This window comes from Hirundo rustica, chromosome 1 (genome assembly GCF_015227805.2).
Source record: "Hirundo rustica isolate bHirRus1 chromosome 1, bHirRus1.pri.v3, whole genome shotgun sequence".
In the NCBI taxonomy this organism is placed as follows: domain Eukaryota; kingdom Metazoa; phylum Chordata; class Aves; order Passeriformes; family Hirundinidae; genus Hirundo; species Hirundo rustica.
Window position 1 is genome coordinate 133,829,985 of NC_053450.1, and position 72,089 is coordinate 133,902,073.

At 40.0% G+C, this 72,089-nt stretch overlaps 2 protein-coding genes across 7 annotated transcripts; both read right to left on the minus strand.

Annotated features, from left to right (window-relative positions):
- Positions 1-9,545: 9,545 nt before the first annotated feature.
- Positions 9,546-26,665, minus strand: STEAP2 (STEAP2 metalloreductase). 3 transcript variants are annotated; one of them, XM_040083663.2, is made up of 5 exons: positions 26,607-26,665; positions 21,413-21,934; positions 19,240-19,767; positions 17,434-17,598; positions 9,546-11,200 (listed from the first exon to the last, which is right to left on the minus strand). In XM_040083663.2, exons 2-5 carry the CDS (start codon positions 21,902-21,904, stop codon positions 10,916-10,918), a joined length of 1,470 nt encoding a protein of 489 aa, XP_039939597.1. In that variant the 5' UTR covers positions 21,905-21,934; positions 26,607-26,665; the 3' UTR covers positions 9,546-10,915. The 3 variants fall into 3 exon arrangements, with proteins under 3 accessions (XP_039939597.1, XP_058279110.1, XP_039939607.1); XM_058423127.1 differs by lacking the exon at positions 26,607-26,665 and adding an exon at positions 26,155-26,202; XM_040083673.1 differs by lacking the exon at positions 26,607-26,665 and adding an exon at positions 24,880-24,993.
- Positions 26,666-38,324: 11,659 nt separating this feature from the next.
- Positions 38,325-48,600, minus strand: STEAP1 (STEAP family member 1). 4 transcript variants are annotated; one of them, XM_040069641.1, is made up of 7 exons: positions 48,517-48,571; positions 45,982-46,103; positions 45,447-45,551; positions 44,140-44,652; positions 42,550-42,714; positions 40,902-40,993; positions 38,325-40,814 (listed from the first exon to the last, which is right to left on the minus strand). In XM_040069641.1, the coding sequence occupies exons 3-7, from the start codon at positions 45,537-45,539 to the stop codon at positions 40,736-40,738; spliced, it is 942 nt and encodes a 313-aa protein (XP_039925575.1). In that variant the 5' UTR covers positions 45,540-45,551; positions 45,982-46,103; positions 48,517-48,571; the 3' UTR covers positions 38,325-40,735. The 4 variants fall into 4 exon arrangements, with proteins under 4 accessions (XP_039925575.1, XP_039925550.1, XP_039925559.1 ...); XM_040069616.1 differs by having other exon boundaries at positions 38,325-40,993; XM_040069625.1 differs by lacking the exon at positions 48,517-48,571 and adding an exon at positions 46,565-46,668 and having other exon boundaries at positions 38,325-40,993.
- Between the last annotated feature and the right edge of the window lie 23,489 nt (positions 48,601-72,089).

The window sequence follows — 72,089 nt, forward strand, 5'->3', positions numbered from 1 at the left end:
TTAGCAGTTAACTTAGGCAATTACATAAATTCATTACATACTTTCGATAAGGTTGTACTGTATATCTATTTCCCAGCTGTAGGTTTCACTACTTTAAAATTCTCAAATATTCTAGAAATTCTGCGTGTCTAGTTTTTGAATGCTCATGCTTTTGTCTTCTTTAAAGTTCCTGTGTGATCTTCTCTCTCTATGTATTTTTTAAATATAAACCCATAACTGATACTATATTTTTTTATAACAATGATCATCTTACGAGCATTCAAATACCAGAAGAAATACTCATCTTTGTGTTCTGTAGCTCCAGCCACCTGTGCCGGATATAATAAACCCTGACTCTATTCAGGGCAGGAGCAGGTAACTGTATAAAACATTTGTCAAGAGTTCCTCACTACCTGTGTAACTGAGATAGCGAGGTACCAGCGTTACTTACTGAGCCCGAGCCTTTCAGCAGTGTGATGACGTGACTCAAATCCACTGATCTCAACACTGTATCCTGAAAAAACCCAACACTTTTAAAAATTTTCTTTAATTTTTAAATTTTGCTTTTAAGGTGTTTAAAATGTGAAATAGCCGCGTTAAATCGACATGAATTTACTGAGGGACGGGTAAAGCCAGGCCGTGTGTGGAGCACACACTGGGGTTTGTTCTCAGCCCGAGGAAGACGGCAGGGACAGGGACAGGGACAGGGCAGGGGCAGGGGCAGGGCAGGGGCGAGGTGGGGCAGGGGTAGGGAAAGGGCAGGGGCAGGGGCGGGGCATGGCAGGGCAGGGCAGGGACAGGGACAGGGACAGGGACAGGGCAGGGACAGGGACAGGGACAGGGACAGGGACAGGGACGGGACAGGGGCGGGGCAGGGCAGGGGCAGGGGCAGGGCATGGCAGGGCATGGCAGGGCAGGGACAGGGCAGGGGCAGGGGCGGGGCAGGGGCAGGGACAGGGCAGGGGCGAGGTGGGGCAGGGGCGGGACAGGGCAGGGCATGGCAGGGCAGGGGCAGGGGCGGGGGTAGGGGCATGGACAGGGGCAGGGGCAGGGGTAGGGGCAGGGGCGGGGCAGGGGCAGGGCAGGCGCGAGGTGGGGCAGGGCAGGGGCAGGGCAGGGGCAGGGCAGGGCAGGGACAGGGCAGGGGCGGGGCAGGGACAGGGCAGGGCAGGGGCAGGGGCAGGGCAGGGGCAGGGCAGGGCAGGGGCAGGGGCAGGGCAGGGCAGGGACAGGGCAGGGGCGGGGCAGGGACAGGGCAGGGGCGAGGTGGGGCAGGGCAGGGGCGAGGTGGGGCAGGGCAGGGCAGGGCAGGGGCGGGGCAGGGACAGGGCAGGGCAGGGCAGGGGCGGGGCAGGGACAGGACAGGGCAGGGCAGGGTCAGGGGCAGGGGCGGGGCAGGCCAGAGCCAGAGCCAGAGCCAGAGCCAGAGCCAGGGCCAGAGCCAGGGGCAGGGCCAGGGGCAGGGGCAGGGGCAGGGGCAGGGGCAGGGGCAGGGGCAGGGGCAGGGGCAGGGTTCGGGCCAGTAGTGGGGCTGAGGGGGCTCCTGCCCGCGGGAGAGCTCACCTGGGCGGCGTCTGAGGCGCTCCTGCACCCGCTGCGATAGGGGCCGAGCGCCGGGGAGCGGGAGGCCGCCCGTGGGGCAGGGGGCTCGGCCGCGGCCAGCGAGGCCATGGCGCGTCCGCCGCGGCGGCAGCGCGGCCCGGCCGTTGCCATGGGAGCGGCGCGGCGCCTCCGCCCGGCGCTGGGCCCGGCCCGCCCGCGCCGCCACGGCCTGCGGGGCCCGGCCCGGCTCTCCTGCCGCGTATGGCTCTGCCGAGACCCCCTCGTGTGACGCCCTTCGCCACTCTGCCAGGAAAGTCACTTCGTGGGCTGTTACCTGTGAACGCGACCTCGGCGAGAAAACCATCTCCCCACCCCGTCAGGGGGGCAGAGGGTCGGCGGCTCCCCCATGCTGGACAGCTGGAGGGGAAGAGCCTGGTCGATCCGTAACAAGCAGTCATGAAAAAACCCTCCATCAGAGGCCACCGTGACAAACCCCAGACGGGAAAGCGCTGCCTGGGGTAGCCTGGCGGCGGGGAAAAAGGCGAGAGGAACCTTTTCTCTGCACAGACCAATACAAAGAAGTAATAAAGGCAGTGACAGAAGGGTGAGGGGTGTGCTCACAGGTACTCTACTGGACTGCTCACTTCAGCTGCCGTGCCTAGGATCTGGATACACTTTAGGCAAGTTGCAAACATGTCACGTTGGATATGCACGTAACCTAAGTCTCTGCGTGCAGGCACTCTTGATGCCAACCTCAGTTTTCATTGACAAATAACTACAGTGATTCCAAACAAATATTTGAATATGTGAATAAATTTATTAAATGCTAAGATAGCTGTTTAAATCCCCAGATGGCTTTTATATGAAAAGAAGTGATTTATAACAGTCAAGAAACACAACTTTATGGCTCTAACTGTAACCAACACAGTGCTAATTTTCATTTTTCACAGCTTGCATGCTATACCCCTCCCATTTCATACCTGCCTTCTGCAGAAAAAAGGTGCATCTCACATTTAGTTCTCACATGCTATAGAGATCTCTTCCCATCAAAGGGAAAATACCCAATATTGTGTATTTGGGCACACACAGAAATACCTATCCACATTCTGCATTTCGTAGAAATTCAACCTATATGCAGCTCCAAAATGAGGGCAAAAATATAGCCTACCACAGTATAGGACTCTGAATTTAGGAAACATAATTGCCCCAGTGACATCCATAACTTCCTGAGTTGCAATCACAGAACACAGGTCATACAAAGGCAGGACCCATTAGACAGTGCCCTCACATGATGGGACAACGTAGTTGCCAGCCTTGGAGCCGGTGTTTGACACTCTTCATCCATCCATGTACACACATCTCTCCATTGCTCTAACCACTTTACTGGCCCTTCCCTGTTCTACTTTTTTTTTTTTTTTTTTTTTTTTTTTTTTTTTTTTTTTTTTTTTTTTTTGTGAACATTTTGTTTTGTATCTGGGCTTACACTGGATAGAACAAGATTTTCTATTAAGCAGCTGAGATTAATTGTGCTGACAGTGCTTAGATGTCTGTAGGCAGCTGAAATAGCTGGATTATATACGTATTTTTTTTTTTCCTTGGTGCCCAGATAGCAACTGAAGTTGCATGTATTCAAAGTTTTAAAGCCTTTATTAAAAAAAAAAACCAAAAACCAAAAACCAAAAAACCTGCTTACATTTACTTCTATTGTAGCCCAAGCGATTTCAAGTTTGGTTGCTCTGTGTTTTGAATGACAAATGTATAGAGAACATACCTAAATTGGGCAACTTAGTCTGTAAATTATAAGCTTAAGTCACATGGCACACTTGTTGGCGCACTGTTCCAAAGATCACATTGCAAAGCTCCATTTGCTCACTGTGCACCTTCTTCAAAATGAAGCTTTTAAAATTTAGGATGAAAGCTACATTATGAAAGTTCAACTACAGGGATTCTGCTGTCCTTGGCAAATGCCCATCCTCAAAATCATGCAATCAACTGTGAAAATATTTACTCAAAAGTTAATAAACCCCAAACAGGCTTATATTGTATTTTTATCACATCTACCTCTTCCATTGCTAATGAAAATATTCAGGACACCGAGGCCTAATTTATGAGAGTATTGAATTTTCAGTCTCACAAATGCTAAGAAATATGTTTAAAAAGTAGACTTTGATTTGGAGAGTATTTCTGTTTTGACTGAGGACAAACTACTTTGGTATGAAGACACAGTTCAACAAACTCTATCCTTGTAAAACTTAAATTTCATAAAACCACAGGACTCTGTGTAGGACACAGCTGTGTGTTATAAGATCAAGATTACATATCTAGGTCTGCCATTAATCACCTGTTGACTTTGCTGAGTGAATTAGTTCCTCTAGCACTCAGTATTTGCTGCTTTACAAATTAGGTTGTAAGCTTTTAAAGGACTGTTATTCAGTATATACTATTCATGTGCTGCAATGGGGGTCTTCAGCTTTAGTCACGTGATGTCCTTTCCTTGAATTGAACTGTATTGAACCTTTAGACTCTGTCCAAAGCTACCTGCACTCTTTATCAAATATGACACTGAGGTCTTTAAAGTACAGAAATCAGAGTCTTTCTAAGATTCTTTTAAGTCTGTTAACTCCTTGAATTCCTTTTCATTCTCCTTTTTTTTTTTTCCCTGTTCTGACAGACCTTCTGTGTTTGATATTCACAGAATAAAAGGAAAAGACCTTTCAAGTGGCTGGCAGTAGACTCACCCTTAAACCTATCAATTCAACAGAGCTTTCAACATCTGGATTTACCTGCCTGTGCTATTAAAATATAGTGTTGAGGTCATGGGGTGGTATGGAATTGAGGGAAACTTTCACACTGATCTTTATTATTGTAAGGAAACACAGTAAATCACAGGACACAGAACTTATACTCTTGTACAGTACGAAGTAAGGCTGAAGAAAGGTGTAAATTTGGGACCCCAGCTGCTGGAATAATATCAATATTCAGCACTGAGATATAAAGAAATGGGGAGATTAAAAAATAAAAGCCAAGAAATGAAAGACTTCAAGGTCCAAAATGTTACTGTTAGTTTAGGCATGGCACAAGCCAATACTAAATGTTCTGAATTTTAAAAATACTTCTGTTCTATCTGGGAGGGCTGTGTAACCTAATGTGAAAGCAATGCAAGTGCTGCCAGCTCCACTGACCCATACATCTTTACTTCTCTGAACTCAGAACAGTTTATGCTGCTGATGGACAGTTAAGCGGGATTATACCTCTCATGTACTGTTTTCCTCTTATGCTGGCATAAGCCTCTTCGGAAAAAAGTTCTGTATTTTCAAACAAAGGACTGCAAAGTGCTTCACTTGTTTGTTTCATTTGAAGAGTAATTCTATTTCATATACACAACAGGACATTTGGCAAACATAGTAGTGCCTAGCAATCTCATCATGACCAAACTTTTTGTGGAATGAAAAGTGGACTGAATATATGCTGACAGTACTGTAGTGTTCACTCTTGTGTTCTATAAGTATGGAAAATATCCTCGAGTAGGATAAAGATATCCTACTGGATAGCTATCCAGTGTGTGTGAAAAAAACTGTTATCCAGACATTGAAAAATAAATAAATTGCCCTATGAATATTTTTATGAATTCACATTTAAGTTTTATCTCTCAGAGAAAATGTTGATCAGAGCACCCATGTATTTGAAATAAACACAAGCTTAAATTTATTCTGCATAAGCACATAAGAAAAAGCAAAATACTTTACACTGATTTTTTATTGATTTTTGTGTAAAACACAGCCTATGGAAAAATAGGAGCATTACTAATAATTTTTAATAGCCCTGTTCAGAGAGACAGCACAAACAGTCTGACATACACAACTACAAAGAGAATATTACACATGGGAGACATATTATGCTCACTGTAAGACATTGCCAACAAGGCATGAGAAACAATATATAATGACAGAGATCATTGTTCAAGTCAGTTAAATGTGTCACTTCTTTTAAAGGCTGTAATCTCATTAATTCAAACAGTCTCATATGGTGATACAATATCAGTACTGCAACGTTATTCATTATATTGATAGAAAAATACTACAGGATGAACAGCCAAGAAATCAAAACCTTGTGTATTAGGAGATGCACTATCTGCAAAGATCTATGCATATGCATTCATTACTGTGCATATGTAAAAATATTACACAGAAAAACAGTCTACCTAATTTTTATGCACCTGATATATCTAATTTCAGAGGAAAGCTGTTCCCTAACAATATTCATACCTGTGAAATTTATTGCCACTTAGGAACCCACTGCCTTATATGAATTAATATTTCCTTTAATGCTAGTTGGGCAGCTAATACCATACAGACACAAACATAGAAACACACTATTTTATAGGCAATTAATGCCAAATAAAAATATGAATGTACTTTCTTATGTTGGCACATCATATAATTCACACTGTTGGAACAAAAAAATAAATGTGGCACTAATTCACAGTAACCACTACCACAAGCTAAAGAACTTGCAAAACAATTACAAAACAATTAATCTCTAAATAACTCAAAAACTCTTAATTCAAGAACATGTGCACTTAATTAACTTGTACATAGTTGCCACAGTTAATAGAATTGTAGGATAAAATTAAAGACACATGGAACCTGTAATAGAACTCGGTTTTAGACAACGTTAAGAAAGAATACCTTAATATCCATGGAAAACAAATAACCTGTTCCTAAATACATAGAGGTCTCCATTTTATAATATGTGTACAATTCTGTGTCACATACTAACCACTATTTTAAAGTATACAATAATGAAGAGAAATTAGGATTATTTCATTACTTTTTTCATTAGGCAGTTAAGCAATTTATATAAAGCCAGACAAAAATAATTTTATAGCAGGCTATTCCTCAAAATATGTTTTTATTCTCCTAAGTAACTGAGATGTCTACGTGAATTTAGTTGTTTATATTAAGGCAATCTAAACTAAACAATTAGCCTCCGGTATTTTTCCAATGAGAAGTCGTATGGTGAGTTCTATAGAAATCAATGTGTTAAGTCACATGAATAAAAGAACCCTTGTGGGACTAAACATATGCTGGATATAAAGTTTGCTAAATGCATGAGCGTTGTTTACCTTCAGACATAACAGTGTCTTGTTAGAGTGAATTGGTCCTAAAAGAACACTACAAAATATTAAATCACAGGTCAACATGCTATTCCAGTTAGAAGTAAACATGTGGCCTAACAGGAACTTGTATCTCAATTTTATAGCAAAAATATTTCACAAAATGCCTTCATATAATTCATCTAAAAATACTGTCTATTTATTAATACTTCAATATTTCAACCTTTCAAGTAACATATAAAATTAAAACACATTTTTAATTTTCTACAGTTTGAAAATAGGAATGACTCATCATTATTCTCTCCAGACATCTTTGGCAGTTTAAAATGTAGCAATTTAATCTTTGTTGAAGAAATGTAATGACAAAGTAACTTTTTGCATAGGAAAGAGGGCCAATACATTTCTGTATATACTGTCAGTGGATGCATTGCAGTACAGTATCTACGGACTTTGACAGTAATTTTCAGTTACTACAATATCATAGTTTTGTAACTCTATCACTATTGCATCAAAATAATTAAATAACTGTAGGGAACATGAATGTTAATTACACATTCTACAGAAATGTAAAATTACTGTAAAATAATAGCAGCATATTTCATTTTCAAATGAGGTCAGATTGTCAATGTTAGTACTTCCTGCCTAAATCCGTTCAGAAGTACTAAATTGTACTCTGAATTATACTAGCCCATTCTGGTGATTTTAATTAGGTTTCATGTGCAGGACTGGCACAGAACATAGAGTGGTATTTATCCCATTAAAATTCTCCAAGAGTTGATGTGTTCTAAGATTTTTTAAAGTTAATTTTATTTTAAGGAATGAAGCACAATGCTTCAACCTTGTGCGGTTTCACTCTGCAACAATGAAATAGGAAACAGTCCAGGACATTCAGTTCTGCAAGCCTTTTAAGAGAGATGCACCCTTTGGAACGCAATAACTGACACAGTTAAGTTAGAAGTTGTAATTGTTGTTTGTTCTTCATTTTAATGTGAAAATCACAATTGTACTAGTTTAGGCTCCTGTCTGTCTCCAGCAACAACAGGGTTTTCACTTAATGCCTAGAATGTTTGAATAAAAAGTATCGTACTTGTGTATCACCACCAGTATCACTGAAATAGCTGCATATTGGAGGAGGAACAATAAAATAAATACCCTGAAACAAACTTATTTGGTTTTGGAAAAAAGAAAGAGTGCAAACATTTTAAAAATTTATTTATAGATTTATTGAACCTTTTTTCTTTATTTTTCTGTTAAAAAATAGGAAAGTTTCAAATTTCTAACATGCTTGATAAATTTCTCGAGAACGTAGCTATTAAATATAGCAATCCAGAGGCAGCACCTGTCTCAAATAAATCCAAAATTATTGATTTCCAAGAGGCTGAGAAGTTATGTCAGGGAAAAAAAAAATCACTGGACACCTGCTTTCTTTTTAGGAAGCATCTGCCACTGGTCAGCTACTGGAGACAAGTCTCAAAGACCGTAGCCTGACCAATTATAGCTGTTATTATAATTTATTTTTCCAAAAATAGTGAAATAAAATTAATTATTTTCCTTCCAATTGACTCCATCACCAAGGCTTAAAAAGGAGGATAAATCTGAGCTTTACAACTACTTGAAATTGAAAATTTGTGAACTAAAAAAAAGTAGCAAATATCTGTTGACACATATAACAGGGTTTTTTTTCAAAAAATGTATTCTTAAACTTCTGTTTTCAAGAAGAATCCATTGGCCTCTTATTCAATACAAAATATGTCTAAAGACATATAAAAATGCTTTAATTCTAATTAAATTCTTAAAAAAAATTATGCATTAAGTATTTTATTTTTCATCTCTAGACTTGAACATGCTTAAAATGAAAGGAAATTCAACTGTCTCTCCTTTTGTAACAAACCCAGAATATACACAGGCTTGATGTGTACGTTTGGGGAATCTGAATACTAGAATAAAAAAAAAATTGTTATAGATATTTTGAATTTCAAATTAAATTAAGAACGAACAACTAACATGAATTCTTTAGGGTTAGGCTGGCATAACTGAGGGCAGAGTTTGATTCTAAAATCTTCTTTTGCTGTGAAGCTGTTCATTTCATTAAAAGCAGAGATATGAGATTTACAGGACCAGGGATGTTTAAGGATAAAGTCAAGCTTAATTCTTTATATTTCTGATGCATGACAGGACAAATTCTTACAAAGTAATAAATAATAAGAGAAGGTTCAGCTAAGAAAATCAGAGATTTTAAACAGTGCAAATATAGATAAAAAAATATAATTTAATACAAGAAAATTAGGACCAAATGCACAATTTGATTCACTGAAATAGAAGTTTTGCTAATTACGCAGTAGCAGCCTGAAGGTATGAGTTGTTTTGTTGTTTTGTTAAAGAAGAGTAATTACTACTGATACAGCAGTAGTAATAAGTAATTGTGAACATTATTTAGAATCTAACAGGAAATGCTAATGTCAAGGTTTAGAGATTTTTAAGTATAAGAGTAATAATTTGGTTTCTCAAAACTTCAGGCATATCCCAGAGACACTTCTTGTAAAAGTTAGACTTTTATATAAAAATAGAAGATTGGATTTGCACAAAAAGATACTAAGAATTTAAGACACATTCTGGGAAATTCATATATAATAACTGAAACTCCAGTGTAGACACATACAGAATATGAGTATTGTGATGCTTCCAACATATTGGAAGTTTTACAGTGAAAATGGATTTTTATTGTTGCTGAATTCTCAGCTTTCCTTTTTAAAATATTTCCTCATATTTCAAAATAATTTTAAAATCAAAAACTAGTTTACACACATATCTTTCTACAAATGTATAGCACTGTTTTGAATCTTCATTATATGACGTGTGGAAATAAAGAGATGCCAAAGGTCTAAAATCCTACATAATTCTTTGGGAAAAAAAAAAAAAAAAAAAAAGACTGTATTAGTACAATATCCTTTACTTACAAGATATACAATCACACCCTAATTGAAACTGGGTTTGCATATTCAAATCATGGAAGGGTGTAAAACCACGCATAAATAAATATACTGTGCACGTGCAATACACTTGACCAAGTACAAGGTGCTGCACCTTGGCTGGGGTAGTCCCCAGTATCCACACAGGCCGGGGGATGAAGGGATGTGGAACATCCAGAAGGACCTGCGGGTGCCGGTGGGTGAGAGGCTGGACATGACCTGACCATGTGCACTCACAGTTCAGAGAGCCAGAAGTGTCCTGGGCTGCACCAAAAGCAGCGTGGGCAGCAGGGCTGGGAGGTTTTGCCCCTCTGCTCTGCTCTGGTGAGAGAGACCCCAGCTGGAACACAGCACCCAGCTCTGGGGTCCCAGCACAGGAAGGACATGGATGGGTTGGAGCGACACCAGGGCAGGGCCACTGAGATGATCAGAGGGCTGGGGAACCTCTCCTGTGAGGAACGGCAGAGAGACCTGGGTTTGTGCAGCCTGGAAAGGATGGCTTGGGGGTGATCGAATTTCAGCTTTCCAGCACCTGAAGGGAGCCTACAAGAGAGCTGGAGGGGGCAATAGCATGTAGTGACAGGACAAGGGGGAATGGCTATAAACCGAATGAGAATAGGTTTAGATTGGTTATTAGGAGGAAATTCTTTACTGTGAAGGTGGTGAGGCCCTGGAAGAGGTTGGCCAGAGAAGCTGTGGATGCCTCATCCCTGGAAGTGCTCAAGGCCAGGTTGGATGGGGCTGTGAGGAATTTGGTCTAGTGAAAGTTGGCAAGACCCATGACAGGGGTGTTGGAACACTGATCTTCAAGGTCCCTTCCAACTCAAACCATTCTGTAATTCTGTGATCATTACAAATTAATTTGTTTCAATAAGTGGTTATTTCCTAAATAAATTATTTTATATTCTGAACTCATTAACCCAAAAATGTGGTTTTAATAGAAGAAACACTTCCCAGAAAATGTCGTATTAATAAATAGCACTCTGAACACATATGCTCTAAGTCAAAAAAATATCTGTAAAGCCCGGTTGTAATAAAATACTATTGTGATATAACTGTGCAAAGGAACATTAAAATTTTTTTATTTCATAACCATCTTCCCTCTGTAATCCAAAACAAACATATTTTGTAGCTATTAGAAGAAGTGATTTTTTAGTTATAAACTTCTCATAGTTTGGTTAAGAGCTTGTACTATATGTCAAGGAAGAGACTTTACAAAGACTCCTACATAGCTAAACTCCTAAAAATGCAAGTTTATGACAAAAAAACCACAAAGCCTAAACATGTACAACAGTGTTAACAAGTATCATCACATTACAGTTATCCGTTCTGGGGAGAGATGTGGAACAGACCCACTTACTTCTTCTATAACATGGCTTTTTTCCCATCCTCTTCGAATTCTCCTCAGTTTTCTACTTACACATGGCAAAAGTAACACAATCTTACCTAGAATTACAATAGAAGGCAGAACAAGGGCAAGAACAAAATTTGGCGGTGTATAAAATCTGTAATACTCTTCTTCAAAAGCTCTCTTCCATCCATAAATCAGTACATGGAAAGTACTTATAAGCAGAGCAATGTATCCAAGTGTAGACTGTGAAGAAAGAGAAAACAGGAAAAAAAAAATATATAATAGCACTTGGTCCTTCACCTGACAGCTCCAATACATTGTTTGCATTATTTTAACATTTCTATTAAACATCAAGTTAAAATCTCTTACCTACTCACTACCTTAAGTTAGCAATATATGGTTTTAAGTTCACATTCTGAAACTTAGAGACTGAACTGAGCACTAATTTACATAGTATCTCTGCTAACATCTACAGCCCTTAGTCAAAGCTGAACTGGTGTCTGCCCAAATTCTAGGTAATGGAAGTCAACTTCAGGATAGGTATGACAATAAGGAACAATTCCCGTGTAGTTACTAGAACAACATCCATTGTGATTGGAAATTAAATTTCCTAACTATGAGGATAGATCACTTCCAAGATTCCTTATTATGGAACAATGCAATTGTGTTGGAAGAGATTTGGGCCTAAACTTGCATACTTTTATCACGCTGAGATGCACAGCTTACTTCTGCCTCACAAAGGCCTACATTCACTCGTCTGATGTTAGCATAAACTGTCCCTTACACCTTGTCCATCAGTTGTTGCTGACTGGTTAACGGGAATATCTGAACTGCAGGGCTTGGGGTGTATGAGCACAAACTGGTGCAGTTTTACCATAAACAGGCAGTGCTGGATAAAAGGTGAAAGAGAGGGTTCCTACAGCAGCCTGCAGCTCCTCCAACCCCTCACCACAGAAATCTAGAGCTTGCCACAGAAGGTGGTGATAATAGGGGTCACTTGCCAGTTCTGTGAATCTTCCTTTTTAATGACCCGGTAGCTGTAATGCTTCGCAGATTTGACAATCCATCAACCTAACTTTCCCCAACCACGGTAAAAGAAGACTGCTGTGCTTTGACTTCTGGTGGTGATCAAATGAAGAAAAACTTTCTGGCCAAAAGTAGTATAATGACTAACTTGGCTGGGAAACATTTGTAGAAAATAATTGAAACAGAGAATGAGCATTAAGAAAGGCTACCAAGGTATGGTCTAATTCCAACAAACAGACAAGCAAAGAAAAATGCAGCCTAAGGGTCTATAATAGGTAGTGAAAGAATTAATTCTTCCTGCTTCAAGATTAAGCAGTTTCTAAGACAAGAAGAATGTCTGAACTAATATTATTTGCAAGGATTCACAGGTGTAATGGTATAAAAGGAAAATATTCCTGCTGATTTCTTGGGATTGGTACCCTGTTTTTCGACTTTCCAATATTTATATATTTTTTGTCAATGGTTTCAGGGCCATTTTTTAAACCTTTACCTATGCTGCATACTTTTTATTAAAAAACTAATTTGCTCCCAAAATATCCCATAGTAAGCAGAACATTTAGACAAACACTTGAGGATATGAAAATGGCATATGTGGTATCTGAACAGAACTTCTGGCAAGAAATTTGGACAGCAAACAATACAATCAAACCTGATATTTTAATACGTTATCGCAGATTTTTGTTGGTATGACTGTCCTGAATTCATTGTTATATCAATGCCAGCAGGGAGAAGGGCACAAATGAATCATATCCCCCATTTCTTCATCAGGATTACTAACAGGATTACTAACAATACTTGAAAAAAAAAACCCAAAAAACCAGAAGGGAAATATTATACAGTAATTTCCAAATATTTTTATTTTAGTGCTTATTTTAATTCCATTTTCAAGCTATAATTTTGAGACATCTATATATGTCTTTCTATCTAATGGTCAAAATGGAAACTAAGTACATCAGTATATTTTAAACTAACAACAAAAGGACAAGAAAAACATAGAGTGATGCACTTCTATTAAGTTCTTTTTTTGTGCCCTGTGAAGAGTTGCCATATGCTTCTCTGAAGTGCTGGTAGAGCATGCGCTAGTGTGTACTGCACAATTTCAACCACACATCTAAAAAACTAACAAAGACACTGCTACTGCTTCTGTCAGCGGCTAATGCTATGTTCTTCAACAGGGCCCCTAATTACCATTACCAGGCTCCAGATGATAATTCTTTTCAGAGGAGTTCTGAAAGCAGCAAGAAACAATACTGTTTCTTTAATGGTAAATTCACACTGAACAGTGCAGGGAGCAGCAGTATCAGTTGTAATTCTTGGCAACCCTCTGCCTGGGCTTTAGGATGGCTGCTGGGAAAAGTGGAAGAATATCTTTGGCTGCTTTGCTTCCTTATCATCCATAATACTGTGTTTCCTGGAAGCTGAGTATTAGATTAGCACATTTCTTATAGACTCCCAAATCTTTTAGCTTTTCCCTAAGTCCTCCCTGTTTTGTTACTTTTCCTTCCTGATCAAAGTGAGCTTTTAGCCAATATGGGAGATTCCCAGCCAAGGCTACTGATAAACTGGACAAACTGGTATTGTTTGAGAAAGGAACCAACAAAAGTTAGAGGAGCGGGAAAGATGAAAGAGAAAAACCCCTAAAAGGTTACCAGCAAGATGTACATATTTAGAGACCAAAACGTACTGTGGGGCAAATATGCTTCAGGAATTTCTACACTCACAATGATCCAGTAGTTCCAAGGAATTTATATATACAAAAGATATTTTCTAAATCCTACGTTTATGCAAGATATACTTCAGATTCTCTGTGCAACAGACTATTGCTGAACTTAAAAACTGTTTGTAGTAACTTCTGAGTGGAATCTTACCCATAAACTTGCTAAATACTCAGGCCTCAGTCCTCTTTACTCTAGGGAAAAGGTATCCTATTCTTGTGGAAGAACCAAGGCAGGGCAGCCTTTCCTCAAAGTATATGCATGAGAAATATTTTACTCACACTGCCTCCAAATCACTTTAGGATTGTGCTAGCAGAGAAAAGGAGTATCTACAAAAGTCAGCTTCCTACCACTCAAATGGCAGATTTGCGTTGTTTTTTGCTAAAAACCATGAAGCTCGGCTTTCAAAACCAGTCTGCTCTGTCCACTGCCACTTTAAATGATGGGTTTTAGACTTGAAGTCTAAGACTGGAAAACAAAAGCAGCAGTCATTTATGTTTATATTATATATTTACAGTTTAACTTTCCTCACTAGACTGAAGGATTCAGTGCAGCATAGCTTGCAGACAAAATTCTTCATTTCCTTGTATTTTATGTGAACACTCAAGGACTGGTTTCAATAAATGTCTTTTTTTTTCTGTTTACAGTGTGTTGGTTAAAGCGGTTTATTCTGCCTTCTCTGGCAAAATATGAATTCTTTTGTATTTCTTGCCCATGTCTTCCTTTGCTCCTTATCCAAATATATATTTAGATGAGCAAAAGAAGAATACTGAAGTTGCATTTAAGAAAACTGACACGTTAGTTTATCAGCCCCAGCTTTCTTCCCTGCTGCTCTTCTCGGTAAACTTCAGCTCTGGGTTACACTGACTGCAAAGTTTGACACTGTTTAGTCATCTAGGATCTCTTACTGAGAAAACTCTTCATCACTGTCTCATCCTCCGTCTGGATGTCATGAGTGTTTTTCTCCAAATCACAACGAAGTAATGAGACCTTCGTTTTGTACAGTGGTCAGCTCTGTACTGTAGCAATTCCTGTTTTCTGCTGGTCTCTTAGCTCCTTCTAGGACTGACACATTCATTTCCTTTTGCACTATGAAACCTTCTCATATCTCACTTTTTGCATATGCATACTATGAGCAAAGGAGCAGAGCCTGCATTGCTTGCCCTCTCAAAGTCCTTTTCCCTTGAAGAATCAGCCTGGAATTTTTGGGGCTGCTGACACTTGTGTTCAAAACCAAGCTAGGTAAGATGGAGGCACCTCCAAAATAAATTGGGATATTGAAGACAGCAATGACTTCTGTGCGAAAATATTAACAACTGGTGCTTCTTTAGAGTATTAGGAAACTGTGTTCAAAGACTGAACTGCTGTAAGGTTGGGGAGATGCTGCTTAGGACTTGTTCTATTGGAACCAGGCTAGTCTATACAGTACATTTTAATAAACTCAGATTTTCCTAGTAGAACAAAAGACTGAGTATGTTCTAGTGGTAAAACTATTTAGAAGAGGCCAGACCTAATTTTGATGAAACTGCATTTACTAAGATGAGCAAGCAAGAATATGCTGTTCTCAGTGGGAAGTGCTGAGCTGGGACACTGCCTGAGTGGCTGACTCAGTGGCTGATTCTTCATCTGTCAGATGTGAAACAAGTTCAGCAGCTGTTGTGGCAAATTATCTGAGATTCAGCACTAAAGCTAGACATACTGCTTTTCCCAGCTGAAAAGAAAAGCAGCAATGGGATGATAGGTCACTAATTCCATTGTTTGCCCCCCTGACTTAGAGAAGATTGAGAAATTTTAATTCAATTTTCCTGCACTGCACTGCACTTCAGTAGAAGAAAAAGATAAAAGAGCGTAAGTAGTATAATGTTTTGTTGTTCTCCTTGCACACTGGGGACAGTGAAACATACAGAAATACAGACTCCTCTTACTTGAGTAAGCAATCACTGAAAGTCTGTCTTCTGATAGAAGAAAGCAAGGAGACTTTTTTTGACAAGAAACTAAATGAAGCATAATTTACATCCTGAGAATATATGACAAAGTAAATACTCGTTAGCTTTAAGGAAAGTTTTAGTAGCTCAGTACTTTTGTATTGCAAATGGTCATAGTTCATTACCAATACCAGTTATCTTCTGCACATAATGCAGTATGAGCTGTAACATACATCCAGAGCAAACAACTTATTCCCAAACAAATTCCTCAAAATACTGACAGATGGGTCATTAAAGTTCATAGTTATTTAAATCTGGAACTATTTTGACTTAATTTACAGTGGAAATAACTACAGTAAATATGTAGTTGTAGATATATCATTGTGATTATTGTGTTGGTTTTGACTCAGTCACACAAGCCTAAAATTTGGAAATATGAGTAAGAAAAAATAAGACAAAAATGCTATGTGTGTGGCTGGAAGTTATTACTGGATAAAGACATCATGTCACTCACAAGTGAATACATATTTTTCCTTTTGGCACTAATATTTCATATCACCCAACAGCAGTACTATTGTCCCCACACAGAGAACTCCAGATGGCAGAGCTGTTGCAACAATACACTGGAGAATTTAGTCTCTCTCAAGGCTCAAAGCCATGACTGTGAATAAAAGGTTCTGTCAGGGTTAACTCCATGTCGAAAAACTTATCAGAAAACTTTTTCTAGCTCTACCCGCAGTTTTCCAGTAATGGAAATAATAAGGGAAGGGAAGACATTACAGACAGACCTCAAACAACTACAGCTATTGAAATGTTTCCCACCACTCTCTTTAAATGTCTGTAAATGATGAAGCACAACCCAAGCCCTGAACTTTAAAGTCAGTGCCCACATTCTGAAGTGAACAGGACTCAGAATTAGGCAATACTATTAGGCTAAGCTGAAAAAAATGTTAATCAGAAAAGACTGAGCTAAGATTACAGTACTAAAGCCAAAGTCAGAAAACAAAACATAACAAACCCCAAAATTGTGCACACTTAGGAATTTTCACCCGACTGAATCCTAGTAAAATTTCTTATATCTGACTGCTACCTAAAACTACTGCAATTATGTGTAGGAGCAAGCATTGAGCTGTTCATTAAAGCCCATACTTCTCAGTATTTCATGCTGGTTAGATTTGCACGTTCTAGGTATTTACCTGAGGAAGGAAGGCAGCAGGATGGTGTGCCATGGCCTTGAAAAGCCTTTGATTTTAATAAGCAAAGCTTCAAATTTCACTAGTGGGTATTTTCAGCTAATAGGAATAATTCAGTTGGAGAACTTGACTCTGTGTAAAGTCCCACAGTGGATGGGAAGTAAAACCGAATCAATGGCACCATGGCTGTCAGAGGATTGTGCGATATAAATCCTGCAGGGCAAATTAGGTCTTCAAGCTGAATAGCTGTGTGCATCTACCTACACAAGTATCTCATTAGTATCACTCCATTTAGCAAGCTTGCCAAATTTATCTAATTTGAATTTAGCAAGAAATTCTAAGAACAGAAACTGAAAATATTATTGATCATTTGGGCTTAGCTATGTTGGTTATTTAAGGTCAAGTGTAAGATTAAAAGTCTCACTCTAACACCTATGAAATCCTTAATCTACCTTCATGGTAACATATTTGCTAAGTAATTGTTGTTTTTATTGAATTACCAGATACAGAGGAAAAAAGGCTCTTGTCACATTGCAATGAGCTTTTGTTTATGATCTTGATCATGATCAAGGAATTCTTGTTAACACCAAAACCTCCTTATTAAAAAAGTAACATACCTGAATAAAACTGAATTCCCTCCAGTTTAAGGTACTGTTTACTGAAGGGATCGAAGTTACTGCCAGCAAAGAAAGCAATCCAAGACTCATTATTCCAAAGGAGATATACATTTCAATTCGCCACACTTCTTCCTCATTCCAAGAATTTTCAACATTTGCATGAACCTGATGAAAGAGCAGAAAGGAAGAACTTTAATCTAAAGCATATTATAAATACCAACAGAATTTATTTTGCTGACTTAAAGTTCACAGTCACAGGACAACTGAAAAATCGAGTCAAATATTTCAGAGGTTTTCTCATGTCTTGGAGAAAAACAGCTATTTCCTTACTGCTTGTATTGGCTCTTGCCAGGTTAAAAACATGTTAAACATGGAAATTCAGATGAGATGCTAAAAAAACATGTAACGTTATACACCATTTACAACAATACTGTTATAAAGTCAGGTAATTCCGCACATTTTTATACACTGTAGAAAAGGAGCTGTGCTCTTCAGACTCTGCAAACTTAAATTCTGTAACATAAGTTGGATAAACCTGCAATTTCTTTTTACTTTGTTACATTTAAAAATAGTTTAGCATCATTTCCATCAGCTTTTTTATGCTCAGTCCAAGCTTGTTTCTCTCCTCCACTATTGACATCAGATTTTTCCAAGATGGTTCTCACTGGAGAGCTTCACCAGAAAAAAAGAAGCAATTCAGGACCTTAACAACTAAGAAACTTAAATAGTAATTTATTTTTTTCCACTTCCAGTTTAACTATTGCCATATGGCATGTCTTGAAAAAGGTGCACCAGAAATATTATCAAGTGTGTTTTACAGTATCATTAAAACTAAGATAATTTCTTAGTAAAAGTATCAGTGAAACCTTTAGTATTACTAATTTTAAGGGTGAATTACAGATTCTTGTCTCCTGTACTACAGCTTTGCCCTTCCTGTCTTTCTCTTAAGTTCAGTTTTTGATGCTAGCTCTTTCAGAGTTTGTGACACTTGCTGTTAATTTGTTACATGTGATTTTATTTCCTTATTTGGTTTTCTTTTCTGTTCTATCACATCTCTTTCTCACAGATTTTATGTGGTGAATGGCAATGCTGTTTTTCTGGCAATGCTTTTTTCCCACTTTAAAGGTTACAATAAAAGCTGTCTCACTGAAGAAGCATGAGACCCCCTTCTAGAGGATGACAGATTTGTCAGAGAATGTTCCAGGGTTATGCAAGATCAATTGCTCCTGGAAACTGGGAGTCAATTTCTCTTGCCTGCAATAGATGCTGTCCACAGAATTTTAAAAGAATAAAATAAAGAAAAAAGTATTTTTAGCATTGGTCCAAAATGTTACAAAATATCAGCATCTTTTTTTTTTTCTTTTTGGAACACAGAAGTATCTGTAAGTATGATTTAGAGTATCTGCCTTTATACATTTCATATCTATAAATGCACTTATGATAAACATATTTCCCCCATGTATTAAGTATACATAGAAAGGAAGATACCTCAGAGTTTTCCTGCTGTTGCTCTTACCTGCCTATCCTACATTCTTCTAGTGTATATTGCTATCACGAATTTCAGTAGGATGTGTCCTTGATGCCCCCTATCACACAAACTTGACTGCATATTGACCCACATGGTGAGCAAAATGCACAGATATTCATTTTAGTCTCCTTATTTGGCACCACCTACGCATAAGATAACCCATAAAGTTTTGTGCCAAAAGCAGTAGGACAGATTAAGAAAAACTCAGTCATTGTATTCAGGAGCCATATGCACCCAGCCAAGGTATTTCTGGCTTACTGAACTAAAGATAGCCTTACCTGTTGATATGCCATGTTGAGGAACAAGTACCGCTCCGATCTCCTCATAGGCAAGCAGAGGCTGTACACCACGTGCACCGTTGCAAAGAAAAAACTGAGCAGTCCAAGCTGCTTTCGACACTGGAGCCAGTTGTCCAGCCAAGGAGGAAAGCGCCGATACTTAGTGCCATAGTGAAGCTGATAAGCAGCTGCGATAAGTCCGGATAAATATACTAGAGAAAGCAAAGTGATCGCAACAATTGGCAGAGTCTTGTTCACAATCTCTATGGGAATCTTGTAAAAGTCACTCTGCTGGTTTCTCATGTACGGATGGATGACATCTCTGACAAAGGAATAGATGAAGAAAAATGTTGCCAGGCTAATGGCAATCACTACAGGCCCCTTCCACAGGGTGAACAGTCGCAGAGGCAGGTTTTCAATCTCCCTTGAAGACGACAACGCCCCCAAATCAATAGGAATGAAACTGAGCTGACGGGCAAGCTCAATAACTTGATGGCGAGCCTGTACATTGTTACTGCATATATAGACCTGTTGGGAAAGTCAAGGGAATGATCCGTAGGCAGAGAGAGAGACTCAAAGGTAAACATAAAACTAGCAAAACCCACTAAAAACCTTAAGGGCTTCCAAATCAAAATTACAACACAACTGCTAAAACTGTGTATTTTATCCCAGCTCATACCACCAATATGACAATAAAATCACATAAAAATCTAGTCAAAGTGCAGATATGAACACTGATTTATCAACAGAGTAATCAAAACAGGATTGGCTTTTTCTTGGATTTAATAATGAGGATGTCTTGGTAATCTGTATGCTGAAACCTGTCATACTGAAATGTCTACATGACTGGATTAAGTTGGAACAACAGATGAAAGCATTTCGCAAAATCCTAAATCTCTCAAAAATACAGGAGTATTGAACAATGACCCTTAAACAATTATAGCATACACAGAATGAGAAGCAGCGAGCTGTGTAATCTCTCCATGGGTAACAATTTCAGCCTTATTTCGCAACCCAGATTTCAGATCTGAGCACATAACAGAAAAGACAAAAACTACCAGCCAAATAAGAACTTGTTCTAAAGGCCAGTTTATTATACAGTGAAAGAATTGTACTGCTATAAAGTACTTCAAGGTTTTTTTTTTACAGGGGCCAATAGTTTGCCCAACATTATTTGCTGATCACCTGCATTGAAGCAAATATGGTCTGTTTCGACTGAAGCAAATTATTTTTAGTGTGGTGCTATTCTGAAAGGGGATAAAAGAAATATGGTGAAGTTATTTTTTAAATTATGCTAATTCCATATCAATTCCATTCCATTTAAATCTACCTGAAGTGCCACAAAACTCAATTTAATCTCCACCAGTCATGTTACACTAGTTATTTCTTATGTATTTCTCAGATTTCATAAAGCTGTGAAGGACTGGATGCTTGCACAGGTTTGAATCCTTTACATCACTTCAGCAAAACATGAAAAACATAAAGGTGCATTTTCCATATGCAGGATGGATTTGCAGAATGTACTGGGAAGGAATTTGAACACGATGTTCCCAAGCAGTGCTGGATCAAATGAATGATAACTTAGAAACATATGTGCCTCCTTCTGTTCCCTCACATTCATGATTTTGGGGCACTCTAAAAGCTAGATAATTTCTTTCAATAATTTTGCTGCTAGATTGAATGTAAGCATTTCTAGAACAGCTGATTCTTGAGATCTGGGATTGGGGACTGAGATTTCTGCGCACTCCAATAGTTCACCCCAATGCTGCCACTAAAATGCACTGCGAAAGAGTGTCTTTACCCTTGTATAAAGCATAAGGAAACACATGAACATATTTCCTATGGAAAACATTAAGACCCAACTCTTCTCCTCTGTCTGTAGTCACCGAAAGGTAAAGTTGTTTACTCTAAGCTACAATCCACATTTCCTCTGCAATCTTTAAAGACAAAGAGGCAACAGGGAAAAAACCTGGACCACTGACTTTATCTGTCTTACAGTGCGATTAACTAAACTCTGAAGGTTTTCTTGCCTACTAAAATGTAAACTAAACATCCAGCATTTTAGGCAATTTAAGTCAGGGAATGTAAATTTCATGAGTTCTGGCTTTTACATTCAATTCCTGTAGTTTTCATCCTACAAATAAGCTAAATTAATACAAATAAAAACATTTACCTGTCTGCTGGCATCCTTTGGTCCTAACTGCAGTGACCAAGCTGAAATGACATTGAATCCTTTGACAATTATGGAATCGGGAAAAAGTGATGCCAAATACTCTGCATTGGAGTCTGGATATTGGTCTACTCTCGTGTTATTGCTGACATCAATCAGAATTTTACCAGCAAGTAAATGTTTGAGATCCCACAAAGAGATGTAATGTTCTCTGTGTATGGCTACAAAAATGATGTTTGTTTTAGCTACTGCATCTTCATGGTGCGTGACATCAACCACATGGGGAAAGAAGTCAGCAGCGTGTTTAGGGTTTCTGCTCCCTACGACCACGTGGTACCCACATCTGATCAGTCTGATTGTCAATGACTTGGCGAAGTCTCCACTTCCAATGATGCCTATTGTGACCCTACTGACATCCTTGATGCCATTGGCAACATTTGGTAGAAAAGTTTCATTGAGGTTCTTGGGACTCCCCATCATAGAGATTGATTCCATACTTCCAAGACACCAAGCCTACAATGATTGCTTTAGGGAGAAAAAAAAGAAAAAAAGAAAAAAAAAAAAAAAAAAAGGAAAGAGAAGAGAGAAGAAAAAACAACAGAAAGAAAAATCAGCATAATTCAATTTTATGAGACCTCCAAATCCAATAATACCTCTGGAAGCAGAATCTTTGGTTCTAAGTTTCATATTATATTTTTTCCTTATTTTCTCCTTCTCCAACCAAATATGTGCGAATCAGTTTTGTATTGCAATATGTCACCAACAGAAGGAGAAACAAGAAACATAAAGTACTTCAGGCATTTCAGTAATACAGTTACTTAAGTAAACAACCTTTTTTCCATCTTCTTGTATTTCTTACCTTCCACTGCCCTGGAATACTAGACCACAAGATAACTTTGTACTCCTGAAACTAATGGTCAATAGAATAATGAGTAAAAACATGTAAAGAAAATTAGAAAATAGTAGAATGTAGACAGCACTGGCCTGTGATCAGCATGAGATCAGTGAGTACAAGGAAGCTGAAATCCATTAAAAGTTTAGGCAGGTTATTATTGCAATATCCTATCCTGGCCATGAAGGAGGAGATGCAAAAGTCTCAAAGCTGCAAATGTCATGACACCATGAAAAACATCCATCTGACATACTAACCTGTCAGCTTTGAAAATGGGCTGCTCATGTGGATCCAACGGCAAAAACAACAAAGAAATTTATCAAGACCTAGTCATGAGATCACTAATGGCATTTCTAGGTCAGACTGCTTGGTCTGGCCATGGATGTATAAGGATTAACTGTGGATGCAAGGGTAAAGGATTCAAGGCCACGAGTCACAAATATGCTTAACACAATTTTCTATCCAGGCAAGTAAGATAAATCCTGGAGACAAACACATGGGACGGCCTTCCATAAAAAGCTAATGGCAGGAAGAGACAGATTTCACACAATAATAAAAGGAAGGTAATTTTAGGCCTCAAATTCAGTGCAAGGGATGTTTTAAAGAAAAACAGATGCTAAGGCTTGCAGAAAAGTAAAATAAATACTGCTATATCCTTGGACACAGAACTGCAATAAAGCTCTAAAAAAGACATTAAAAACCAACAAAACAACCCTCAGGAGGGAATTTTTCACATGAAACCAGTTATGACCTAGGTGGTTCTGCATTGTTGGGGGGGGTTGACCCTCGCTGGAGGCCAGGTATCCAGAAAGGTGCTGCTCTATCACTCCCCAGCTGGGCTGAGGAGAGGAAATACCATGAAAGGCTCAGAAGTTAAGGACACACCAATTACCACCAGAGGAAAACCAGACTCTATTTGGGGAAACTGACTGCCTTTGTTACCCATCAAAATCAGTAGCATAATGAGAAATAAAACAAATCCCAAAGAAACACCTTCCCCTCACCCTAGCAAGGTTCTTCCTGGTCTTAATCTTATTCCCAATTTTCTGCCTCCTCCCCCTCTGCAGCACAGGGAGACACAGAATGGACATTATGGTCAGTTCATCACATGCTGTTTCTGCTGCTGCTTCCTCCTCAGGGAAGTGCTTCTCCAGCACCAGCATGAGGTTTCTCCCACAGGAGAGTCCTCTACATACTCCTCCAGTGTGAGTCCTTCCCACAGGCTGCAGTTCTTCACAAACTCCTCTAGTGAGAGTCCCTTCCACAGAGTGCAATCCCTCAGGAACAGGCTGCTGCAGTGTGGGTCCCCAAGGGGTCACATGCCCTACCAGGAAATCTGCTCCAATGTGGGCTCCTCTCTCCACAGGTCCATGCCAGGAGCATGCTCCACTGTGGGCTTCCCATGGGGTCACAGCCTCCTCTCAAGCATCCACCTACACTGGTGTGGGGCTTCTCCATGGGCTGAAGATGGATCTCTGCTCTACCATGAACCTCATGGGCTGCAGGGGGACAGCTGCCTCACCATGGCCTGCACCACAGGCTGAAGGGGAATGTCTAATCCAGTGCTTAGGGCACCTCCTCCTCCTCCACCTTCTTCTTCACTGGCCTTGGTATCTATGTAATTTGTTTCTCTCGCACATTCTCATCCTGTCTTCTGCAGCTGCAATTACTCTTTTCCCCCTTTATGTTACGTGAGACAGGCTGCCACCACTGTTGATGGGCTGGGCCCTGGCCAGCCACGGTCCATCCCAGACCCAGCTGACACTGGCCCCATTAGATACGGGGTAAGATTCCTGCAGCTTCTCACAGAAACCACCCTGCGACCAAAGTCTTGCCAGGCAAAGCCAATATAATTGCAGAACAGGAATAAATTCTGAAAATTAAGGAAGCAATGAGGAGAGGCAGGCTAAGAAGGAGCAAAAAGAAACCACAAGGTTGCTGTCTTGGGTGCAACCAACAACAGACGACAAAGAACCTTTTCCTGAGCCACCATCCAAGAGCTGATATGTGGTAATTAATCATTAGTGAAGGACATTAACCAGTCACTGGCTAGTAATACAGCATGTGTGGTGAACAACCTCCCACAATTAAAAGCAGCTTTGTGTTTCAGAAATCAGAGGAAGCTACTGGAAGAATGGGCACTTTTCATTTCAGCTTTGACAAGAAGGTATAAACTCAACAAAACCGGACTCAGAAGTTAAAGACAGAAAGCAAGATGTGAAAGTGACCACAAGATTAGTATTTGAAGAAAAGATTCTAACAGTGAATCCTTCTGGCAGAGCACAAAGACTTTTATGCATGCACTCAAAAAAGCATTGACTTTTTCCTTAACACGTGACCTGAAATGTATTTAACACATGACCAAACTAGCAGTATTTCCTGTGTCAGGATGGGTTTGCACCCAGGAACAAAATGAGAATATACAATGAGATAAGAGATGTAACGGGATTTGACAGAACATGTATGCTTTCGCTATGTGATTAGAGCAGCCCATTTCAGTTCATATCACGTAACCAGAACATGCTGCAAAACTTTGAGATTGAAAGGGAACCACCATAAGGAAATGGGCAACCAGTACCATTTAATCATGCTGCAGCCTACTTTCAGTTTTAGTCCAAAGGATCCTGGGGAGAGCGGGCACACGGGACCTGGACATGATGAATTGCTCCGGTGAGCCGAATTTGGCCTGCTGGCCAAAGCTTCTCACTGCCTGTTCTAAGGAAAATGCAGTGTGAGTAACAGAATCGAACTAACAGACTTCATAAAAAACCCTCAAGAGAACAGGCTGACGTGACTTTTAGACAAGTAATCTAAGAGCTGTACAAGAGCAGAGAGCTAGAAGTTACTGAAAGGACAATATTAAATGCACAACTGCAATTCAGAGGCAAGAATGTAAAAGGCTGTTTTAAATGCAACAGGAGAGCTTTCCTGACCTGAAAAATCACACACAAAAAAAGAAAAATTTTGCGTGCATGACTAAGGAGCACTGTAAAAAGACAAAGAGACAGTGCCATCATGTAGGGATAAAATCAGAACAAGGATGGTACAGAAGTGAGTTTGTAACTAGTGAAGAAGATAAATGGCAACAAATTAAAGTTTTATAAATGCAGTAAAAAGCCAAAAGACAGAAGGTGAGGTTTAAAACTTCAGAGGAAAAGGAACAACTTATAACTCATACAAAGTAGGACAGATTATTAAATGTATTCTTTATTCCAGCCCTCAGCAGAAAAGCTAACTGTGAGTAGGTATTTAAAGAAATCCCTTCTATGGGGAGGGAGACAGTGAGGTCAAAGTGCAAAAGGTTAAGTTAAGAGTAAAGGATAAAGTTAAAGGTAAGATAAAGATTTTCAAGTCAAGAGACACTTGTGAAATCAGCCCTTGATGCTTAAAATGCTGACCAAAGTGACATCTTCAGAACTAAAGAAATTACAAGATAGGCAGAACGAGCATATATTGCTATAAGAAGGGAGGAAGACTAAGGAAAACAAGGACTTCTTAGCCTAACTTCAGCACCTGTACAGATTTTTCATCAAGTTATTGTGCAATCAACTAGTAAATAAATGGGAAGCAGATGATAAGAAGCAGCTGAGTTGGGTTGCTCAGGAACGGATTTCAAAAAAAACAACCTCCATCCTTGTACGAACAGTGATTTCAGGGTTATAAAAATTAATAAAAGTGACAGAGATTTGACACATGGTCTTAAAATAGCCAAGATAACATCACAGAGCTATGTCAGCGAGACGGTGACACCCGTGAAAACCTGCTCCTGAAAAAATAACTGCGGGAGGAGAAAACCGAACCAAGGCAAGCCGGGCCACTGTATCCGCGGCCCCCCGCTCGGGCGGGCACTTACGGGGCGCGGGCGGAGGCGCGGGGCTGGCGGGAGGCTGGCGGGCCGGTGCGCCCTGGGCGGGCCGGCGGGCGGCAGCGCGGTGCGGAGATCCAGCCCGGAGCAGCTCGGCGGGGCCCGGGTCCGGGCCGGCATCTCCAGCTGCAACGACAACACCGCCCGTGACAGAGCGGCTGCCCACCGCCCGCCGGGCAGAGCCGGGGCAGCGCTGCCAGGCCCGCCCGCCGCGGGGCGGGGGCTCGCGGGCCCCGCCAGGTACCGGAGCGCCCCCGCGGCTACCCGAGGCCGGGCCGCACCGCGCCGTGCGGCGCCGGCACCGCCGGAGCCGGCCCGGAGAGACGGAGGCAGCCGCGGCGCAGCCGCCGCGACAGGCAGCAAGGAGAGCCCCGCGAGCGGCGGCCGAGCCGAGGAGCGCCCGGCGGGGATGGGGCCCGTCCCGCCCCGGCGCCGCTCACCTCCGCCCGCCCGCCGGGAGCACCGCGCCGCCGCTGCTCCTCCTCGCACTCGGGCCCGCAGTGCCGGGCGGGCGGAGAGGCGGCGCTTCTCCTCTCCTCTCCTCTCCTCTCCTCTCGTCTCCTGCCGCTGCTGCGACCCGCCCCCTGCGGCCGCTTCGGCACCGCCGCTACCGCGGCCGGGCGGCTCCGGCGGGCGTGGGAGCTTTGTGGGTGACAAGCTGGTCATGGGGCGGGAAGTGGGTCAGGAGGGCCAATGGTGTCCTGGGGTGCATCGGGAAGAGAGTGGCCAGCAGGTGATCTTCCCTCTCTATTCGGCCCTGGTGAGGCCACATCTGGAGTGCTGGGTCCATTCTGCGTTCATCAGTGCGAGAAAAAACTACTGGAGAGAGTCCAAGGGACACACCAAAGATGATGAGGGATCTGGAGATCTCTCTTATGAGGAGAGGCTGTGGGAGCTAGGCGCGTTTAATCTGGAGAAGAGAAGACTGAGAGGGAGTCTCATCAGTGTACATAAATACCTCAGACAGGTGTCAAGAGGGTGGAGCCAGGTTCTTTTCAGTGGTGCCCAGCAACAAGACAAGGAGCAATTGCCATAAACCACAGCTCAAAAATTTGCACCTCAACTTGAGGAAAATCTGTTCACACTGAGGGTGGCAGAGCACTGGAACTGGCCGCCCAGGGAGGTTGTGGAATCTGCCTCTGGAGGCATTCAAAACCCACCTGGGTGTTCTGCTGTGTAGCCTGCTTCAGGTTACGCTGTCTTGACAGGTGTTGGTTAGATGATCTCCAGAGGTCCCTTCTAACCTTAACAATTCTGTGTTTCTGTGATCTGTGACAGCATCGGCGGTCAGTGCAGAGAAAGAGGGCTTGTAGATGGCCCTGCGGTGCCCTCAGCTTTGGCCACTGTCACTGTGCTCCAGCCCCAGCCCCTCTGGCCTGTAACACCCCCAGCACAGGCAGAGCTGCACCCGGGATGCTGCTGACACAGGAGCAGCTGTGAGCAGCTGGCCCGTCCCCAGATGAGCTCATGGCCTGGAGGGCAAAACGCGCCTCCCTGGCCCTGCCCCGCCTTGGCCGCCCTGGCTCAAGCTGCTCTTCAGCAGGAACCTGTCACCAGCCGCCTTTCCTTATCCTCTCATGGCAAAAGGGTGCTGCTGCAACCAGTGCCAGCTGCAGGGCTGTGGAACTGTACCCTCATATGTCACAGAATGGTAGGGTTGGAAGGGACCCTTAAAGATCAGAGAGTCCAATACTCTTGCAATGAGCATGAACGTTTTCCAGTAGATCTGGTTGTTCAGAGTTCCGTCCAGCCTGACTGAACGTTTCCAACGATGGGGGACCCACCACCTCTCTGGGCAAGCTATTCCTGCTTTCACCACCTTTATCATGAAAAACTAATTGTGGGGGGTGTTGGGTGTACCTGCAGTCCAGAACAGCTTCCCAGTTTGGTTAGTGGGGATGTCACTCCCCATGTTTGCTGTGTGCCCAGTATACTCTGTGTAGGTGGGAGTTGTGCTCTAGTTTCACTGTTACTTAAAATGAGAAACGCATGGTTCAGCCACATAAAAGCAAAGCTGAGCTCCAAGATCTGAATTCTATCTTGTTTGACATGGAAATTTCCAGTTGAAGACAAATGGAGCTTTTCCCTGAAAAAGCATAGCTTTTGATTTTGACATCTTCTGATTTACCTAATAAATTCTACCTTTCATTAAGCTATGCTGTGTATGTAACAAAGTATAATCCTCAATTCTTTGTTTTTAAACTGGCATGAAAATATGTCTCTCATGTTGTAGCAAAAACTGATGAATGCACAGGTGATTGAAAAGAAGCCATACGATGACACTGAAGGTAACAGTTTTCATCTTTTGTGTGTGCATGCTGACTTGTTTCTATAATGTATTAACCAAGAACTTCACAAAATTAGCCATTCAATTAATGCAAACATTTGTTTCCATATATAATTGTGACAACCATGCTGTAGAATTTGAAAAGATGACTGTGACACTTTTCTGTTGTAGTTCAGAAGACATTCATTCCCCTCCACGATTATTAAATAAGTAATTTTCTTGATGTTGAAAACATAATTTTTTAAAGTATTTTTTAATTTGGTTAACAGGTGCATGGAAATTGTATTGCTTGATTTTCCAAACTGCATTTTCAGTTCCTAGATACTGAGGACTGAGTTGCTACTCCACAGGACAAAACAAAAAGGTGAATCCATTGACAGACCGCTCAGAACTGAATTGGTGCTTTCCATGGTGTGAACTGGCATTTCAGATCTTCATTTTCTTATTCTAATATTCTCCTTTGCTATTGATTCAAAAGTCATTACCCCAGGTTTGTTTTTTGGTAGCCAGTACAGCTACAATAGTATAAGGTCAAAAATTTTAGTCCAGCCAACAAATATATCAAAATAAAAAAGCAGAATGCTTTCTCTTGCATTATTTGTGGCTGATTCTCTTTATATGCTACTTTATTGAACTCCTGTTACCAGAAGAGTACTTACATGAAAATGGGCACTTGAGTCATGTGCCCCAAAATGATAATGTATCACACAAAATCAGAGCAGTCATAGTCTTGTAATTCTTGATTTTATTTGAATTAAAGCTTTATTAAGAAGGCTATAAATCGGAATGTTTGTCATTGCTTTCCCGTGGGATTATTATTGCAGCACAAAGTCGTGAACCAAAGATTCCGACCTTTATGAGATGGTCATTAGATCAGTATTGATTCTTTTAGCAAGTATGGAGCTTTTTTCTTATGCAGGTATATGATTAACAATGCATGATTTGTTACCTCTTTCCTGAGCAGCTGTTCGGCCTTGCGAGTGCTCTCTAGCTACATTTTCATGGGAAAGCACCACAGGTTCTGTCCTCCAGCCTGCACTGTGTAGAGTGTGCTGGCTCTGAGCCTGGTCCTTCATTCCTAACCCACAGGGATATCATTCAGTGTCGATTCTCACCTACATTGTTAATTTCTTCTCCAGTTGTTTCTCCTCTTGCTATGTTCAAACCTATCTGACTTTAGCCTTTGGCACAGGGGTAAATGAGGGAACTCTTGAGATGTGGTCATTTACCAGGCTGTTGAACAGACACCACTAACTTGGTATCTAGTACATTTAAAAATTAAAATCAAGGCAGTTTGATGGATTTAACTTGTTCTTATGTTTTCCTTCTACCTTTTTGAGGTTTTGCAGTTTGAAAATTCTTGTTTGAAATTGAGACTGAAACAACTACAGCCTTCCTTCCATTGCTGTATAACTGATCTGTTCAAACAGGAAAAGCATAGAGGGCCCTATTTTGCATGGAGATTAGCATAAGAGCAAGGGTATATAAATACCTTTTATATACTTAAGCTCTCAGCAAAATTGGACCATGTCTCTGTAGTAAGAGGATGAAATTGGATAGTTACAGTTCTCTCAAATTATGTGCTAAGATCTATGGTCAGTGTTCTCCTCAAACACCCTGTTAAATGACTATCTCAACCAATCTGTTAAAATAGGAGATTATTTTCTCATAGCAGGTGTTTTTCTTTTTGTAACAAAGTCCAGGGCAGCATTACTATTTCTTCCTTTAAGGGACAGAACATAACAAAGGACTTTTGAAATGGCAAATGGAACAGATATTCTGGTTCTTCCTCTTGGCAATGGGAAAGCAAAGCCCTGGGGATTTCCTTGTGGCAAAAGAGTGAAAACAAACACATAAAATTTTGCTTCCTATCAGGGCAACAAAATCAAATAGAATATTTTTTGGCATACTATGCTCAACACAGCTAATTTTATAACCTAGCAGAAAAATACAGTGTTTCCCAGCCAGGAACATTTAGACCAACTCATTTTTTCTTATGGCAGCCTGCAATTACTCTAAAAATAAAGCTTATACTTCTTACCCATTCTTTATAAGGACAAAATGGATCTGAGAGATATGTTATTGTTCACTTGAAAAAAAAAAGGGTTTTTTTGTTGAAGTAAATAGATTATTAAAAATACCACCACCTTACTGTTAATTAAATGAAGAACAAAAATGAATGGTAAACACCTCAACTAAAGTATCTTCCTTCACTTGTTGGATTTCATCAATTTGTGATGTCCCCTTTTCAATAACTGTCCAGGTATGACTACTTCTCTCAGACCCTGTAGGATCTGAATTTCAGTATTCAAAAGCAAGGAAAGAAGCACAAACTGAAAAAAATTAAAACCATTTAGATAGTCTTTTGAGAAAGAGAGAAGATAAGAATGTAGTAAAGAAAAAGGAAAGGAAAAAAAGAGGAAAAAAGGGAAAGAATGAAGGAAAGAGAAGAAATGCCTTTGTAGAGCACATTTAATAAAATATAGTTGAGAAATACTGGCAAGTCATGTGAAAAAAGACAAGGTATCTCTTTCTTCCCACGAGAAATTACAAAATAAGAGTGATTCACCTAAAGTAGAGGCAATTCTTTCCCCTCATTTCCCCCCCTACACAAGGAAAAAAACCCCAAACATCCAGGTTTATGCTTCTATTTCTAAGGCAATCCAAGTAGAAAAACATTGAGGATTGTTTCTGATTTTGTTATATATCTGATTAATTTTATTCACCAGAAAGAAGCTAAAGGAAGGAAGGAAGGAAGGAAACCTTACCTAGATTTCTCTGACTATGGTTTTCCATAGCTATTGTGATGCCCAGCTGAGGGGTTTTAGGACCTTTGTTCTTGGTTTCATGTGGAGAACAAAGTCATATGCGACCTTTCCACTTCTTCTTGAAACAACATTTGCTCTGTGGTGTAAGTAACAGAATGTCAGAATTTTTTTCTTGATTTGTGGCTGCTCATCTTAGAAGGTATCTACGAAATGAGACAGTAGGTTCTAAAAGTGTGATCTTATGCCTGCAATAATTGTTGGACCCAAAGTCAGGGGGAAAATAGATTATTTTTCTAATTCATACAATTGCATCCAGACCAAAGCTTTCAGTCAGTTGATTTCTTAACCAAGAACAGACATACCCTCCTTCCTAGTAAAGTATTGCAAAACTGAAAAACTTACTCAAAAGACACTAATACTTGCCCGAATACTAAAGCAGCTGAGGAAAGCATAGGCTGGATTGTGGCTTGGCCACCATTTGACAGCCCGAGACTAGTGTGTTTTACGTTTTTAGCTTCTTGATTTCAAATTTCCTTCACAAAGCTGCAGACCACAGTTTTTTCTTGAGAGCAGAAGAGAAGTGAAAATCAAGATCATAGAATGTTTCCGGTTGTAAAGGATCACAGTGGATCATTTTGTCCAACCACCCTACCCATGCAGGGTTATCCTAGAGCACGTGGCACAGGACTGTGTGCAGATGGTTCTTTAATACCTCCAGTGAGGGACTCCACAACCTCTCTGGACAATTTGTTCCAGTGCTCGGTCATCTGCACAGTAAAGAAGTTCTTCCTCATATTCAGGTGGAATTTCCTGTGCATCGGTTTCTCCCTGTTGCCTCTTGTCCTATTGCTTGGAACCACCAAGAAAAGCCTGGTCCATCCTCTTGACACTGTTCCTTCAGAGACTGACAGACATGGATGAGGTCCCTTCTCAGCTGTCTCTTCTCAAGGCTGAATAGACTCAGTTCCCTCAGCCTTTCCTCCTAAGAAAGATGCTCCTGTCCCTTAATCATCTTTGCTCTCCTCTGTTGGACCCACCCCAGGAGCTCCATTTCTCCCTTGTACTGATGAGCCCAGAACTGGACACAGCACTCCAGATGTGACCTCACCAGGGCTGAGAGGAGGGGCAGGATCACCTCCCTTGACCTGTTGGCAATGGTCTTCCCAATGCACCTCGGGATACCGTTGGCCTGCAAGGCCACAAGGGCACTGCTGGCTCGTGGACAGCTTGTTGTCCACCAGGACCCACAGGTCCTTCTCCTCAGAGATGCTTTCCAACATGTCAGCTCCCACTCTGTACTGGTGAGGTACTATACTGTGTATTATGTATCATTATGGTGGTGAAAATGTATAAATATTTAATATGTAAAATATTTGTAATCTCATTATTACATGTACCTTGTCATAGATTAGGTCTTCAGTTAATTGTTTCTGAACATTTTGTTTCACTGAATGGGATTGTGCTGGCTGTGTAAAATATTCCCTGACAAACAAAAATGAACCCAACTTAGCAACTTAGCAACTCAGCACTGTAAAAGGAAAATCTTTATGTTTATAGAGCAACGAAAACTGAATTCCCACTCCTGTGAAGAATTATGTAGTTAATTCCACAGATATAAACTGAGACCAACGAGTTGTTACAGATCCTAAGAGTTAAGCAGTTTTTCACTATTGAGGCAATGGCTTTTTCTTTAGAATTTGTCATTCCTAACATATTTGTTTTCCAGCCATGAAACTTACAGGAATGTATTAGAATGAGTGATTTACTGTTGATGTAAGGGAACATAAGAAACCGTACTTGGTCAGACCAGTTGCTTATCTAATCCACTAATCCGTGTTCAAGAGCAGAAAAACAAAATGCTGTTTAAAGGAGAGTGTGCAATCTTGGCTGCTGTATTTTGTACTCTCCTCCCAAATCCATATTTACCCTAGTGATGTCATAGGGTACATACCTACAAAGCCCTTTTGGTGTCGCTTTAAGGGCTGTTGTTTCTGGGTTTGTCTAACCTCCTTTTGAACCTACTGATTATGTTTGCCTCCACAGCCCTCTCTGGCAGCAAGGTCCAGAATTTGTTCACTGCAAGAAGATGCACATTTTTAATCAGTTGTAAACCGATCTGCTATTTCTATTGAATAAACTCTATTCCTGTTAAGGTACATTTGTTTTAAAATAGTTCTGTGCTTATCTTGCCCACTGTCTTTTTTGTAAATCTTGATTTAATCCCCTTCTACCTTCTTCCCTCTCCTTTGAAGAGCTCCCACCTTTTTAGTCCCTTCCTGTAATGCAGCTGCTCCACACTCTGCTCATGTGAGAAGCACTGTATTGCTAGGTTAAATTATTAAAGGCTAGTTGTAGCAAAAACAAAGACCCAACGAGGGTCAGAGCAGCAGTGACAGGGGAAGAAAGCTCAGCAAGCTGATCAATGAAAATGAAGCCAAATTGCCTACTGCCAAGACTATCCAAGAGGAATGACCAGATCATTGTCACCGTCCCCCTTCCATCTACCAAACTTTCTGTAAGCTCACAGGTTTCCCCTGCTTCATTCATTCACCCTCATCTCATTCTAGTAGCTAAGTGTATCTCATTCCTACTTACCCCATGTGCTCCATTTTCTCTTCCTCACCATTGGCATTCCCCATCACCAATTTTCCCTTATTTTTTTAGCACCTTGGTGTCAGAAAGGTGTTAGAACTCAATTATGTGGAAGAGTTTCCAGGGATGTTGTGGTGGTTTTGACAGCAGCAGGGAACTGCACTCCAAATACACCTCTCCCTTTCCCCTTCCCTTTCTGGTAAGGGAGGGACAATGAAGGACAGAATATGGATTGAAATAGCAATTTATTGAAACAGAAAATCAATGGAATAAGAAATGCACAATAACAACAGCCGTTGTTATTAATAGCAAAAGTATGCAAAAGAGAAGATGTTTTACCCACAAAAGGGTATTTACCACCAGGAACAAAACCCCTTGATGGCAGACGCTTCCCATATTCTGTCTCCATGCTGCCTGGCCCCCTGGCTCGTTTCCACCTCACACCTCTCTCATCAGCACCACAGGCCCATGGTTGTGGTCCAGAGAAAACAGGAAGGGAAGTCTGGTGGGTGGCAGAGGGATCAGGTCTGCAGGGTTAATGCTGACAGCCCCCACCCTGGGGCAAGCCAGGCACACTCCTAGTTCCAGTGCCACAGCTCTTCCGGCTGAAACCACCTCCCAGCAATGATGTTTGTGGTGTAGAATAAACAGCTGGGCAAGGCCACCAAGCCCCTGCTCTGTAACCAGGGCAGAGGTGCTTAGGAATAACTGAGAAAGGATGTTAAACAGGGCTGAATAAAACTTTATGAGATTGCGTGGTTCAGCTGTTGTGTTGTGATATGGAGTGTTTCAGGCCAGGCTGATAATAAAAAATGCTAACAGATTTTATTGCTGTTCCCATGATAAGGCTGTCTTGATGGAAAGTACATGGCAAGACAGAGTCCGTTGCAAACACTGGACGAGATGAACAAGTTATTGGTAATTGCACCAAAGACAATGAAGATGTGAAGTATTTCTGTGACTGTAGGGGACAAATCTTGCTCTGAATAGCTAAGTAAAAGTCCCATTGGTTTCAGTGGGAATTTTGCCTCTGCAAGAACTAAAGGTGACAATTTAATATTTAAAGTAGAACAGTGATTTCAGCACAAGGATGAAACAAAAGTTCTTAGGAATTTTCTGAATATAGTGAATATATATATTATATATATAATGCACCATCTAAATCTGGTTTCAGTTGGTTCCTCATTTTGCGTAATGTTTAAGAGTGTTTTACTTTCATTGTGCCTTACATGAAAGTTTTCTTTCATTTAGCATACAGTGTACACTTTACCAGGAAATCAAACAGCAATGTCTGCTATTATTTGAAAATAACTCAGTTTATATACAGATCATGATGAAAAGTGGAACAATTTCTATGACTTGGTCCCCAAACTTCAGAAACGGTATGTCAGTGAACCACTTATAACCTCACTGGTGTTCATCTGTATCGTAGATTTTGAACAGATTTCCCTAGAAATGCCTCAAAGGGTATTTCAGGGTTGGAGATGTTTGCAACTTAATAGGTTCTGCAGGTCAAACTCTACACATACCTGGGCTCTCTGAATTTATTCATTCCATTCCCCAGCTCCATGCGGATAACCTACTCTCCCATCCCCTCTGTTTCAAAGATTTGCTTCAGTGTTTTCAGACTCTCCCATGGGTCATTCACTTGTCCTCCGGCTTACCCATCTCTCTTTCTAAGGATTTCTATTCTCTACTAACTTGATGATGTTCATTGATCTCATTCAGTATCCTCCACCTACTTATTTTTACCCTTTAACGCCCACTGGGCTCCTTTACTCTTTCCTCTCATAAGAAAATATAAATGCTTGCAAAGTCTCCTTTCCTCTTCTTCACAGCTCTCCAAATGTTGTTTTCCTTCTGATTCCATGTTGATGCCTTTTTGCATGGCTTGATTGTCCCAGAATACGCTTTGGTCTGTCATTAATTATCAGGGAATATATAAAGATGTGAAAAAACAAAGATGTACAAAGTCTATTGGAAATTAGAAGGGGGAAAGCCATCGTTATTTTAATTATGTGTGACATCTAACAATTGTTAGATTTCTAAACTAAAGTTGCAGAGATTCTTGAGGAGCTCTAAAAATGGCTTGGTTTTTTTTTTTTCCAATTTCAGCTTCTTGTTTATTTTCTTTTTAAGGATTTCCTGTTAGAATATTTTTGAATGAATGAGATGCACTGTTCAGAAGTTATTCTGGTATATGCACAGGTACAGGCAAGAGAGAAGTGCCATTCAGTTTTCTATATGAGTCACAGGACTGAAAAAATTAAGCAGAGAAATAATTAGAGTGGGCTTTATGGCCATTCCTTTAAGTCCAGCAATAAGATACTTCTCAGCATTACAAGTAATGGAGGTATTCATGTGGAAAATTCTTTTTCAGCAGAGCACATTCAACAATAAATTGTAAGCATGTACATAAAGACTGTACATGACTGCAAACTACAAATTTGAACATCCAGTTAAAAAAATCTCCACATTTGCCTTGCTTCTTTTTTTAGTAGTGAGCCCCCCCAAATATTAAATTTAAGGACCAAATACTTCTATCAGTAGCAATGGTAGTATTCTACAAGTCCACAGAGACTACATATTTTTAACCAAGTCAAAGACATAGCATATTTATGTCAGCTATGTCAATATGACATGCTATGTCATGCTATGAATATGAAATATATATATAAAGAAAAAAATACAAAACAACTAAAAACTTCTGTTGTGTCATCTTTATTGAAAGTAGCTGTGGTCTTTTTTATATTTATAGAGTTTGGTTCATTGATTAGTTTTATGTATTTTCAGCTGAAAATCTCTGAAAACTTATTATGCCTACTTAATAAATTAGCCTCATTTCACCCATTCAAATGTTAAATTTAATCTACAGAAAAATTCAAAAAATGATGGAAAAATTGAACCCTGATGCAACTGAATTCAATGAGACTTGTTTTAATTAAAAAAAAATAAGAAAAGCAATTTTGCCATCAGCAACAGAATATGCTCATGGGATGAAGAAATCCTGGCATTACTGAAAAAACATCAGTGACAATGATCAGCCATTGTCAGACACAGCAATTACAGATTACATTCTTCAGGGGTGGATCCAGTGTGTTTTCAAAAATTGGTCTTTTTGTTTTGTCTTTCTGAATTATTCCTTTCATGCCATTTAAAGAAAATCAGTTTAAAAGAAATCAGTTTGAATTTCAAAAATGGTTAACAACATTTTGTGTTGTTAAAGGGCAGTACTAGAAACTATGAACATAGGAGAAAAAAGGAGATCATCATATCTACAAAAGAAACCACACAGCCCACAGTCACGTAGAGGTCAGTCAGTCTTATATGGGTTTTGACGACAATTTCTAGAACAGAGTTTTGCCCACTGATTCATGGAAAACTAAGAATATGACAAAAAGGTGAAGCAAGGGAATATTCTTGCTACTGAAATAGGATGAAATAGTGTACATTTTAACTTTTAGGGGCACTTGGAACCTTTCATTTAGGGTTGGTTTAAGTTAAACTGCCTGTTTACGCCATTCCTCTTCCTGTCCTTCCTACGTGCATAAGTGCATGGCTATAAGGTGAATCAGACCCATGAGTGGATCTGGCTGAATCATTCTTCTGTTTGCAGTACTTTCCAACTGGATCCAATGCCCTACTCTGATGAACTTCACATCTTCAAAGACTTGCAGCACTGAGAGAACAGAGAAGAGTGGCCAAAGGGAGGGACTGCTTACAGTAAATGCTGCTGTCAACAGCAATTTGCATTACACAATAGCCAACACAGCCCTGGCTCTAGCTTCCTGAACAATGATTGTTGCTATCACTTCTTGGAAAGAATATTCTGGATATGATCTCTCCAAATGAATTTGGCATAAAATTCCTCAGGCCCCTTTAGCAATTTACATCTCCAGAGTTTTAATTCTGTCTCTCTCAAATACATTGGAGACATGTAGAAACAGAGAAAGTACTTTGCAGGCCTTGTAGAAACATTTTAAAGGCAATACCACTAGAATGAAGGATTCTTACATAAAAGCACGCCCATACATGCTTTTCCTCAATGCCCTTGCTATTCTTGAACTTTTCTTGGTCTTTGATCAGTATTTCCAGTATCTTGGGTCTCCCTCCAAAGCCTTCTCTTCCTTCTCACAAAATCTCTGAATGCTAGAATATACATTTAAAGGTTGTCAGGAAAAATGTAATTTCATTGCACTATGAAAGTGTCCATTCAACTTTTCTCATAATTTTCTTCCCTTTGGAGGCTCCAGGCTCTTCACTAGTATGAAGAAAATGGTTCCTTTTGACTGTTTATAGCAGCAGCTTTTCTAGTGTACTGTGCCTTTTTACCCTGGATCTATATGACACAATGGCAGATACACCATACATTGAAGTATTTAATGATGTGTAGTTTTATAAAACTTATTAATGTTATACAAGTAAGTGCCTAAAATGTGCACACACATTCAATTAATGTATTACAATAGTATATAGGTCTATTAATACACTGAATTTTGAAACAGGTACATAAACATAAATTAAAAAGTACATATGAACTCAGTTCATCAGTATTGAACAAAATCCTGCCTGGTACAAATGGAGAAGAAATTAAATACTGTCAATGGCATTTTCTTCTTAGCCCTATATAGATCTCCCTTACTGTTGCACCTGAATGCCTAAAAAGCAAAACACAGAATCATTTACGTTGAGTCCAACCATGAATCTAACACTGCCAAGCTTACCACTAAAACATGTCCCTAAGCACCACATCTACTTGTCTTTTAAATACCTCCAGGGATAGTGAGTCAGCCACTTCCCTGAGCAGGCTGCAGACTGGGAAGTGAGTTACTAAGATGTAGTTTACCAAAGCCTTACAAAGCAGAGAAGAGACTCAATATGAAGTCTCATGTTCTGGCTACAAGCATGCAATGGTAGCTTCTAGAGAAATGGCTAGATGTGACACAAAAAACCTGGCTCCTACTTGAAACAATCAGTAGGAAAGACATGCTTGAATGTTTGGATGTCCTGTGTAATTTTTGGAATAGCTTTTGCAGACTGTATGTAAATTTCATGTTGTAGAAGACACTTTTTTGTTTACCTCTGGGCAATGCTAGAGAGAAAAGTCTGAAGTGTGCTTAATGTCCCCAGCTGAATGATGAGCCTAAAAGGTCAGTTTGGATAGTATGTGATGATCTTGAAATTGGTTTGCCCCTGTAATTTATGTTATCAATTCAAACTGTATTAACTGGTTGAAATCAATGAAGTTATCCTATCTTGTACTACCTTCTGTAACAAGTGCATAGAGCTTATTACTTGTAAGACATTTATTTCATTCGTGGAAATATAAATGCAAATGCACTGAGAAACATACTTTTCCTGCTCTCTTAGAAACTTCTTAGATTAACATTGCAGCCCAGCTCCCTGTATTGTAGGGTTTTGGCCTCTGCCATGCATTACTGGTTTGATACATAATGCCACAGATTTCAATCAATGTTATACAGGCCACTATGTCCCCAGTTACTTTCACAGTATTACATTATGCACAAATTTTAAAAAAGCCAACTTTTAAGCTGCAATAATCGAATGGTAACAACCAGGAAAATATAAAATGTAGTATCCCTGTAGCTATTTGTCTGTTATTTATGACCCATGTAAAAGTCCAGAAAGGGAAAACACATTCATTAGCACCATGTATTACACATTTTTTTAGGCATATGTTGTTTTCCTGTTTAATACCAGAGCCATTACTAATTACAGCTCTCATTCAGAGGATTCCAGCAGTAGGTGGCATCAACAGTCCATTGCAGAAATGTTCCTGATGTTGAGTGAAAATATTTACTACTGAATAACATATTTCAAAGCAGATACTAACAAATGTATTATTCATTTACAACTTTCAGCCAGACCTATGCAATGTAAGGAAAGTAGGATTTAATGAGCTGACTAAAGTTATTAGGAAAATTTCTGTAAAAGCAAATGCATTTGGAAACCAATTAACATGAAAATCTCACCAAATCAATGGCAAGATTCAAATTACTATTTTTAGTGGTTTTCTTCCAGTCACACAATTGTACTGGCCCTGGAGTAAACAAAAACCCACATTTACCTGATGGAGTTATCCCACTGGAATAATTTGTGCAAATAAAGTTTAGCACATGTCAAGGGCTGCAGGCTTAGGTCAAAAGCATGGAAAATTTCCAGCATCAGAAACAAAAGAATGTGTTCATGGAACAAAAAATGGGAAATGTTTTATCGTTTCAAGTAAACAGAGACACACCTAGTGCTGGATAAGATGGTGATCTGAGTCTAAATATTCTTTTTTTAGACTGTGCCCAAGTCTCAGGAGAGATTTACCCTGTAAAGATCCCTGTCATTCTGCTTGTCCAGTTGTGTATGTTCAAGACCTGGCAGGAATAGACAGTTTATATCTAGCTCATAGGCCAAGGTCCCCACTCTGCAGACTGAAACACAGGCTGCAGGTGCTAAGAGGCAATGGGATGATAATTACTCTAGTTTTTGTCCCATTATAACTCTGAGATTTAATGAAGGGACATGCATGGCCGTGCGAAGCAGAAAGCATTCCTGGGCTCTACGGTGTCATCATTTTTTCACTTTCTGTGGTCATCTGGAGAAATGATTTATGCTTGCTTTTGCATACCAAGAACTGGGACTGAGACAATGAAACACTTGGATTTTAAAAGCAGGGAGTCAGAAGAAATAAATAATCAAATACCAAAACACTGAATAGATTAACATTTAAAATAAATGTTTTTGTTTTATGTCTTTGAAAATGACAAAATTGCATCAAGTATCTCATACTCCTGAAGTCAAAACGAAAAGTGAGAAACATCTACAGCAAACGTGAAAACAGAGCTCATGAATGAAAATTTCATGGCCTTGAGCATATTTACATACATAGACAGGAAATGTCCATATTTGATCACAGTCTGGAAGTTATGCTGGTTTGATTGACTTGGGTCTTAGCTTCCCAACCACTTCTGATTTTTCTTATCCTCTTCCTAAAACATGGGAGGAGCAGTACGCATTTACAAAGCAGAACTAGAATAGGAAGAAAAACTGCAACCATAAATGAAGGTGGCGTATACCAGATGAATTGGTTAACATCAACCCACTTATTCCAGGCAAACACCAGTGCATGAACAGTGCATAGCAGCAGGGCTAAATATCCCATCTTGCTCTGAAAAGAGAAAGAAAATAGCAAGCTGTTTATTTTTCCCAACTCGGCAGAAAAAGCACTCTGTTAAGCAAATACAGAAATCTAGATGGGCCTTGACCAACAAGACAGAGAAAAGAGACCGTTGGCTTTAAACTAAAAGGTAAGAACTGCAAGTCAAGACTCCAACTGTAGTCCTTTATGCCACTGCAGAAGAAAATGGACGAGGCACATTTTTCAAGTATTGCTGTGATACTTAGCTAAAATACAGAAGAGATTGCAGGTTATTCCTGAAACATGCTCAGTTGTGAATATCTCAATTTACAGATGCCATCTGTATACTAAATTACTTTAACTCTCTGATAAATCATTATGAGTTCAAAATCAGATATATTGATTAATTGATTACTTGCAAAGAAAAAATTTAAGCTAAATTAAAACCACAAACTCTGGTAAGTCTAGTACTATGGCAAAAGTGCTGCACAACTACAGGAAACTCAAGTCTTTCATTTCACTTACAGTGATACATTTAGCTCAGCTTGTTTACAAAATTCAGCAGTAAAGAAAATTTACTAGTAATTTAAAGTTTCTTGTCACTTAATAATCTTGTACTCATCAGTGAAATTGAATGCTGTCTTTCCAACTGCTGACTGTACAGAACATGATTTTTAAGTAATAAGGTTATTTGTTTGTAAAGTAAGTCTAACACAGAAGTATTATTACTCTTCTGGGTTTCTTCACCATATTCTTTCAATAGTGAAAGCACTCATGCATTTGGAGACTTCCTCCTATATTCTTGTCTATATTCTCTCTACACTTAGCTTACAAATGATGGACTTCATAGACTGTGCAGAATATCGAATCACTAACTGGTGATAATACCGTTCTGATCTGCTTTTGAAATATGATATAAATCCAATTTTCAAATGCCAGGTACTTATTGAATTTTCAGATTTTGGTGTTTGAGGACCTGATCCAACACCTGCTTAAGTCTAGTGTGACCATACTGATGTCAGCAGAACCATCCTGATTATTACTACATATGATGTTAGAGAATTGAGAGCAACCCAGGTGGCTGGGTTAAGGAAACAAGCACAGTTGTAGCAAACTTGAGACTGGCTAGATTTGATAATCCAGCAGCTGTCCTAAGATGTTTCTTTCAGAATACACTGTGTTATATGGCAAAAGCATTGACTGGTTCAATGCCACCTACTTCGAATTCAGCAGGACATGGGACATTCTGGTGAGATAAGATACCCAGATGACTTCAGGACGAGAGATAAGAAAAAGTCTCAAAGGGACAACTGATACTGGTCACAAAGTCAGGAGGAGAAAATAAAGTGGTACGGAGTGGTCTTTTCTTCCCATTTTATACGCTGAACACAACAGCCTGTTCTCCCAACAAAAGAGTAATGAAAAGAACATTACTCACAAACCAGTTAACAAAGAGTACGGAACAAACTTTTCAGTTGATTTCACTAACTCTGTGTTTGACATTTCTACCTCTTAATGATCTTAGCTGATAACACACAGTTCCACAAATGGGACTAACAACATGCAGTAATGACATTTATGCACACCTGAATGTAATGGAACTCTCTCCAGGTCAAAGAGTGACTGACAGATGGAATTGATGTTATTGCCAACAGGGCCAGCAAAGCAAGTCCCAGAATTCCTAGAGACACATAAATCTCCATTCTCCAAACATCATGTTCAATCCAGGCATTTTCTTTCTTTTGTTTGACCTGCCAAAAGAACACCATAAAAATTACAGACTGGCACACTTGGTATTTGTGTTAAACATAATTTCACTATTTTCACCATAATATTAATGAAATAAGCAAAAAACCCCAGTATTTTGGTTTGATTGAATGTCTTTGAATATTACTGCTATTTACTTCTGATTACAAAGTCTTCACTAGTATCTGCAGAACAAAGGTGAGCTTTTAGAGAGAGGAATTTAGACTTCATCAGTGTCTCAGCCCAGGAGAGCCTGATTCTGAGGTCTCTTAACCTGCCTTCACAGCAAGGATAAATCTTGGTTTTGACAAGGAAAAAACCCCACCTATGGCTAAACACCGTATCAGGGAGATTATAACAGGAAATATATTAGCAGCACTGCTTCAGGGAAGTAATTCAGCAGGCCTTCTTAATAAAAATATCCTGCCAGGGTAGTTGTTTAGCCCTGTTTTTTAAAAAACCCCACAACTTGGTACAACTCTGTGATTTTAATAAACTGATGTCAAAGCCTCTCCTATTTACAACTACTTGCAAAAGAACTTTGATCCTGCTAGTGATCACCATGGCATAATATGCCCCAAGTATGATCATTTATGCATCTTGAAGGTTGGAATTTCAAGGAAATTTCTAGTAATCCATTCAAGTCAGATTACCAGTAAGGCTAATTCCAGAGTTTTCAACAGGTAATTTGAATGAGAATCTACTGACACCATCATATTGTGCTTTTAATAATTTTTAATGATAAAGACTTTAAGCGTAATAAAACATACATTTGCAGTCTATACTTTATAGTGGAAAATTCCTAATACTGCTCTACTTATGGCACCCAAGGAAACTGAGCATTAGGAACTCTCTAGTTACAGAGGACACTGGAGAGATTTGCAAGCCAATTACTGACCATGAGTCAGAAGCATCACTGAAATCCAATCTTTAAACAAGGTAGTATGTATCAGTCCAATTGTGAGCCATCAGTATTCACAAATTTAGTTTGTGCAAATACACATTACTATGATTTACCTCATCCCTCCTTCACTGCTGGCTGATTCATTTTGCAAAGGTGTCTAAAAATGTGTTCAGTACTCTGTTTTTGTTTCTAGATTTCACCAGTCCAGAGAATATTAATCTACACTAAACTAACAGTGTACCAAAGACTTAAATGTTCATGTGAGAGACAATTTTGTGCATTTTACAGATGGAAAAAAATCTCAAATTAAGAAAATTACTTATTTAATATACATCGGCACAGCTGCAACGCTAACATTCTTTGGCAACTAGGTCCTGCTCCATCCCTGAACACTGCTCTCAGTGAATGTACTTGAAAATCAAACAAAGGCAATGAAAATGGCTTTTCCCCCAGCCAGATTTGCTTGAATGACCAAACCAAGGATTTTCTGAACACAGAAGGGTTGGTGTTTGCGTGCCCATCATACCTGCTGGAATGCCCAGTTCAGCAGCTTGTATCTGTATGATCTTCTCATTGGATAGCACAGGCTATAGCAGGCGTGCAAAGTAGCGAAGAAGAAACTGAGAAGTCCAAATTGTTTCCTTGATAACATCCATCTATCCAGCCACTGGGGAAACCTTTTATACTTGGTGCCAAAGTATAGCTGGAAACCAGCAGCTAATATTCCTGGTAAATATACTAGTGCTAGAAGGGTAATTGAAGTCACTGGTAAAACTTTGTTTATGACAAGGATTGGAATTTTATAGAAAACATTTTCCTTTCTGGTTACAAAAGGATATAGGACATCTCTCATGGAAGTGTAAATAAATGTTAATAATGACATCACAGATGCTATCTTCATCGGCAAGTGCCACTTAGGGAACAGATCCTGCTTGCAGTGCTGTTCTGAAGAGCGTTCAAACTCACCAAAATGGTGTGCTTGATGTAAATCAAAAAGTGCAGCTGCTTCTGATGGATTGGCAACCTGCACATCCACATTCTGGAAGGGACAGAACAGAAATATAAAGTGAGTTCAAGAGAAGATTAAAAACTTCAGTAATGACAGTATATGCCATCCTGACTTCTACAACTTGCTACAGTGGAACCATGTACAAAACATATGCACTATTAAAGACAAGGTAACTTGGAAATGTAACATTTCAAACAGCACAGTCAGCGCTTGAGTAAGGCACTTGTAGCGTAGATTTCCCATTCCTCATCATCTGCAGTGATTTTAAAATAGATTTTCATTCCAGGAAGATAACTATACTGCAAGGAAGGATTACATTATTTGAAGCATCATTTCAGCTTCTTATTCTCTACGTTATACATTTCAAATGTCAAATTTCAGCTACAGACTTATTGATGTAGCCAAAATACCCTGCACAAGAAAGGATGAAAGGACTATTTTTCTGGACCCTTTTTTGTGTGATGTGGAAAACTTCCTGAGTGCAATGCTGCTATCATGAAGATTTTCCCAAAGATAAATTTTATATTCCTGTGTAAAAATCCAGATTATTTCTATGGAGTTTTGCTCATCTGACAAGATACAATTAGCAGCTACCCTCATGTAGTTTTTAGCTGCCCCAAACTTTGTTTATTTTTTATCATGGACTGTGATTAAATTGAATGAGATGTTCTTTATCTTTTTATCTCTTCATGTCAATATTGTGACAACACTACAGAAATATTCATGATACGCCAGTGTGATGGTAACACTGTCTCTGGACAAAACTGAATCAAGGATTGCAATACTCCATGTGAAATACGAGCTGCTTTTTACAGAAACATTACCAAGTAGTTAAGATTTCCTGTATTTCTTCTTGGCATGATGTTCTGACCTGCATTCTGATCAATGGCATGATTACCACCTTCCCTCTTCTCCATTGTGGAGACTCCCTGCAAAACAAACACAGGATGTAAAACAAGTTTTGAAATGCCATACTGGAACTTTGAGGTCTATTTTCCCTCAAATTGTTTTCTTCCTTGTCCTCTACACATTTGCTAGAGAAGGTACAGTCAGCTAGGGAAAGGAAAGTCTGTCCTCTGAGAATGGAAAAAGCTCAGCTTATTTTCTGAGGAAAGCAGAGAATGAGAGAGCATAAATCAACAGAACAAAATCACTAATGAAAAATAATATTTAAGCCTAATATCCCTGTCACCAATGAAATTAATCCATTAATTCAAGTTTTTAAATTACAACAAACTTGCAGAAAAAAACATGTAAAATGTTGTGAAGATGGATTTTAAGTTCATGGAACTTGCTGATGCAAGAAGCCCATGGAGTTGTGCTGTTTCTAATACATTTTATGGTTTAGGATTGGTCTACCTGACAGTCACTCTGGAGCTTTAGAGGTGTTCTTCCTTCAAGATTGTCAAGCTTCAGTACTCATGGTGTTCCCAAGTATTTTGGCAATACTCATCACAAGTAGCAGCAGAAATGGTTCTAAGCTATTAAGGATGACAAAAAAATCAGATGGCAGAAAAAGAAAAAAGGAAGAGAACTGATAAACTGAAAGAGATGTTTCTGAAAATCCTAGATAGCAGGAAAAACAGTATTTTGAAGAGTGTAAAATAACTACAGGGCCTTCAAGGACCTTGCAACAAGGATTTCCCAGGTGTACATCACACTGTTGCACACTGCAGGAAAAGTCACTGGCACCATGCTACTAGAAGCTTAGAGTGCCATACTACTGGGTGACTTTCTGTGACACCCTTAAGAAAATTACCAGGTGGCTCCTCCATGTACTTTCCTACTGAACAGCTGAATGACTAGATGTTAAACTGCTTTTCTAACTACTGATTCTTTTATATGCATAAATCTTTTGGGAAATTATATGCAGAAATCAATATTTGACACCTTCTTTTACTGTGCCTGGTTCCTTCAGTGGATGAGTCCTAAAGTTTTTTACCTTCTGCTGTGAGGGTTTGCTCTCTGCCAGGCCACCAGGCACCTGAAGTTGAAGTATTCTTTTGTGAAGTGTTCTTTTCCTTAGTATTTCTCTTTGGATTTTTCCCTCCTGGTAATCAGCTCTCCCTTTGAGCATAACCTTTCAGACAAGTGTTGCAGATAACGGTCAACAAGAGTTCTGTCTGATGGTCAGGCTGTTAACCCTTTCCTGCACCAGGTAATGGTGTAGGAAAAGGTTATCCTTTGTATATCCTGCACACAAGAAAGCATGGACTGATGAAGGCACATCCTCTTTTTTCCCCCCTATTCCTAGGGCTAGTCCTGGTGATTTTATCAAAAGTTTTGGGGTATCACATATCTTCATAAAGCCTCAGGTTTTAGAATTTCTACTTCTACATGTCTAAATATTTAATTTCTAGCTGTTACAATTCAAAGAATAGTTTACAAAAAGAACTTAGTAGGGTGAACTTACCTGTAAAAAAAACCTAGTAACAAATACAGTGAACCCCACATCTATTTTTAAGGAAGGGCAGTCACTGTTTCTGAGGCCTACCTTCTGGCTTCCACAGTGTCTTAAAGGTCCAAAAACATAACTTAGTTTGGGAGGCTCTGTATGGAAAAGCCTGACTCACCCAGTTCTCATGCTCCTATCACTCTTCATTCAGAAAATTTAGAAACAAAGACTCCATTATTAGTTTCCAGTTAAAGGTTTATATTGATGAGGATTTAATAAAGGAGATCATGATGTGAAGAAAAGTAACCCACGAGCTAGAATGCCAGCTGCTGATCCTAAAAATTGATTTATTGGTTCTTTTGGGATACACTGTTTAATACAATGTTAAATACAGCATAAAAGGTTTATGCAGCAGAAAACAAGACAGAAAGAGAAGAGAAAGTGTGTGCGAATGATTGCACATGTTCATCCAGGGAACTATGGGTTTCAGCCATGTGACTGCGTGCAAAGAAATTCAAGTGCCAGAGCATCATATTCCACTTGCCTTCTGATACCAGTTAACATGAATTTATTTCCCAGTAACAAAGCACAGTAATAGCCTTTGAAAATCCTAAGAGCACCTACTATTCACTACTCAGTGCCTCATAAATTGCCAGAATGAAGTCATCTAGACTATATGTCTTTCTGGAATACATCTGAAGAAAAATTAAGAGTCCTGCAAGAGACAGAATTAGTAATCTTTCACAACTGTTGTGAAAGAAAACCGTTATATTTATGTCCATACTCAGTGCATATCCCTTCTGCTCTGGGAGGCAGCTGTCAAAGAGGGTGGAGGGCTGCAGAAAGCTTTCCCGCTGCAGAAAGCCAAGTTTCCAGCGCTGTGAGTACGGTACTGAATTTTGTACAGAGACAGCACGTTCAGTGTAACGCTGAGCCATCAGGGATCCACACTGTGCAGACATTATCCCGGGAAAACATCATCCCAAGACACCGGGAGGTTTTCGCGAATAAGGGGTTTCAGGGCTGGCTCCACGAAAACAGAAAAATGGGTAAAATAAACAAGCTATGATAAACCCGAGGAGGCGACGAAAGAGGCGCGGGAACAGTGCCTGCACCTCCCTCTCGGCACTATCAGAAAATTACAGCACGAAACTGCTGGGCATGTGTCTCGCTTTCCAAGTGCCCGCTGCATCGTGCAGGCACTCGGCACTCCAGCTCATAACTTTCCTAGCTCTTCAAAAATTCTGCTGAGGTCGGTGGAAAACCGAATGAAAGCCCAGAGGGTGGGAGCCGGAGAGCGTCGCTCGGCGTTCCTTCCCGGCCAGGACGAGCCCGACCCGCCGGGGGCTCCCGGCCCGGCCCGGCCCGGCCCGGCCCGGCCGCGTGGCGGGCGGGGCCCGAGTCGGGACGCGGCGCAGCCCGGCCGGGCGGGCGCACCCGGACACCTCCCCGGCGGCTCCGGGCACGGCCGGCCCCTGTCCGCCCCCGGGCTCACTCACCTCGGCCCGGCAGCCCGGCCTCTCCTTCCCGCCGCAGGTCCCGCCGCGGGGGGCGGCAGCAGCGGCGGCCCCGGCTCGGCTCCGTGCGCGGGGGGGCAGCGCCCGGCGGCGCCGCTCGGAGGGGAAGGCGACCTCGGGGCAGCGGCGGAGCGCCTGCCGGCCTCTGAGGAGATGAGAGGCGGGGGGGCCCGGCCGCAGCCTCCACCTCCCCTCCCGGCCCCGCCTTCCGCGCCCATCTCGCTCCCCTCCGCCCGGCGGGTGCGAGCCGCAGTGCCTGCCCCGTCCCGAGCGGCGCAGGGCGGCGGGACGGCGAGGCCTCGGGGAATCCCCTCCGACACCGGCCGGCGCAAAGAGCGCCTGGCCGTGCGTCTGCCGGGCCCTCGGCCGGACAAAGGGCGCATTCACCTGCTCCCTCCCCGCCCCGCTGCAGGGAGGAGGAGGAGGCGCCGAGGTGCGCTTCCCCCCCCCGGCGCCCCTCGCCTCCACCGGCCGGACGCGTGCCGGCAGCCCCGCCGCCGGTGACGGGTGCGCTCTGGGGTCACAGCGCGCTCCGGGCCCGCCAGTGGCCCGAGAGCCTTCGGATCCCGGGAACCCGTCTGCTCTCCTTTCAGTCCCTTCTCTCTTCCCTGCCGGTTCCTCCAAACGTGTCACTCTCCTAACCTGACAAAATGCCCTATTAATCCTGCTTCTCGTACGAACAGTCCTCACTTTATCCACCCCCCCAAAAAACAAACAAACAAACAAACCCAAAAAAACAAAACAAAAACAAAACCCCCATGATCCTGTAAGCTTGTTTGTTTGGCTTTTTTAAACCTGTGCTGGCGATTTTGAAAAGGCAGCTGTCTCCTGAAATTTTAGTCACACAGTAGTGTGAACTATCATTGTCTTGTGAAATCTCTGTTTCAATGCATATTTTGACATCTAGTGACTTCCTGAAGTTGAAGAACACATGGCCAGTTCGTGTCAGAAATGTTTTCATGCAGAGCTCATTGTATCCTCCTCAGGATGTCTTCACAGAAATTATGCCAAAATCCATGTCTTGGGAGTAGATTTTTTTTTCTCCTTTTCAGTAGATGTTAAATGAACGTAGACTCCAGCTGAAAGCTACATCTGGAAGAAAAGAGGAGGTTGCTTTAGAAGGAATAGAAGACAGAATAATTGTATCTCCTGTGTGAAAACCTCAACTTCTAAATTTTTTAGTTACCTTCATTAGCATGTTTTTCTGTGCTTTGTATAAAGGCTATTTCCCAGGTGTTTTCCATTAGTTACTTTTTTTTGCAGGGGATGCTGAGTTGGGTTTGCTCTCTGTGCAAGTGCCGCTCGATTTCCTTCCCGGCTGCTCTTTCTCTCGGTCGGTTTGGGATTTCCACGCTTTCCCATCAGCAGGGTGACGCCTGGCGGTGGGAGCGCAGGGGAGGAGGCTGCCTGTGGCAAGGTGTGCCGGGCGGTTCCAAACCCCGGCTAAGGAAACTTTGCAATCCACAGGGCTAAAAGCATGTTCCTAGCACTCCTGGGGCTTTGCAAAGCACTTCTCTGAAGCCCTGGTGTAAGCTAGTGTTATGGGAACTACATTTATAGAAGATAGCGCAAGATGCTGAGAGATTGCAGCATCTGGATATCCTGTCTCAAGAACAGAATATACTATCTTAAGGATAGAATATCCTTAAGGAATCCTTAGCCTTTTCATAAAAACACACAAGAGCTCAGCTCCTGCATACGCATTCTCAGAAGATGAGACAAAAATCCAGCCGAAGTGTGAACCTGGCTATTAAATGAGTACATGGTAAGCTGTTCTGCACAAATGCTTTTATGTATCTCTGGACAAGCAATCCCCACTCTAGTCTGCATCCCGACTGCTGTTAGGTGCCTATCTGTGGATAAAAACCGAAAGCTGATTTTACGTGGGTGTTGACAAAGTGGAAGTAGATTCAAATGCTAGTGAAATCTTTCCTTTCATGCCTACCCTAAGGCATGACTTCCACATCACTCAAAATACCACTTATATTAGAATAGTTACTGGAAAGCAAACTTCATGGCAGTCCCACAAACCATTACACCCAAATGATAGCACTCCATGCTCGCAGCTTTGAACTGGTATTTATGAGATGTGCATTGTAAGAAGTCTGAGGCTGAAGGTAGGAAGCACCACAGGAGTCAGGAGTTGATTCAAAATGAGATAATTTCTCTTGGCACATGCAGAATGGGCATGATGTCACTGACAAGAATGTAAAGTTGTGCAGGTTTGGCTACCTACAGAGTTTTAGAATAGCGTCAATATGCTTTAACTCTTGTAGGAGCTGGGGGGAGAAAGAATAATACTTTTGTGGTCGCTGAAGTGTGTCGGGTTTTTTGCCAGAGAACAAAAATATCTGGTGACACTGTTTTAGCCTGTCTGTGTTTTATTCCTTCTATATTCTGATCAAAGTCTATGTATGATGTTGACAACTAACATGAGTGAATGCTTGATTACATTTTCTGGAGGAAAGAAATATTGCATTATTGACAAGATTGCCAGACAGTTCTGTAATCTTGATAACAGTTTCATGAGAGTTTTTACATGGAGAAGTCTGTGGTCAGGACAATTTGTATGCTTCTGCAACTGTTCTTTAAACTGGGAGTTCTGAGAACCACTTGCTAAATGGCTGGAAAAGTGGTGCAGTATTCCAGTAACACACAGACCTACATACAATCACACTAACAGTCTTGCTCTGAGCTTGTGGAGTAAGCTAAGTGTAATTGTTAGTGTCAGCAAGATGACTTCAGCATGCCCTTGGATCACTCAGGAATGATGCTACAGAGGGGAAAGTGGTGTGGAAAGGTGGAAACAATTCCCTGTAATTTACCAAGTGCAAATGGGCTGGGCTTGCCAGGTTGAAATGCTTAAAGGGTAATTGAGTTTCCAGGATGGCACTTGAAGAGTTCACTACCAGCTCTTGGTAGTGCCAGTGAGTGTCAAAACAGACAGGGTTCACAAATGGCAGTTTTGAGAGGAATGACAAGATTTGTCATTACAAACAAGCCCTGGATCTGCTGGTAGATAAAGCTAGCACTGAGAGATAAGAGAAACAATGGGAAGGATTCTATTGATTGATGAATGGAAAAGAAGATACTTGCCTTTACAAACAAACCATAGGTTTTTTTGTAAACGAAATTGAATACTGAAAGATGAAAGCAACAATGGGGAAAAACCCATAAATCCCATAAAATTAAAAATTAGGGGGCTTATACATTAAAAGGGGAATCTGAGGTCTTAGGCATTTCGGGAAGTCTGTACCTCTTAAGTACCTCAGCCAGTGGGGGAAGAGAGAGGGAAATGTGGCCGGGAAATTAGGATAAAAAGGAGGCTGTGTCCTCCAAAAAACTGAGAGACCCCAGGGGAAATGCCCCATGGCCTCTTCTTCTATTCAAATAAAGTAAAAGTACTCCTCTGTCTTCTTTTTGGACATAAACCTCTGGTATTCGTGGATTAATTTTCCTAACAGTTTGAAGGTTCACATTGGGTACTAGGGAAATATTCTTTGCTGAGACGATGATGAAAATCCTCATTGTGTCCATTGCTTTTTGTCTTTCCTTTGAACTCTACTGAGAAGAGTGTGGCTCCATATTCTTTACTGTCTTCCTCCCTCAGGTAGTCATATGTAATGTTAAGAGCTTCCATGAGCCTTCTGATCTCCAGGCTGAATAGTTCCAGCTGTCTCAACCTCTCATTGTAGGAGAAGTGCTTCAGTCCACAATGACCTGCACAGAAGCAATTTCAGTACATCTGTGTCTTGCTTGTACTGAGGAGTCCAGAACTGAACACAGCTATGCAGATGAGTCTCAGAAGAGCTGAGGGAAGGGGAAGGAGGACCTGCCTTAACCAGCTGGCAGTGCTCTTCCTATTGCAGCTTAGGACTGATCTGGTATTGACAGGGGTCTTTCTTTAAGTGGGACAATGCATACAAAATTTAATTGCATTAATGATTTTGCCCATGAAAATAATGTGAGATGACACCAAGAGGACTCATGCTTGGAATTCCCAAACTCAGCAGTCTGCGAAAAAGAACATAAAAATGAAGGTGCTACAAAGAATCATGTATGAATTTGGAAAACTAGGAAAAAAATTGAAAATTCATTTTGAAATGCTATCAAATCTAACCTGATTTTGAGAATTACAGCCTAAGAAACTTCAGTGTTGACCCCTAAATAGGAGTTGGGAATGGAAGTGGCAAGTTCCCTGTGTTCATGTTGTGAGTAGGAGTTCAGATGCAGCTGGTAGAGAATGCTTGTGCCTTGTGGACTAAGGCCATTTGAGAATAGGGACATCCGACAACATATTTGATTTACTGTCATTTAATAAGCTTTTTTATCCAAGGGAATATGTCAGAAAGAGATCAAATAAGCATACAACTGCTGTATTCCCCGCTGAATGAGTATGTAGTAAAGGACCAGCTGTTCTTAGTGAGTAACATTGTTAAAGTTAAACAAATTTTTTACTTGGCCTGGATTTATCACACAAATCCTGATTCAAAGAAGTGGCACTCAAGCTGCTTGAAATAGTTGAATTCCTCTGGAGGATTTAAGTCATTTAAGTCAATGGGAAGCTGAGGAAAACAATGATGGTGAAAAGACGGAGAGGCTCAAGATTGCTTGAGAGGGCTGTTCATCCTCATCCAACATGCATAAGAAACAAAATTATGTACTACTTCTCTTGAATTATGAGACATCAGCAAAGTGACATGACACTTAATTTTTTAAACAGTGATACTTTTAGACATTGTTGAAAGAACAAGTAAACACCACATGACTGCCACAGTTAAAGTTCAGTGAAATGAGTTGAAGAACAACTGAAAGTAGAGGAGAATAGCAGTATTTTATTTTCTTATTCCCAGTAAAATATTGCATTCTGGATTTCAAGTATATAATTTCCAGACAAATACAGGAAGCACTTCCATTATTAATTTTTTGAACCAACACTTTTCACAGCATTCCTTTCTGATAATGGATGTCATTTCTTGGAAACAACACAGAAGAATTTGTTTTTTATTTAAGAAAAAAATTGATTCAATCATAGTGATATTCTTTGCGTATAATCATATGCTCTTAAAGAAATGCTTGCCCTTTCCAGTGTGTTTGTTCTTTTTGCTTACATAACATCTAAAAGTGTACTGTTATCCCTTGAGGCAGCTGTGGTACTTCTCTGTGGTGTCTTGTTGATTTCAGGATTTTGCCACACACATGCCACTGGAGTATAGAGCTGACTGCCTTAAAATACTTGTAATAATGAAACCAGTGATAATAAAAATAACACTAATTTATATACAGATTAACAACAGCAACAAAGCCACAACAACCCTGAAGCACTTCAAGGCTGTAAAATGCAAAGAATACAAGGAAAGGAATAGACTCACAGTGAAAGTGTTTCTGAACAAAGACAGACTATTGGTCATGCAGGTTTTGGTGTTGTGATTTTTTTTTTTTTTTTTTTTTTTTTTTTTTTTTTTTTTAAACTGGAAAACTTTTTTCCTAAATCTGATTATGTAATAGCAAACAGCAGTGATATGTTTTCTGCTGTGGTATATGTGGGTATTAATTACCTCTAATTGTTAAAAAAAGATAAGGTTTTACAGTATTTCTAAAAGAATCCATTGAAATTAAAATGCTTTGGAACATATCTTGTGAAAAAGTGTGGTTTATTGCTCATTGATGTGGTTCTTAGATGGATTCTGTGGCTGTCATTGTTTAACCCTAGCCAGCAACCAAGCTCCGGGCAGCAACTTCCACGCTCCCCCTCAATGGAATGGGCAAGTGAATTGGAAAGGTAAAATGAGGTAAAGACATTTTGACAAATAAGAAAAAAGCTGTGTTCACAAGCAAAGCAAAGCCACTTCCCATGGGCATGCGGGTACTCAGCCATCTCCAGGAAAATAGGGCTTCATCAAATGTGGTGATGACTTGGGAAGACAAACGCCATCACTCCAAGCATTGCCCCTTCCATCTTTTACCCCCAGCTTTATATGCTGAGCATGATGCTGTATGGTCCGGGGTTTTGCTTGGGTCAGCTGGGGTCAGCTCTCCAGGCTGTGTCCCCTCCCAACTTCCTGTGCCTCCTCAGACCACTCACAGATGGAGTGGTGTGAAGAGCAGAAAAAGCCTTGTCTCTGTGCAAGCCCTGCTCAGCAACAACAAAAACATCTCTCTTTTATCAACTCTGATTGCAGTGCAAATCCAAAACATAGCCCCATGCCAGTCATTGTGAAGAAAATGAACTCTACCCCAGCCAAAGCAGCACAGTGGTTTAGGAATGGCATTCTAATGTCATTGCACTTCCCACAAGAAGTTCATTATACTTCCCATGAGGAGGTACAAAGGCATGTGGTGGCACAAAATCGTCAAAATGTTGTAACATCCCTCCCACAACCATGTTCTTTCCCAAGTCGTCTACCTCAGAAATTTATCAGAAAATCTTGTTCCAATATCATATTTTAAACTCCTTACAGTTTGTAATGAATTTTTTGGCACTACACCTACTACAAAAACCTGCCTTTTTTTTTTTAATCACCTTAGTGCCTACAAACCCTAGACCCTGGTGTCAGATGTGCTGCAAACACAAACCATGGGCACTGACACCTTCTCTGCAGGCCCTGAGGTAGGTTTCACACTAGAAACAGTAGGAGACAGGTGATGCAAGCACATGGGGAGGAAGCTGAAATGAACATGGTTTTAGGTGATGAGAGGGTGATGGTTTGGATGTCAGGCTGTGGTGATAACTGTCCGGTGTGATGATAGCAGTCTCCACTGCTGGATGCCATTATAATAGCAACAGCTTCCTAATTTTAAAGAGGGATTTGAAAGAAGACAAGGAATTGGCTTTGATAAGTAACTGAGAAATTGATAAGTAATTTCTCAGTTACTAAGATGTCTTTGTGAAGTGAGCAGGTGGGAGGAATTCTTAAAACTCTATGTTAAATGTACTGAGGTACTCAAAAAGACTAAGTTTGTCAGATGATTGTAAGAATTTTGATACAATCTAAACAATTGTGGAGCAGAACCTGCTGATACATTGGAAATTACTTGAATGCTTTAATTAAATTATCCCATTAGTAATTTAAATGTAGCAAAGTTGTCTGCCATCCAATTTTTGGAAAATACTTTTTTCTGTGGAGCTATTGCATTAATACATTTATTATGGTTGACTAGTAAGGGAATTGTTGCTCTCATGCAAAGACTGACAACACAATTACACATATGTCTTCAATGTGGAAGTAATTGTGCTAATTAGAGCTTGTTAAGTTGGATATTTTGCCAGATTTGGAATTAGTTTTCAACAATTTTGCTGCTAATATTGATATTATATATCAGTTGTAAGTTCTTAGAGCAAGAGTATTTTAAAATCTGAGCAGTTTTCTTATTTACAAAGGAAAAGACCTTTTGTCCCAAACTTAATACTGGAATTCTAGTTTTGGATTCTGACTGTTCAATATTACTGTCCTGCCATCCAGAAGCACTATTCTGTGTGACTAACTTCATGCTACAAATAACACTAGATAGCTGAAGCTAATTGTCAGAAATAATCCAAGAGATTACACCTAAAATGAGATATTTGTTTGGACTTATTCCCACTGCCTGGGGCACTGGTCTACTCTAGAAGCAGAGCAGGGACTCAAAAAATTACTGGAGCAGGAAATGAGGCAGGGCTGGAACAGACAGGGAACTCAAGCAGAGCAAGAACAGCAGGCTCTAGCATGCTTCAGGTTCCAGAGAAAAAACTGTAAGCTTCCACCTAACAGCCATCTGTCGCAAATGAGCTTTGCAGAAAATGCAAAAAACTGGGTGGAGTGGTACCACCAAGTGGTTGTGCTCTCATTCAGAGTTGCTTCAGCAGACTGGAGAAATGGACCAATGTGAAGTTGAGCTAAGTCCTGCACCTGGGGAGAAATAAACCCATACACCAGAATGGGCTGGTGGCTGACCAGCTGGAAAGAAGCTTGGCAGAAAAGGCCTTGGAGGTTCTGGCGGGACACCAAATGAAGATGCGTAACCTTGGAACAAAGAAGACCATCAATCTCTTGGGAGCAGGAAGCAGAGAATTGCCAGAGGGCTGAGGGAAGTTCTCCTCGTCATCTCTCAATTCACGTCTGCAATGCTGTGTACAGTTCTGGCTCTCCATACTTGATGAGTTCAGTGAGGGCTGACAAAGTCAATTAAAGGATTGGAGCATCTGACATAAGCAAAGATGAGCTGCATAGCTTGGAGGAGTAAAGGCGTGGGAATATTCTATCTATGTGTAAATATCAGGGAAAAAAGAAGAGATAGACATTTCTTGATGACAGAACAAGAAGCAATGGGTACAAATTGAAACACAGGAAACTCCATTTAAATTTAAAAGAGATATTCCTGATGTGGTTGAGATTGCATTGATTGTGAAAAGACTGAAGTGAAATTCCACCCTAATGACTGGATGGTTTCAGGAACTGGACTTGAGAGTGCACTAACTTGGATATAGAGGTTGAGTGAGGACACAAGAGCTTGATGAGAACTTTAAATTCATATCATAGGAAGTGTAGTCAGAAATCTCCCTTTGGGTAATTTATTTTTTTGTTTGGTTATTGCCCATTCTTGAATTCTAGAGTAGAGTTATGATTTTCGTCTATCTTGCTATTTACTTTGGCAGACTGGTTTGACTAGAGTTGTTGACCTAAGGTGACTTACCATTAATGGTCCTCTGAAAATTCTGCCTCTGCCAATTTTAATCAAAATCTCAATGAAAATGGAGGCAGGGAAAGTTGGTGAGAGAAAAGATAGACACTGACTTAGGTTTAATCATTGCAGGTGGACAAATTTAAGCTTTCACTTCACAAAGACATGAGGCTCAAGCCAGAAGCTCTTTAAACAATTTAGTAGAAAAATTGCATATATCTTGCCTCCTATCTAGTTTCATAAACAGTATTAGAATATGAGACAGTGAAGAGAAACCCAGTCTCAGTATTCATAAAGAGCAGCAAAGCTAGGGAAACAAGGTTTTCTTAAAATGTTTTATTATTTTAGTTCCCTGATAGTCAATATGGATCTGTAATAGCCGCAGTTTTGGCATAAACTACAGCATATTTTTTTCCTTCCTAATCTGTGTCAGCTGATAGCATTGTCCTGACTTACTTAGTCAACGGATCATGAAAAAAATAGAGACTTCAAAGACAGAACTATTGTCCTAATTATTCAGGCGATCTACAAGGGTTTCAGCGTTGATATTTATCCTTTACTCTCACTTAGAAAATCCCCTATGGTTACAAGCACTTTTTTCTTATTGCCTAAAATAACTGTCTGGAGCTTTGTAAATTCCATTCTGCAACACATTTGTCTAATTTTTAGGTGTTGTGGTGCTTTGCATGCCTAAGAAACTGAAGTAGGCTGATATGCTTAAGGATGCCTTAGTGTCTTTGAGGAGCTTGCCTAATGACTGCTGTAATGGTATTTAAAAAATGTTCATTAATAAAATGGTGTGGTAAACGATAAACTTTTTATATTTGTCTCTAAGAAGATACTCCTTTTGATCGACTCATGACTGAACCATTGCTAATTCTACCATCTCCCACTTGTCAATTTAGAGACTTCAGCAAAACAAAAATCATCTTAGTATACAGTACCAAAATACAACTTAGAGGGGAAAGTTAAAATAAAGTACTCTGAATAGTTTAATTTAGTATCCTTTGTGTTTTATAGTCTAGTGTTACTTAATTTGGGGCTCACAAGTGCTATTTTATGTTGTTGACAGAAATTGAAAATCCTGATTTTCATTACTTATCCTGACTGTCTTGTTTAAAAGTAACTCAAATAATGTGTTTCTATGTTATCTAAAAGTCACTGATATAAAAATAGTTGAAAGAATTTAATACATTTCAATAATGGTGCCGGTAAAGTTATAAAAATAAATTATAGTATTTTTTCCACTTTTGGTTATATTTGTATGGTGTTCTGTCATATTATTACAGCATTGGTGCTGAAGAAAAAAACCAAATTCTGTTAGGTTTTTTGCACAGTTAATTTGTATGAAGCATACAGAGTTATTTGTAACTCTAGGAAAAAAATTGACATATCAGGTTTTTTATAATGCCTTTGGAAGGAAGAGAGGTGTAATGCATCTAACAGATCAGTAGAGCAAAGTAAAATGATGACGAAAGAAGTTCTTCTGGTAGTACATTTGTCGCAGTGTCCCTCGCGCTCGGCAGGCGCTGACCGCAGGCTAGCTCAGCCTCGCACTGCGGCTTACGCGAATAAGGTTGGGGTTGCAGGTTGGGCAAGCAACCTCCTCCCTGTGGGGCCTTGGTACCCCCACGCCAATGACAGGACTCGTTGGAGGCATGACCGTGGTGATGGATAAAGGATCAACTCTCTTGTGCAGGGCTAAAGATGGTTTATTGGAGGGGAGACCAGCAGGGAGCTCCGCCTCTGACAACTGCTGCCCAGAGAGAGCCCCGAGCAGAGCTGCGCACGATCTTTTAACTGGGGGAGGATCCAGGGGTGGCGACAACGGGTCAGCCAATCAGGGGATATGGGGGTGTAACAACAGGTGTTAGCTCCTGAACATTGAACCGATAACAAGAGGGGGGAGGGGGATTTCCCGGGCACCAGCCTATCACTCGATGCCCTCCCTGGATCTTTCCAGAAGCCAGGGAAGGGCCCCGAAGTGACAGACAGGGCGCCCAAGAGGAGAGAGAGGGGATTGACAGGGACAGGTGCGGAAGTGGAATGATGGACAGATAACTGGGGTTTATATAACAAACATGTGGGGATGGAACCATTATAGAAACTGGGGGGTACATTGGAACAAACCAATACAAAACTCAGTATAAATTACATAGAACAAATAAAATAAAACCTGCACTGCCACATACATTAGTTTCAAATGCAAGTTCATACAGAACATTCAGATGTTGCAAGCATTTTCATAAATGAGTAAATACTGTGTCAGTGCTAACTGTATATACATACAACTATAATTAAGAAAAGGGAATTAGAATTTCTAAAAATTAGAAATTATGTAAGAGAAAAAGAAATACTTTTTTTTCCCATACAAGACTTTCTTCCTTCTCTAAAATGTAGTTATATTGTAGAGTCAAAGGTACTAAATGAATCATTGAAGTTGTTTGGTGTAGAGTAGCGCATGTGGTTCGGAATAAAGAGGACTGCATTAGAGCTGAGAAAGAAGTTGGCTTGTATTTAAAATTGAAACAATTTGAAAATGCTTGGTAGTGGTGCCTAATTCTACTGTTGTGGAGTTGATTCAGCATCGTATCTGCTTGACACTAGTGTTGTGTTGTTACTGTTGTTGGAATTGTTCCTTCTTTAGCATCACAAAAGAACATGTTTTAACCCTATAGAATGTCCTCTGTGGAAATTCCTCAGTAAATTATGGAACAATTTAATTATTGTATTAGATAACAGAATATTCCATACTGAAAGAGGTTGTGGTCCTTTAAATATTGCATAAAAATACTCTTAGTTTTACTTTTACTCTTGAACAGCAGCACTTTATAGTGTAATATACAGGAGCAAAGTTAATCCATAGGCTAGCAAGCCCTTTTTCTCCTAGAAAGGCTTTTGAGTTTCAATAGCAAGGCAAATGACAAAACTGTCTCATTAAATAGCTTCTCCCCTTACTACTATGCTGACCACCTCTACTTTAATTCACAAATTCATTTTGCTATCTTTCTAAAGCAGATAAAGTTATATTTGGTTCAAGAGAAGAAACAACAGCTTCCTGTATATTCTCTCTCCTCATCCCAGCTGTTGACTTTTCCAGGTGGCCAGCTGTTTCCTTATGGCAACCTTCCCTCTTCAGAACAGGATACTTTGGAAAATGTATGATGTTACTCTATTTCTGGAAAATAGCTTCTGCTCTCCCCCCTCCATTCTTGGCCATGTTCTGTGGCCTGAAGAGTAAAACTTCCGTATCAGTGTGGGTTATTTGTTTGTATAGTTGGTTTGTTTCTTTGTTGTTGTTGTTGTAGTTTAAGATCAAAAATGAACTGAAGAAGTAATTTCCATTGTCCTAATTCAAATACTTTTTTTCATCCAAAAGAAACAGGAAACTTGGATGTGGGTGACTTTATTTTGAGAAATAACTGCATGAAGTCCTGTAATATGATAAAAAGAAGCTCTGGGTGAGGAGAAATAAACAAATACTCAGTGTTGGGTCTTATCTTGTTTGGATTCTATGAAAAGTTCTTTTTTGTTCTCCCTCAGTACGACCATTACTAAATTAGCTACAGTGCTGCAACATGCTCATATCCTGATACAGTCCTAAGAACTTCCAGCTTGCATCAGCCAAGATTTCTGCTAGTGATTTAAACTAGTTTAATAGTTTTTGTAGGGTTGAAAGCCTGACCAAAAGGTCATTGAGGTCAAGGGCAGATATTTTGCCACTGACTTCAACAGGCTTTGTATCTGATCCTTTGTAAGAAACTCTTATACCAAAAGCTCCAAAATGCAGGTCCATGTCAGACCCAGTGCTTGCTTTCCTCTGAAGCTGAACACCAGACAAGAGAGCAGCTGGGATTTCCATGGTGAGCATGCACAATGCCTTGCTGACACTTACCTGGGTATTTTTTTAGTTTATGTTTTGCTGCAGTATCTCATGTCTGCTGTGCAGTTAGAAAAGGAACATATAAAGTTACCATAACTCAGTTGGTGTTCAGTAACTTGTTAAGCTACTGTCAAATTATAACGAGGCATGAAGTCTGAGCATGAGTACAACTACCATTCCCAGAAAAAAAAGGGAATTAAAATGTTCTATCAATTATGGTTTTTATAGCAGGAGTAAATCTGTTTTAATTACTGAAATGGGTTAAGCCAGGTCCAACAAGAATAAAAACGCAGTGAAAATGTCTATTTCATAAACTAATAGGATGCCATGAAACAGCCTTCCTGAAGTAATAAACACTTACAATTAAGCAATGAAATCTCTGTAATTAAATACTTCATAGGGGAGGCATAAAATTACTGTGAAAGAGACAAAAAGGTGAGATAAGAAGGAAAGCAAATTAATATTTTCACTGAGGTTATTTAATTTTTTTTTCAGTCACTAATTTTTTCTACAATAGGTGTTTACTTCATAAATCCACAATGAACAGAAGTTCACCAAGTCATCAAGGGTGCTGAAAAGGAAGGTGCCAGCATGTAAGCCAGCATACGCTGCTCATCAAAACTTTTTACAAATCCCAGAGCATAAAAGAGATAATTAATCTGGACTTCAGATTTCAGAGTGATATCTTCCATGATGCTCATATTTTATCTGCAGAAGATGTAGAGAAGTATAAACCCCAAGACAACAATGCTTCCCACCTACTTCCAAGTATCTGTTTTCTCAGCTGAATGCCTGTCCCCTGAGCCAGACACTCACCCGTGGGTAGTGTCCTGAGCGGGCATTTTTAGATTAGCTAAAATCGTGTGGTTGGTGGGAGATGCAAGGCGGACTGGAGGAACACATCCTGGAGTAGGACTCTGCTGACTTCCTTCTTGGCTACTTTTGACAGCTTATGGGATGCCTTTGGAAAAGATCACTGCTTTGTGGCTCTGTTTCCCCTCTTTAACACGGCGATGTTTGTCCTGATATCTATGAAAATATTTTGAGGTCACTAAGGGCAAATACTACAGCAGAGAAGGATAGTAGCAACTGCTTACTTACCAATCTTGGGATGTGCTAAATTGTAGGCCTGAGACTTCGTTAAGTCTGTAGCGCCGAAGTACAAATGCTCCTGTTACTTATACATACTCTTCCTACAGGAAGATTCTTTCTTCTCTCCGACATGTTCCTTATTCGTACCTAGTTGAATAGAGAAGGTGTATCCGTGCTCAGGGTGTTCTGGGCTCTCACTGACTTCAATTAATTCATGCACTTTGTGGCAGCCAGACAGTAGTTATGCTGCATCCTGACTGTGTAATATTCTGTTAATGAAGGAAGAGCTAAGCCCTTAAAAAATGAGCAGGTGTAATCAATGTTCTTAAGCCAGTTGGTCACAGCATGTGATAAATACTTGACTCTCTTTTGTGGAGGTACAAGTTAAAATAATGTTCATCTCTCTTGCATGAACTTCTTTTATGATTTACTAGAATGCAAAATGTTTTCACTTGGAAGCAGATTTTGGGTGTTTGTGAGAAAAGGCTGTTAGGGATTAGGAATGTCTGATTATCTGCCACTATGCAGCACATGTTAGAACAGCCTTAAAATTATTTTAAGTGTTACCAGTCATAGCTGGTCTCATAAGAACCATTCACTGCATGGAAGTAATAGGGTAGATGGTGATAGCCATTCATCCCCTCAGCCTTTCTTTGTGCTTCTCTGCTGAGCCTGCAGGAAGTGGAGAGAGGTGACCACCAGTTCCATGATTTTTGAGGCTCCACAATGCTGAAGGCCATTACAGATTATGGGAATCAACAAATGTAAGGATATTGTGCATTTTCTTTGGAATTATAAATACTTTGGTCATGAATGTATGTCTTTATATAGTAAAGTCTTCTCCAGTTGCATTTTAAGTGCTGTTGCTGTTTAAACTTTACATTAATATATTTTTAATAATAATCTGTTAAATGTTATGTATGCCTTTCTATAACATGAAGCAGCCTTCATTGTGAAATAAGATTCTGCTGTACATTAACAAATGTGAACTCTAATAATGATGAAAGAGTAGTTAAATATCAGAAGAAAACAAGTATATAGTGGGAGCTATTGATCTATGGGGAGAAAACAAGTAGACATTAGCTCTTAAGTCAGCATATCCAGAGGCTTCATAAATTTGTGTTCAATCGAAGTACCTCAGGAGGGCTGTGAATCAAAAGCAATGAACCTTTCTGTAACTTACGTCAGAATAAAATAAATTTGGATTTTTTTTTTCTTGTCTGACCTTTTTCTTGGTTTTTATGTTGTGGGTGGGGCTTTTCTTTTCTTTTCTTTTCTTTTCTTTTCTTTTCTTTTCTTTTCTTTTCTTTTCTTTTCTTTTCTTTTCTTTTCTTTTCTTTTCTTTTCTTTTCTTTTCTTTTCTTTTCTTTTCTTTTCTTTTCTTTTCTTTTCATTTTTTTTTCTTTTTCCTTGGTTTAGACTTTGAAGATGTTGAGACTGAAAAATTGTATTGGTATCATCTTGCACATTCTGATCTGGATATACTTTTGGATATACTGGATATATATATTTTTTATTATTATTTGGAGGATTTGTTTGTTTGTTACATTGCTATTTACCGCTTTTAGAAAGTAAAAATACAAAAATAATTTAAAAAGTAAAACCAATAAGAAAAAAGTTTGACCACAAGGTGGCATTGAAGACACGCAAAATACATAATCCTACATTTGAATAGAAAACAGTTTAAAAGAAAAATCTGCTTCGCCTCACCTTTAAGAATGTTATTGCTAAAAGTTTCCAGTTAGGTTGCATGACAATGCACCCTGAAAATCTGAAAGAAGTTTGGCTTACTGAAGTAACTTACTGCTTGATAAAAGTCTGCTATTGACTTGTGTGAACTTTGTGCAAGACAGGAAAAGAATGGTTTTGCCTTGGCATTGTCTAACACTCAGAGAGCAGATGACAGGGGGCTCGGATGGGCTCGGATTGAAATGGAAACACCCAAGGCACTGCCCATCCATCATTCCCAGTGCACAATCTACATGGCTAAACAGACTTTTTTTTGCATCCTGGCTCTGTTTGAGAGCACAGGAGCCACCACTTGACCTCTTTGGCCCATGGTGAAATCTCTGCATGCTGTGCAGCCGGCTGCAGCCCCTAAGGGTGTTTGGTTCACTGCTGTCTCTGGGGCACATCATCTATGGCTCTTCCTCTGCCTGCCAAATGTTTATCCAGTTAAGTAACACATATGACATTGCACTCTTTTGCCCCAGAAACTAGTTCTGTCTTAAAAAATTATTTCCTTTATTACACTTACTAGTTATGACTGTAGCTAAATAATCTCGTTGTGCTCTATAGAAAATAGTAATTAAAGGGATAACTTATTCCTCAAGTAGTATTACCCTGGGGTTTAGTTTCCTTTTATGTTCTTAAATTGTCCCTCGCTTGCACAGAAACACAAAATTTGAAGAACACACAAACATATATTAACGTAATTGCTGAAACACTCAGATTTTGTTTCTGGGTTTAGACCATTGGCAAGGTCAAATTCCTGTAAATGTCTTTTGTTAGCTCTGTGTTTTTCCAATGTGTTTTCTCCTGAATGTTAGTCAAATATATTATGGAAAGTAGGAGCAATGTATACAATGAAAGATAGCTTCATTTATTTGTATGTCTGCTTTTTACAATTTTTAATCTGTGGATCACTTGATCTATAAGACATCACAAACTTGTCTGGGAAAAAAAAAAGTTTAAAACAAGTTATGATATCTTGCACATACAAACAAAGAAGTAAGCAAATAAAATATTGGGAAATGTGAATTAAAGACCAAATATTCAAGGTTTAGCCTGATTTTTATTTGGTTGGGTATTAGAATGCATTGTGACCACCCTCTTTTTACAAAGAAGAAAGTGGTTCGCCTTGTGATAAGAGGTTAAACAATGCTGTTAGCCAGTATCCTACTGAACATGTGATCCAACCAGCTTAAAAACCTGACAGCCTGTCCTCTGGGAAGCTGCATCCCTGTGTGATAAATTTCTTTGCAAGGGAATTTTCATGCCATGCAGCCCAGATTTATTTGGCATCACATGATGTTCATCAGATCCCACTCTTTTTTAAGCCTGAAATAAGCTGGAAGTTAAACCCACAAATGCTGCAGTGTTTTAAGATGCTGTATTCTTAAAAGCTAATGGATAATTTGGTGTAGGTTAATCCCATTAAAATTAGAAACAAATTAGCTTGACATTGAGGATGGGAAAATCAATTCTTACTTTACTGAGAGCAATCCTTTATTTTCACACCAGGAATTGGAAAATGCTTTTCCTGCCTTCCCTGCTTTTGGTATATGTATTTAAGAATTATTTTTTTCTTCTCATTACAGTTCAACACAATCAGGGGAAACCACTGACATGAAATACATTAAATGTGTTTACTTGAATCACGTATTTTTCTGAATAATAAATTTTCTGAATTTATTAGATGAACTTGTATAGTTTCGGTTTCTTGTTCTTCCAAGGACTCACAGCTGTAGATTTCTTAGTTTAGCTCAGTTTTGATGGCAATTGCAAATACTTAGTTAACTTCTCCTAATTAAATTCTTTGCAAACTGTTGATGAACCCTGAACAGATGAAATGAAATCAAGGAGACAGAGACATCATAAACATATAGTTAAATACTTGCAGAGACTAACACATGGAAAGTGCTATTTTTGTTAAATTCATGCTGTGAGGCACTTTTGAGCTATATAGTTTTAGATTTTTTTTTTTTTTTTCTGGTGTGTGTGTGTGTATCAGTCAGAGTAAAAGTGCCATATAAATATTTTAAGTAGCTACCTGGCAGTATTGGAATGGCTACTGAGAAACTCACGGCTGTTTTGTAGTCAGTGGAGATGCTTTCCCACTGGAATGGGTGCTGGATATGCCTGAATATGGACTTACATGCTAGATGGCTGTAGCATCTTCAATTAGCTCTGTGTGTATCATTGTGGTGCTCCCTCTGTGCTGTGTGGCATAGAAAAAATTGCAGCACTGTTGATTTGGCTCCCTGAGATGGGACTTTCTATTGTGGATCTTCTGCTATTGCAGAGTGCTCTCATCACATTTGGCTCTAAGGAAATGTATGCCCCTCTCAATGGCATTAATTTCACTCTCTCCCCTCTACTGCTGTTGTTGCTGCTGCCTATATAGAGCTCTTAAGATGCAGGAAGGGTGTGTTGTGTGGATGTCCAGTTGAGGATGGAAAGTGACTGAGGGTTTGGTTCTCCCCATCAGGAGGAAACTCAGTGTTGAAATGAGATCAGATTCCTTTAAGGAATTAAGAAAATGCCCCCATGTTCCTGACAGCAAATGGAAAATACAGCTCTGTGCTGGGAAATACAAAACCAAACCGAACCAAACCAAACCAAAACCAAAACCAAAAACTAAAACCCAACCCAACCAAACCAAACCAAACAAACAAAAAAACAAAACCCCTAAATACTGTGCTTTGGATGACATACAAAATGTCATATTCTGAAATTTGATCTGAGTTTAAGAAGTATATATTTAAAAACTTGTCCCTCTTGTGTGTTGCAATTAGTGGTGCGGAAACCTGCTGCCTTCTGGAAGACAGACTGCAGGCGCTAAACAGTATTTATTTATTTATTCCATAGTTATAAAAGAAATATAATTATTTGTAAACAACAACCACCTTTTTTCCCGTCTGCCAGAAAATAGTGGATGTAGTTTCTGGGGATTTTTGTCAGAAATCTTAAGCAGTCCTTCTGTTAAAAAAAGATGAAGAAGTCTTAGGTTGCATTGATACTATTCCATGTAAACTTGAAGAAACTCCAAAATTTAAAGCTTTTGGATGAGGTCACTGGTAATCTGAAATTCATCTCTTATATGGTGGATAAAAAAATCCAGTCATTTGGAAAGAGATTTTTGTGGATGAATACAGATAAATTTTTCATATTTGAATGGAGAGGGAAGGACTTTCTTGTAGAGAAAAAAATAGATTAAACCAGGAAGATTCATGTCGACAGTTTCAGAAAAGGAAGGCAATCTGTGATATTTTTAGAGTTGCTTCAAATACAATTTATATATATAGGTTGAAATGTCAAAAAGACAGTGGTACTTGAATTTTAGTGAATTTCTTTGGAAAGTGTGCACTCAAGTTCCTTAATCTTACACATCAGGTACACCCCTTTTAGTTCCAAATGTGAAAATTACAAATCTAAAGCATGGTTCTCTAAGTCCTACATGTAATGAATATATAAGGTCCAATTAACGTTGCTGTTCTACTGCGCTTTATATACTTAGAGTTTGGATTCTGTTTCAGATACGGCTTTCCTTAGAATAGATAGAAGTTGTGCTGGGGAAAAATTTTCCCTCCTGCCACACTCACAATATCAGCATCAGCAACGCCAGGAATCAGCACTGGCTGCTGCCATGCTTAGCTGATAACATCCATTTGGTCATCATGCCTGGGTTTCCCTCTGTGAAAGCTGCAGTGCTGAGGGTTGACTAGATGCATGCCTGGATCTAGCCCTGATAAGGAGCTTGACTATGCTGTAAATTGTGCCTAGGACTGGGAATTTGAAAGGAAAGGGGATTTGCAAAGTAAATGTAGCTTTTATGAGATAGCTGGAGCCCAGTAAGAGGGTTGCAACCCTTATCAGTGTCTGTTAAACCTTCAAAGTGGGGCATAGAGAATCTCTGGGTAATGGTTGGTTTAAATAAATCTTTGAATAATAACTCCTGTTATTATAATTTTTCTATTATAATCTTTGACTATGACTTTTATTATACAAAGGACTGATGACTTAGCTTGTCCTGTTGTGTACAAAACACATTTCCTTTCAGGTTATCCTCCTTAGTTCATGTAGTTTATTTCCCTCTCAAGGTATGTAGTGAATGCTTTTTACTTTCCCCTGCAGAGAGAAAAATATCTTCAATTAGATATTTATCTAAAGCTGTTATTGGCTTTAGCTGTGTTTGTTACATAATGGAATTCCCATGCAGCAAACCCAAGCAGGCCTGCCCTGCAGCTCCATCTAATAACAGCAAGACGTGCACATTAAATTCACTGTATGGTCACATTAATTTCACAGTAACTTTTATACATTATCACAGGACAAAAATAAAATTAGCAGCCAAAAATGTTAAAACCAGGAAAGCAGCATAAGAGGGATAAAGAAAAAACAATTTAGAGCTATCAATTATGAATATTTAGTGATAGCAAGGTACTTTTTTTGCAGAGCTTATCTTAGCTGGACCCCTTCTTGCCAACAGAAACATCTAATTTTTATTTTTTTTTAAAAAAATTAATTCTGGTTTAAACAATTACTAAGCCCTTTTTTCTGATTTCTCATGCTCCTTCTTACACGCTTGCTACAAGACTTCACATTGAGAGCCTAAAGCAGGCTCCACCTTTCTTCCTATTGAAAACATTTTGCTTTTTACACCTTGGGAGATAAAGACCAGAATGAAAAGGACATACAACTTCTAAGTGGGGAATGATGTGTTCTTTTCAAATGCATTTTGCTCAAAGCATATACTAAGATGATGTTAGTTGCTAGGCTAATATAAACCAAGTTTTTTCTAGTTTTCAGATGTTGATTGATTTGTATATCTGAAATCTGCAAGGCTGTTGACATCTGCTGCTTTGAGACTGAAACACACTGAATACTACTAATTGTTCATTGAGCTACGAAGCCTCTTATGCAATTAGGCCACGTTTTTTTGATGAGAAAATCAATTTTAAATTAAAGGACTGCACTAGGGAAGGGTGTAACTTAAAGGTTCTACCTAAAAGGAAATTGGAAAACTATACTAGAATCGTAGTACTTTATTGTGCAGCATATCTGAAGAGCTTTTATTCCTGCTATAGGCCTCGGTACTGAAGATGAGCTTTTTGCAGAACATGGTAATTCACTTTCAGAAGTTTAGTTACATTATTTTGGAGTTGGTATGATTGTTGTGCTGGTGATAAGACAGCGTTTGGAGACCACAGATTATGCATGAATGACAGCAGAAGTATACGTAGGAAACTGGACAGTGATGCTCAGAGAATCTTATTTGATGCACTCACATGTTATTTACCTTGAGCCAACGTTCTTTCACACCTCTTCTAGCTGATTCTGACTCTCCTTTTCACCCATTGCTTTGCTTCTAGGTGGATGTGTGATGCCTCTGCTTCATGTCAGATGAAGGTGTGAAACTGGGCTAAGTATTAGGTTTGTAAACTCCTTAGTCAATCCTCCTATGTTCTGTCTGAAGATCAAATGATCTTCTTTTCAATTACTATCATTACTTAATCTGGTTTGGCTTGACTTTGTTAACTGATGACTTCACACTGATGCATTAAGACTTTTATATTTAGGCTGAGCTGCTTGAATCCTTGCCTGTAGTCATGGACAGATGGACTGGTGATGGACGGATGTATCAGCGTCCAAAACTCATAAGATGATCCCCTCACAATGTCAGAGATACTGACCTTTCTAGGAATAGAATGTGTCTCACTCACATGTAATCTACTTGAACTTCTGAGAAAAGAAAATATAATGATGATGTGAAAAGGTTGAAATGCATCCTTTCAGTCAAAGCATTGGTTGGTTTGAGTCAGAAATAGTTATGTGTGTATAAAAAACTTGATTACTACATAAATAACAGGCATATCTGTGCACATGCAAGTATGAAGCATTTAGATTATGTGCCATTTACATTTCCCAAGGATGGCAAGCTGTACTAAATAAAGCTTTTTTTTCCACCTAAACTTAACAGAGAAAACACTCATCTCCTTGGCAAAAAATAAAGAGGCATTATTTTGTCTCATTGACGGTGCTTTCAGTTAATTATGAAAATTTCCTGACATTAAATGAAAATAAAAACACTGAAAATAATAAAGCGTGAAATATGAAAATAATAAAGAGCCTTCAGTTCAGTTCAGTTCAGTTATCTTCTCCTTTAACTAGTCTGTCAAGGACTTTTTCTTAGATATCATAATAATACTGATTTCAACATAGAAGTCACATGGTATTAACTTTATATTTGACATACGTCTTGTATCTAAACCTGTCTTAAATGTCATTTCATGCACTACATCACATAAAAGGAGTTGCAAAGAGATGCTAAAGGTATTGTTGTGTGAACTCAATATGCTCTCTTTGGTAGATGCTTTTGTTACAGATAGATTATTTCTGCACAGTTTGGCTTGGTGAACTACACTGAATGTTGAGTCTTACAGTCAGAATTCAGGAAGTTTTTATGTGCCTGAAATGTAACAGCCTTGTTAGAGTAAATAAAAACCACCATCAAATAGGTGCTACCTTTATTGAAATGTGGAAGGCAATGTACACAATTCTTATATACATTCCATCACTGGATCTGCCTTGTGGGTTTTTGCTTTACTTTCCGCATATTTCTTTTCCAACAATAAGTTTCTTCCATTCCTTCTTTGGTGCACAAAAAGGCAGGAGTGGCTTTATCTGAACAAAAGCTCTCTCTCACCCAAAGTTCCTGTCTGGAACTTGTATCTACTTGAGTCTGTGAGCTGTGCTAACTAAAGTTTGTGGTAACAGATATAAATTACATTTTGTTGTGCTGCTCCAGCTGTGTGCTAAGGGGATTCATTTCAAGGCAATATATATGTTTCTGTCTCACTGTTGTCTGTGGCTTCCCGAATGAGAGGGCAGCTTTAATTTGCTCAGGAGGGGTTGGTAGGGAGGGATGGTGACTCAGTTTCTTATTTGTGATCTGCATTTCTTTCCTCCCTGAGGTAAAGCAGTCGACAGCTTGGGTTACACAGGTCTCTTTGTAGAAAAACTTTGACCTAGTCTTCCATTTTTGAGTGTCAGTCTCAATCTTGTCAGGATGTAAACTGATAAAAATATTTGTGAAGCCCTTATCTGTGTGCTGAATCATTTTTCCTTGTTGTCTTTTGAATTTGGGTGCTCTGATGAAAGCCATAGAAAAATGTGGCGACTCTTGTCTAGGGTAATCTCTTGTACAAGCATAAGGAACACGGCCTGTAAGGGGAGCATTTTCAACATGTGCACGGAGAAGCAGCACAGGAAGATGAGGAGAGGCCTGATCTCTGGCTTAGCTGAACCAGGACCAAGCAAGACATGGTGCCTCATTCCACTCTATCTTGGTGGCTAAGTCTGGGGGTTATTATGAGTAAACACTAAAGTAGTTTGTGTAATTCATTTCATGTCAAAGAAACCTAGGTGTTCACTCAATTTCAAGCCCAAGTGTTACTGTGTGTTGTTTTCATATTGTATTTCATTTTTATATTGTGTTTTATGTTACAATGGTTTGTTCTGTACTCCCCTGTTCTCCTGGAAAATGTTATATTCTGAGGATTGTCCCTGCCCCTTCTTCCCTGTCCATCCTCCCACACTCCTCCCAGTCCTCTCCTACGGGCCCTGTCTGTCATTCGGCTGTTCCTCCCAGCTTCTGGAGAGTTCAGGTGAAGGACATCAAATGATAGGGCCAAGGAGGTTCCTCCCTTGATGTTCCCATTGGTTTCCTTGAATGTCCCTCCAAGCCTGTTCCATTCCCACCTTATCCCTCACTGGGTGTTGGTTTATCCCCTCCTTTAGCCTCTCCCCTGTATATAAGCCCAGAGCACGAAGCCTCAGCCGTGACTTGGTCAGGGCTGCGGGACTGGGGGAGAGGTCCAGACAGGACCAAACAAAGACTGAATAAAAGACCTTGGACTTGCCTTCGGATCAAGTCTGACCCCTTCCCTCTGCCGCTGACGGGGTCTCGCTCTCTCTTGCTATGGGGAAAAAGCCCCTCCGCTGCTCCCTGGGTTTTTAGGACCCAGGAGTGTTCTTTTGTCTCGTCGCTGTCTCAAGGTAGCCTGGGCAAAATGGAGCAGGCGGCTCCAAAAGAGACAAGCAACACCCAAATGCATTTGATTTTATGTGCTGTTATTTTATTAGTAAAGCAAATATCTTCCAGCAGCATGCTTATGTGTCTGCTTTTAGCAGTTTT

Bases quoted from the DNA above. Each gene is read 5' to 3' on its own strand.
- STEAP2 (XM_040083663.2), bottom strand. From the start codon at position 21,904: ATGGAATCAATCTCTATGATGGGGAGTCCCAAGAACCTCAATGAAACT. The intron at 19,768-21,412 runs GTAAATGTTTTT...CTTTCCCAACAG, and splicing joins CAAAGGATGCCAGCAGACAG to GTCTATATATGCAGTAACAA. The intron at 11,201-17,433 runs GTATGTTACTTT...CTTTCTTCACAG, and splicing joins GGGAATTCAGTTTTATTCAG to TCTACACTTGGATACATTGC.
- STEAP1 (XM_040069632.1), bottom strand. From the start codon at position 45,539: ATGGAGAAGAGGGAAGGTGGTAATCATGCCATTGATCAGAATGCAGGT. The intron at 44,653-45,446 runs GTAATGTTTCTG...TGTCCCTTCCAG, and splicing joins CAGGAAATCTTAACTACTTG to AATGTGGATGTGCAGGTTGC. The intron at 40,994-42,549 runs GTGTGCATAAAT...TTCTCTTTTCAG, and splicing joins GAGAGTTCCATTACATTCAG to AGCAAGATGGGATATTTAGC.